Source organism: Oncorhynchus clarkii, unplaced genomic scaffold, assembly GCF_045791955.1.
Source record: "Oncorhynchus clarkii lewisi isolate Uvic-CL-2024 unplaced genomic scaffold, UVic_Ocla_1.0 unplaced_contig_5678_pilon_pilon, whole genome shotgun sequence".
Lineage (NCBI taxonomy): Eukaryota > Metazoa > Chordata > Actinopteri > Salmoniformes > Salmonidae > Oncorhynchus > Oncorhynchus clarkii.
Genome location: NW_027257978.1, coordinates 75,228 through 147,316, shown reverse-complemented (window position 1 = coordinate 147,316; position 72,089 = coordinate 75,228). Strand labels below are relative to the sequence as shown.

The 72,089-nt window shown below is 42.7% G+C and overlaps 1 protein-coding gene across 2 annotated transcripts; it reads left to right on the top strand.

The window, feature by feature from the left end:
- The first annotated feature begins 51,802 nt into the window (after nt 1-51,802).
- LOC139394381 (zinc finger protein 180-like) lies at nt 51,803-58,761 on the top strand. 2 transcript variants are annotated; one of them, XM_071142435.1, is made up of 2 exons: nt 51,803-52,300; nt 57,971-58,761. In XM_071142435.1, exons 1-2 carry the CDS (start codon nt 52,033-52,035, stop codon nt 58,759-58,761), a joined length of 1,059 nt encoding a protein of 352 aa, XP_070998536.1. In that variant the 5' UTR covers nt 51,803-52,032. The 2 variants fall into 2 exon arrangements, 1 of the variants encoding a protein (XP_070998536.1); XR_011629819.1 differs by lacking the exon at nt 57,971-58,761 and adding an exon at nt 52,764-53,238 and having other exon boundaries at nt 52,101-52,300.
- Nucleotides 58,762-72,089: the final 13,328 nt, after the last annotated feature.

The following is a 72,089-nucleotide window of genomic DNA, read 5'->3' as shown; positions in this document are numbered from 1 at the left end:
TAGTGTATGTACACATGGGTGTTGTTGCACCATACCAACGATAAGCCTGTCTTCCCCATCACATCATGAAAGGTCATGTTGATGTTCATTTAACCTCTGTCTCTCTCTTCCTCTGACTCCTCCCTTTCTCCTTTGTTTCTCTCTATCTCTCTGTCTCTTTCTCTCTCTTTCTCCTCAGATCTCCAGGCTCAAAGCGTCAGTCCACTAGGTAGGTAGAGTATAAATCTACAGTGATTATAGCAGTTCAATATTAGTCAACTTTATTATCCCACATGGAGAAATTCATGTGTCCATACAAACCATTCTAAACCCCAATAACAAGTAGTGTTTTATGGAACTACTAATACTTGTCAACCACAAAGCATTACTGCTGTTAGAATAACAGAATCACTGTCATCATCTGTCCTCACCACTGTGTTTTCCTCTCTGCTGTTTACAGCTGAAGACTCAGTCAGACTGGTGGATGGGACCACTTCCTGTTCTGGGACAGTGGAAGCCTTCTACAGAGGAGAGTGGTTGAGTCTATGTTCTAGTTGGTGGAGAATGATCGGAGAGGTTAAGGTTGTGTGTAGAGAGCTGGACTGTGGGAATCCTGTAGCTGGATCTAGAGGAGGTCTGGTTGAAAAGGGAAGAGGAGGAGTCATGCAAATTGGTACTTGCAGGGGAAATGAGTCCTCTGTTAGACAGTGTGGCATCAGAAGAGAAGGACCTGGTGTCTGTGATGGTAAATATTATCGTCATGTGACCTGTTCAGGTAAGAGACTGGTCATATTGAGAGATTTATTTGTACATTATACAATATTACCATGTATCATGTTTTATGTGTTTTTATTTCATTTAAATAGAGGGAGAGATGTCAGATGTATTTAAACATTATATTTGTGTTTGTCATATTGGTTTATGGGAGATGTTCATGGGCAGATCATTGTAGTTCAGATGGTACTGAAGTGAAGCTGCCTGATGGCTGTCCAGCTGTTTATTTTCTATAAAGTGAAGTGAACTTATTCCTGTCTCCTGCCTGCATTATTCCCAACCCTATCCTGAGTGACTAAGAACCCATTTCTACCTCTTACAGTATCAAACATAACAAACTACAATCTTTTATCCAACATATTTGTGTTTAGTCCTTGACAGTGTCATCAACAAAACTGATTGAATGTTCAACCAACTCTTTTTCTCCAGAGTCTGTGCGGCTTGTGGATGGAGCTGGTCTCTGCTCTGGGAGAGTGGAGGTGAAGTCCAATCAGTCCTGGTCCTCAGTGTGTGAAGCTGACTTTGACCGGCAGGATGCAGAGGTAGTCTGTAGGGATGTTGGCTGTGGGGCTCCTGCAGCTCTACAGGGGGGTCTCTATGGAGAAGGTGAGGGTCAGACCTGGGATAAAGAGTTCCAGTGTAAAGGCAAAGAGTCCCTTCTCCTGGACTGTGACACCTCAGACAGAAAACACAACACCTGCCTACCTGGTAATGCTGTTGGACTCACCTGCTCAGGTAAGAAACAGTTTGTCACTCAATCAACACTGTTTCTCACGTGGAGTGAAAAATATGAGAGACAATATAGGTGTGTTTTAGTGAGAAAATAGTAAGATTACTGTCTCTCTTTTCTTTTCTCAGAGCCTGATGATGTGAGGCTGGTGGGAGGAGGCAGTCGCTGTGCTGGTGGAGTGGAGTGGTACGACCAGGGAGAGTGGAGGACTGTGGGAGCTGATGACAGGAAACAGGAGGCTGTAGCTGCAGTAGTGTGTAGACAGCTGGGTTGTAGCTCCACTGTTTCAGCACTACCTGGAAACACCAATAGAGGGAATGGAGTTTACTGTTCTGGGTCTGAGCCTGCACTGAGGGAATGTTCCAGAAGTTATTATCTCGTTCCTGGACTCACAGTGATCTGCTCAGGTAATAACAAGATACACTATATTGCCAACAGTAAGTGGACTGTATGTATGTAGTGGACTTTATGTATGTAGTGGACTGTATGTATGTAGTGGACTTTATGTATGTAGTGGACTGTATGTATGTAGTGGACTTTATGTATGTAGTGGACTGTATGTATGTAGTGGACTTTATGTATGTAGTGGACTGTATGTATGTAGTGGACTGTATGTATGTAGTGGACTTTATGTATGTAGTGGACTGTATGTATGTAGTGGACTGTATGTATGTAGTGGACTGTATGTATGTAGTGGACTGTATGTATGTAGTGGACTGTATGTATGTAGTGGACTGTATGTATGTAGTGGACTTTATGTATGTAGTGGACTGTATGTATGTAGTGGACTGTATGTATGTAGTGGACTGTATGTATGTAGTGGACTGTATGTATGTAGTGGACTTTATGTATGTAGTGGACTGTATGTAGTGGACTTTATGTATGTAGTGGACTGTATTCAGTGGACTTTATGTATGTAGTGGACTTTATGTATGTAGTGGACTGTATGTATGTAGTGGACTTTATGTATGTAGTGGACTGTATGTAGTGGACTTTATGTATGTAGTGGACTTTATGTATGTAGTGGACTGTATGTAGTGGACTGTATGTATGTAGTGGACTGTATGTAGTGGACTTTATGTATGTAGTGGACTGTATGTATGTAGTGGACTGTATGTATGTAGTGGACTTTATGTATGTAGTGGACTGTATGTAGTGGACTTTATGTATGTAGTGGACTGTATGTAGTGGACTTTATGTATGTAGTGGACTTTATGTATGTAGTGGACTGTATGTAGTGGACTGTATGTATGTAGTGGACTTTATGTATGTAGTGGACTGTATGTAGTGGACTGTATGTATGTAGTGGACTGTATGTATGTAGTGGACTTTATGTATGTAGTGGACTGTATGTAGTGGACTTTATGTATGTAGTGGACTTTATGTATGTAGTGGACTGTATGTAGTGGACTGTATGTATGTAGTGGACTGTATGTATGTAGTGGACTTTATGTATGTAGTGGACTTTATGTATGTAGTGGACTGTATGTATGTAGTGGACTTTATGTATGTAGTGGACTGTATGTATGTAGTGGACTGTATGTATGTAGTGGACTGTATGTATGTAGTGGACTTTATGTATGTAGTGGACTTTATGTATGTAGTCTTTATGTATGTAGTGGACTGTATGTAGTGGACTGTATGTATGTAGTGGACTGTATGTATGTAGTGGACTTTATGTATGTAGTGGACTGTATGTATGTAATGGACTTTATGTATGTAGTGGACTGTATGTATGTAGTGGACTGTATGTATGTAGTGGACTTTATGTATGTAGTGGACTGTATGTAGTGGACTTTATGTATGTAGTGGACTTTATGTATGTAGTGGACTGTATGTATGTAGTGGACTGTATGTATGTAGTGGACTTTATGTATGTAGTGGACTTTATGTATGTAGTGGACTTTATGTATGTAGTGGACTGTATGTATGTAGTGGACTTTATGTATGTAGTGGACTTCATGTATGTAGTGGACTGTATGTATGTAGTGGACTTCATGTATGTAGTGGACTGTATGTATGTAGTGGACTTTATGTATGTAGTGGACTTTATGGATGTAGTGGACTTTATGGATGTAGTGGACTTTATGTATGTAGTGGACTGTATGTATGTAGTGGACTTTATGTATGTAGTGGACTTCATGTATGTAGTGGACTGTATGTATGTAGTGGACTTCATGTATGTAGTGGACTGTATGTATGTAGTGGACTGTATGTATGTAGTGGACTTTATGTATGTAGTGGACTTTATGTATGTAGTGGACTGTATGTAGTGGACTGTATGTAGTGGACTGTATGTAGTGGACTGTATGTATGTAGTGGACTGTATGTATGTAGTGGACTGTATGTATGTAGTGGACTGTATGTATGTAGTGGACTTTATGTATGTAGTGGACTGTATGTATGTAGTGGACTTCATGTATGTAGTGGACTTTATGTATGTAGTGGACTGTATGTATGTAGTGGACTTCATGTATGTAGTGGACTTTATGTATGTAGTGGACTTTATGGATTTCAGCCCTTTCTGACAGGTGTACAAAAAAGAGCACATGGCCATGCAATCTCCATAGACAAACATCAACAGTCAAATGTTTTTACTGAAGATCTCAGTGACTTAACATGGCAAGTCTAGGAGCAACAACGGCTCAGCCGTGAAGTGGTAGACAACACAAGCTCACAGAACGGACCACCGAGTGTTGAACCACGTAGAGCGTAAAAATAATCCTCTGTTGTAAAACTCACTGCTGAGTTCCACATACTTTAGTCCATGTATTATATCTCCTTCCTGGACTCACAGTGATCTGCTCAGGAAATATCAACATATTATAATTATATTCAACTGATTTCCTTCATTCATACAACTTCCTCTACACCTCTCATGATGACTGTTTAGCTTGTCAGTCTGCTTTACTAAATAGATCACTCAGTCAAGAAGGAATCAAATACAACTTAAATATCCCAGAATGCTTTTGTATTTGAGTGTTATCTCAGTGAACATCTCTACTCACTACCACTGTCACATGTCATGTTATTGTCATATCTAAATGAGGAAAGTAGTTGAGGAGCTACGTTTTCTTTTTCTCTCCTCTTGTTCCAGATGTCCTGCTTCAGCCTGATATCAACATATGTTGTCTCAGTGACTGTAGGCCCACTACTCATGTTGCCCTGAGAGGGAGGGTGGCTGGCACTGTTACATGCTGATGTTATTGTCATATCTATAGGAAACTAGTTGAAGAGGTTTTTCTTGTTCTCTTTTATTGTTACAGATCTCCTGGTCCAGCCTGATATCTCCCTGACTGACTCAATGGGAGGGGTCTCCAGGGGCCACCAGGGGCCCGAGGTGATAAGGGGCTACAGCTTCACCATCACCTGCTCCACTCAGCCACAGTACCCAGGAGGCTCCTTCCTCCTCACGTTCACCGGCTCCAAAAGAACCCAGACCCAGCCAGCTGTCAATCACTCTGCTGCCTTCCTCTTCCCTGCTGCAGATGACTCCCACCAAGGGAACTACAGCTGTGTTTATGACTATTATGTTTTCTCTCATAACTTCTCCTCTGAGAGTGAGCTCCTCTCCCTCACCATCACAGGTAACTGAACATGAACCAGACTTATAACTTTGTCATTGACAGATTTCCCACAGATCTATGTGAGGATGATCAGTCCCCTCATCAAAGATGTTTCTGTTTGCAGCCTCTCCTCTACCAGCCTCTCACGATGACTGTTTAGCTTGTCAGTCTGCTTTACTAAATAGATCACTCAGTCAAGTAGGAATCAAATACGACTTAAATATCCCAGAATGCTTTTGTATGTGAGTGTTATCTCAGTGAACGTCTCTACTCACTACCACTGTCACATGTCATGTTGTTGTCATATCTAAATGAGGAAAGTAGTTGAGGAGCTACGTTTTCTTTTTCTCTCCTCTTGTTCCAGATGTCCTGCTTCAGCCTGATATCAACATATGTTGTCTCAGTGACTGTAGGCCCACTACTCATGTTGCCCTGTGAGGGAGGGTGGCTGGCACTGTTACATGCTGATGTTATTGTCATATCTATAGGAAACTAGTTGAAGAGGTTTTTCTTGTTCTCTTTTATTGTTATAAAATATAATGGCGCCTGAAGAAATGGCAGCAGTTTTACTAGACTAACCAGTTGTGCTATTATGTGTTTTTTTTGTGTGTTATTTGTAACTTATTTTGTACATAATGTTTCTGCCACCGTATTTTACGGCAAAAAAGATCTTCTGGACATCAGGACAGCGATCACTCACCTCGGATTAGACAAAGATCTTCTGGATATCAGGACAGCGATCACTCACCTCGGATTAGACAAAGAGCTTCTGGATATCAGGACAGCGATCACTCACCTCGGATTAGACAAAGATCTTCTGGATATCAGGACAGCGATCACTCACCTCGGATTAGACAAAGAGCTTCTGGATATCAGGACAGCGATCACTCACCTCGGATTAGACAAAGAGCTTCTGGATACCAGGACAGTGATGAAGTGCTTTGAAAGGCTGGTAATGGCTCACATCAATACCATTATCCCAGAAACCCAAGACCCACTCCAATTTGCATACCGCCCAAACAGATCCACAGATGATGCAATCTCTATTGAACTCCACAATGCCCTTTCCCACCTGGACAAAAGGAACACCTACGTGAGAATGCTATTCATTGACTACTGCTCAGCGTTCAACACCATAGTACCCTCAAAGCTCATCACTAAGCTAAGGACATTTGGACTAAAGACCTCCCCTACAACTGGATCCTGGACTTCCTGACGGGCCGCCCCCAGGTGGTGAGGGTAGGTAGCAACGCTGATCCTCAACACTGGAGCCCCTCAGGGGTGCGTGCTCAGTCCCCTCCTGTACTCCCTGTTCACCCACGACTGTGTGGCCAGGCACGACTCCAACACCATCATTAAGTTTGCAGACGACAGAACAGTGGTATGCCTGATCACCGACAACGACAAGCCTATGGGGAGGACGTCAGAGACCTGGCCGGGTGGTGTCAGAATAACAACCTGTCCCTCAACGTATAGCCTCTCTACTGTATATAGCCTCTCTACTGTATATAGCCTCCCTACTGTACATAGCCTTGCAACTGTATATAGCCTCCCTACTGTATATAGCCTCCCTACTGTATATAACCTCACTACTGTATATAGACTCTCAACTGTATATAGTCTCCATACTGTATATAGCCTCCCTACTGTATATAGCCTCCCTGCTGTATATAACCTCTCTACTGTATATAGTCTCCCTACTGTATAAAAACTCCCTACTCTGTATAACCTCTCTACTGTATATAGTCTCTCTACTGTATAGAGCCTCACTACTGTATATAGCCTCTCTACTGTATATAACCTCTCTACTGTATATCGCCTAACCAACTGTATATAGCCTCCCTACTGTATGAAGCCTCCCTCCTGTATAAAGCCTCTCTACTGTATATTGGCTCACTACTCTATATAGCCTCTCTACTGTACATAGCTTCTCTACTGTATATAGCCTCTCTACTGTATATAACCTCTCTACTGTATATAGCCTCTCTACTGTATAGAGCCTCACTACTGTATATAGCCTCTCTACTGTATATAACCTCTCTACTGTATATCGCCTAACCAACTGTATATAGCCTCCCTACTGTATGAAGCCTCCCTCCTGTATAAAGCCTCTCTACTGTATATTGGCTCACTACTCTATATAGCCTCTCTACTGTACATAGCTTCTCTACTGTATATAGCCTCTCTACTGTATATAACCTCTCTACTGTATATAGCCTCACTACTGTATATAGCCTCACTACTGTATATAACCTCTCAACTGTATATAGCCTCACTACTGTATATAGCCTCTACTGTATATAGCCTCTCCACTGTATGTAGTGAGGTAAAATACAGTAGAGAGGTTATATACAGTAGAGAGGTTATATACAGTAGAGAGGCAAAATACAGTAGAGTGGCTATATACAGTAGTGGGGCTATATATAGTAGAGAGGTTATATACAGTAGAGAGGCTATATACAGTAGAGAGGTTATATACAGTAGAGAGGTTATATACAGTAGAGAGGTTATATACAGTAGAGAGGTTATATACTGTAGAGAGGTTATATATAGTAGAGAGGTTATATACAGTAGAGAGGTTATATACAGTAGAGAGGTTATATATAGTAGAGAGGTTATATACAGATTCACTGTCTTTTTACTGTTGTTTTTACTAATCTATTGCTCACAAAATATATATTTTTTACTTAAAAATTGCACTGTTGGTTAGGGCCTGTAGGTAAGCATTTCACTGTCAGGTCTACACCTGTTGTATTCGGTGTACGTGACAAAGAAACTCTGATTTGATTTGTTACAGATCACCTGCTCCAGCCTGATATCTTCCTGACTGACCCAATGGGAGGGGTGTCCAGGAGCCACCAGGGGCCCGAGATGTTCAGGGGCTACAACTTCACCATCACCTGCTCCACTCAGCCACAGTACCCAGGAGGCTCCTTCCTCCTCAAGTTCACCGGCTCCAACAGAACCCAGACCCAGCCAGCTGTCAATCACTCTGCTGCCTTCCTCTTCCCTGCTGCAGATGACTCCCACCAAGGGAACTACAGATGTGTTTATGACAATTATGTTTTCTCTCATAACTTCTCCTCTGAGAGTGAGCTCCTCTCCCTCACCATCACAGGTAACTGAACATGAACCAGACTTATAACTTTGTCATTGACAGATTTCCCAGAGATCTATGTGATGATGATCAGTCCCCTCATCAAAGGTGTTTCTGTTTGCAGCCTCTCCTCTGCCAGCCTTCATCATCAGACACGTTGTAGTGCTGCTGATCCTACTGACAACAATCATCACCTCCTACCTGTACTACAAGGTAAAGACATTTACTCAGACGTTACAAGTCATTTAAACTAGAGGGAGAGGGAGAGGGGGAGAGGGAGGGAGAGAGAGAGTGGAGATATGTCTGACTGTTGGTGCTGTGTCTCCCTAGCCCACCAGGAGGCAGAAGAGAGTGAACAGGGTGAGCAGCATGGATCTTTATGTCAATGCCATGGAGATGGTCTCTCTGAGCTCCAGAGCTGAAGCTGGACCGGGAGAGGAGAGAGCAGCCCAGGGGACGGAGTAGGAGTAGAATGAAGCTGACCCTACATGCTGATCTTAGGTCAGTTTTGTGTTTTAAATCGATGGTCAGCAGTGGACTGGTGTTTAAAATGTGGTGACAAACCTGAAGTGGTTCTAATTTTAATAACAAGTTCAGAATTAGTTTCTCTTTCTAGAACCTTGGAAGAAATCTAAAAGGAGTGACTGCAACCACCATTATTCATTTAGTTTGGTTTTTACCACCAGAGAAACATGGGGTTTTGGGTAACATGGGGTTTTGGGTAACATGGGGTTCTGGGTAACATGGGGTTTTGGGTAACATGGGGTTCTGGGTAACATGGGGTTTTGGGGAACATGGGGTTTGGGGGGAACATGTTGTTTGGGTGACATGGGGTTTGGGGGAAAATGTTGTTTTGTTAACATGGGAATTCGATAACATGGGATTTTGGTAATTTAATTATTTTAAGAGAGCAGCTCAATTACGTCTGTTTCATGTTCCAGTATTGCTTCTTATCTTTATTTTTTTGTCTTATTTAATGTCTCTTAGATTCTTTATCTTATTTAGTGTCTCTTAGATTCTTTGTCTTATTTAGTGTCTCTTAGATTCTTTATCTTATTTAGTGTCTCTTAGATTCTTTATCTTATTTAGTGTCTCTTAGATTCTTTATCTTATTTAGTGTCTCTTAGATTCTTTATCTTATTTAGTGTCTCTTAGATTCTTTATCTTATTTAGTGTCTCTTAGATTCTTTATCTTATTTAGTGTCTCTTAGATTCTTTATCTTATTTAGTGTCTCTTAGATTCTTTATCTTATTTAGTGTCTCTTAGATTCTTTATCTTATTTAGTGTCTCTTAGATTCTTTATCTTATTTAGTGTCTCTTAGATTCTTTATCTTATTTAGTGTCTCTTAGATTCTTTATCTTATTTAGTGTCTCTTAGATTCTTTGTCTTATTTAGTGTCTCTTAGATTCTTTATCTTATTTAGTGTCTCTTAGATTCTTTATCTTATTTAGTGTCTCTTAGATTCTTTATCTTATTTAGTGTCTCTTAGATTCTTTATCTTGAAGTGTTTTCATTATTAGTCCAGGTATTATTATAATCATCTGTTCATTCTTTGTATTTTTAACATTTTTTAATAAAGGGGTTTGTTGTTGTTTACCTCTCATGATGTTATTGATTATAAACGTTATGATATTGGTTATGATGTAGATTAGTGTTATGTTGTTAGTAGTATAGAGATAATTATGTTGTTGATTATAAATGTTATGATATTGATTATGATGTAGATTAGTGTTATGTTGTTAGTAGTATAGAGATAATGATGTTATTGATTATAAATGTTATGATATTGATTATGATGTAGATTAGTGTTATGTTGTTAGTAATATAGAGATAATGATGTTATTGATTATAAATGTGATGATATTGATTATGATGTAGATTATTGTTTTGATGTTGCTCTCTAAACTGCCATGTAATCAACTGAATGTTTTTAATAAAATTACAGGCTGTCAGTCTTGTGTGATTTAATTATTAGACAGACTACAACATACAGTATGAATTAACTGAGATCAGTCTGTGTGATTCCCCTCTTGGACAGACTACAACATACAGTATGAATTAACTGAGATCAGTCTGTGTGATTCCCCTCTTGGACAGACTACAACATACAGTATGAATTAACTGAGATCAGTCTGTGTGATTCCCCTCTTGGACAGACTACAACATACAGTATGAATTAACTGAGATCAGTCTGTGTGATTCCCCTCTTGGACAGACTACAACATACAGTATGAATTAACTGAGATCAGTCTGTGTGATTCCCCTCTTGGACAGACTACAACATACAGTATGAATTAACTGGTCATACATTTGGCAGGAGGTTAGGAAGTGCATCTCAGTTTCCACCTCATTTTGTGGGCTGTGTGCACATAGCCTGTCTTCTCTGGAGAGCCAGGTACTGACCTGTATATAGTCCTGCTATTGTTATTTTACTGCTGCTCTTTAATTACTTGTTACTTTAATTTCTTATTCTTATCCATATTTCTATAAACTGCATTGTTCGTTAGGGGCTCGTAACTATTTGATTTGAGGTCTGCCTACGGTGGCCTTTCTCAATAGCAAGGCTATGCTCACTGAGTCTGTGCATAGTCAAAGCTTTCTTTAAGTTTGGGTCAGTCACAGTGGTCAGGTATTCTGCCACTGTGTTCTCTCTGTTTAGGGCCAAATATAATTCTAGTTTGCTCTGTTTTTTGTTAATTCATTCCAATGTGTCAAGTAATTATCTGTTTGTTTTCTCATGATTTGGTTGGGTCTAATGTGTTTGCTGTCCTGGGGCTCTGTGGGGTCTGTTTGTGTTTGTGAACAGAGCCCCAGGTCCAGCTTGCTTAGGGGCCTCATCTGTCTGTCTCTGTCTGTCTGTGTCTCTTGCTCTTTCTGTCTGTCTCTCTCTCTCTCACACACAGATGAGGGGATAATAATAACACCTGCTAATTCAAACATTGAGAAACTACAAACAAACAGAAAGAGAGAAGAGAAGACATCAATGTAGTTATTTATCCTCCATAGACTATGATGTATTGTTGTCCTGGTGTGTAGTTATTTATCCTCCATAGACTATGATGTATTGTTGTCCTGGTATGTAGTTATTTATCCTCCATAGACTATGATGTATTGTTGTCCTGGTATGTAGTTATTTATCCTCCATAGACTATGATGTATTGTTGTCCTGGTATGTAGTTATTTATCCTCCACATAGACTATGATGTATTGTTGTCCTGGTGTGTAGTTATTTATCCTCCATAGACTATGATGTGTGTGTGTGTGTGTGTGTGTGTGTGTGTGTGTGTGTGTGTGTGTGTGTGTGTGTGTGTGTGTGTGTGTGTGTGTGTGTGTGTGTGTGTGGTGATTGATGGTGATAACTGGGTGTGCTGTGAGTGTAAATGCAGAGCCAACTACTACATGTCTGGTCAGGGTCCAGCAGTCACCCACCAACCCTGGAGAGATACAGTCACCCACCAACCCTGGAGAGATACAGTCACCCACCAACCCTGGAGAGATACAGTCACCCACCAACCCTGGAGAGATACAGTCACCCACCAACCCTGGAGAGATACAGTCACCCACCAACCCTGGAGAGATACAGTCACCCACCAACCCTGGAGAGATACAGTCACCCACCAACCCTGGAGAGATACAGTCACCCACCAACCCTGGAGAGATACAGTCACCCACCAACCCTGGTGAGATACAGTCACCAACCAACCCTGGAGAGATACAGTCACCCACCAACCCTGGAGAGATACAGTCACCCACCAACCCTGGAGAGATACAGTCACCCACCAACCCTGGAGAGATACAGTCACCCACCAACCCTGGAGAGATACAGTCACCCACCAACCCTGGAGAGATACAGTCACCCACCAACCCTGGAGAGATACAGTCACCCACCAACCCTGGAGAGATACAGTCACACACCAACCCTGGAGAGATACAGTCACCCACCAACCCTGGAGAGATACAGTCACCCACCAACCCTGGAGAGATACAGTCACCCACCAACCCTGGAGAGATACAGTCACCCTCCAACCCTGGAGAGATACAGTCACCCTCCAACCCTGGAGAGATACAGTCACCCACCAACCCTGGAGAGATACAGGCTTTGCAGGATTTTTTTCCAGACCACCACTGAAACGCCTGAAGTCAAATTGGCTCATCATAAATGATTTGATGATATATTGATTGATTGGTATGTGTTGTAGTGGTACCTGGCTGGGGAAACATCTACATACCTGGTCTCTGCCCCAATAATCTCTCCTTCCTCCCAAAGTGTGTGCTTGTTCACTTCTCTTCATGGACAGGATTTGACAGGAATAGATTAGTATGGAAACTCATGCTATAACCTTCGCCTTCTCCATTCCAATGCTTTTACACTTTATGGGGAGGAGTGAATGAGTGTACACATCACGAAGCAGTAAATACTTTTGGGACGCACCTCTGGCCCAGGCCGGAGGATTTCCAAACTGACCACTTGGCAAAGGGAGACAAAAATAATAATAATTCTGCTCTATTCTGGAATATATATATAATAATAATAATCATATTTATTTTACCCCTTTTTTCTCTCTAATTTCGTGGTATCAATTTGTCTTTGTCTTGTCTCATCGCTGCAACTCCCGTACGGACTCGGGAGAGGCGAAGGTCGAGAGCCATGCAACCTCCAAAACACAACCCAGCCAAGCCACACTGCACATCCAACCCAGAAGCCAGTCGGAGGAAACACCGTACGCCTGGTGACCTGGTCAGCGTGCACTGCGCCCGGCCCACCACAGGAGTCACTAGGGAACGATGAGACAAGGATATCCCCACCGGCCAAACCCTCCCTAACCCGGACGATGCTGGGCCAATTGTGCGCCGCCCCATGGACCTCCTGGTCGTGGCCGGCTGCGACAGAGTCTGGGCTCGAACCTAGAATCTCTGGTGGCACAGCTAGCACTGCTATGCCTCTGCGCCAACCTTTGACCCTTGTCAAAAGGGAGCCTATTAATTCTGTGGTGCTCTATTCTGGAATATTAACTGGGGTTTGTCGTCCCATGGTGAAAATAACCTCTTATTGATCTACCTCTCTATAGAGATCTCTGCAGTTTGTACCTCGCAGCACACCGTACAAATATTTGAGGTTGAACTCTTATATTACTGTTCTGCTGGCAGCAGGATAATATGCTGACAACTCCTATATTACCGTTCTGCTAGCAGCAGGATAATATGCTGACAGCTCCTATATTACTGTTCTGCTAGCAGCAGGATAATATGCTGACAGCTCCTATATTACCGTTCTGCTAGCAGCAGGATAATATGCTGACAGCTCCTATATTACCGTTCTGCTGGCAGCAGGATAATATGCTGACAGCTCCTATATTACCGTTCTGCTGGCAGCAGGATAATATGCTGACAACTCCTATATTACTGTTCTGCTAGCAGCAGGATAATATGCTGACAGCTCCTATATTACTGTTCTGCTAGCAGCAGGATAATATGCTGACAGCTCCTATATTACTGTTCTGCTGGCAGCAGGATAATATAATGACAGCTCCTATATTACCGTTCTGCTAGCAGCAGGATAATATGCTGACAACTCCTATATTACCGTTCTGCTGGCAGCAGGATAATATGCTGACAGCTCCTATATTACCGTTCTGCTAGCAGCAGGATAATATGCTGACAGCTCCTATATTACTGTTCTGCTAGCAGCAGGATAATATGCTGACAGCTCCTATATTACTGTTCTGCTAGCAGCAGGATAATATGCTGACAGCTCCTATATTACTGTTCTGCTGGCAGCAGGATAATATGCTGACAGCTCCTATATTACCGTTCTGCTAGCAGCAGGATAATATGCTGACAACTCCTATATTACCGTTCTGCTGGCAGCAGGATAATATGCTGACAGCTCCTATATTACTGTTCTGCTGGCAGCAGGATAATATGCTGACAGCTCCTATATTACCGTTCTGCTAGCAGCAGGATAATATGCTGACAGCTCCTATATTACCGTTCTGCTAGCAGCAGGATAATATGCTGACAGCTCCTATATTACCGTTCTGCTAGCAGCAGGATAATATGCTGACAGCTCCTATATTACCGTTCGGCCAGCAGGATAATATGCTGACAGCTCCTAGCAGCAGGATAATATGCTGACAGCTCCTATATTACCGTTCTGCTAGCAGCAGGATAATATGCTGACAGCTCCTATATTACTGTTCTGCTAGCAGCAGGATAATATGCTGACAGCTCCTATATTACCGTTCTGCTAGCAGCAGGATAATATGCTGACAGCTCCTATATTACCGTTCTGCTAGCAGCAGGATAATATGCTGACAGCTCCTATATTACCGTTCTGCTAGCAGCAGGATAATATGCTGACAGCTCCTATATTACCGTTCTAGCAGCAGCATAATATGCTGACAGCTCCTATATTACCGTTCGGCTAGCAGCAGGATAATATGCTGACAGCTCCTATATTACCGTTCGGCTAGCAGCAGGATAATATGCTGACAGCTCCTATATTACCGTTCTGCTAGCAGCAGGATAATATGCTGACAGCTCCTATATTACCGTTCTGCTAGCAGCAGGATAATATGCTGGCAGCTCCTTTATTACCGTTCTGCTAGCAGCAGGATAATATGCTGACAGCTCCTATATTACCGTTCTGCTAGCAGCAGGATAATATGCTGACAGCTCCTATATTACTGTTCTGCTGGCAGCAGGATAATATGCTGACAGCTCCTATATTACTGTTCTGCTAGCAGCAGGATAATATGCTGACAGCTCCTATATTACCGTTCTGCTAGCAGCAGGATAATATGCTGACAGCTCCTATATTACCGTTCTGCTAGCAGCAGGATAATATGCTGACAGCTCCTATATTACCGTTCTGATAGCAGCAGGATAATATGCTGACAGCTCCTATATTACCGTTCGGCTAGCAGCAGGATAATATGCTGACAGCTCCTATATTACCGTTCTGCTAGCAGCAGGATAATATGCTGACAGCTCCTATATTACCGTTCTGCTAGCAGCAGGATAATATGCTGGCAGCTCCTATATTACCGTTCTGCTAGCAGCAGGATAATATGCTGACAGCTCCTATATTACCGTTCTGCTAGCAGCAGGATAATATGCTGACAGCTCCTATATTACTGTTCTGCTGGCAGCAGGATAATATGCTGACAGCTCCTATATTACTGTTCTGCTAGCAGCAGGATAATATGCTGACAGCTCCTATATTACCGTTCTGCTAGCAGCAGGATAATATGCTGACAGCTCCTATATTACCGTTCTGCTAGCAGCAGGATAATATGCTGACAGCTCCTATATTACCGTTCTGCTAGCAGCAGGATAATATGCTGACAGCTCCTATATTACCGTTCGGCTAGCAGCAGGATAATATGCTGACAGCTCCTATATTACCGTTCGGCTAGCAGCAGGATAATATGCTGACAGCTCCTATATTACCGTTCTGCTAGCAGCAGGATAATATGCTGACAGCTCCTATATTACCGTTCTGCTAGCAGCAGGATAATATGCTGACAGCTCCTATATTACCGTTCTGCTAGCAGCAGGATAATATGCTGACAGCTCCTATATTACCGTTCTGCTAGCAGCAGGATAATATGCTGACAGCTCCTATATTACCGTTCGGCTAGCAGCAGGATAATATGCTGACAGCTCCTATATTACCGTTCTGCTAGCAGCAGGATAATATGCTGACAGCTCCTATATTACCGTTCTGCTAGCAGCAGGATAATATGCTGGCAGCTCCTATATTACCGTTCTGCTAGCAGCAGGATAATATGCTGGCAGCTCCTATATTACCGTTCTGCTAGCAGCAGGATAATATGCTGACAGCTCCTATATTACCGTTCTGCTAGCAGCAGGATAATATGCTGACAGCTCCTATATTACTGTTCTGCTGGCAGCAGGATAATATGCTGACAGCTCCTATATTACTGTTCTGCTAGCAGCAGGATAATATGCTGACAGCTCCTATATTACCGTTCTGCTAGCAGCAGGATAATATGCTGACAGCTCCTATATTACCGTTCTGCTAGCAGCAGGATAATATGCTGACAGCTCCTATATTACCGTTCTGCTAGCAGCAGGATAATATGCTGACAGCTCCTATATTACCGTTCGGCTAGCAGCAGGATAATATGCTGACAGCTCCTATATTACCGTTCGGCTAGCAGCAGGATAATATGCTGACAGCTCCTATATTACCGTTCTGCTAGCAGCAGGATAATATGCTGACAGCTCCTATATTACCGTTCTGCTAGCAGCAGGATAATATGCTGACAGCTCCTATATTACCGTTCTGCTAGCAGCAGGATAATATGCTGACAGCTCCTATATTACCGTTCTGCTAGCAGCAGGATAATATGCTGACAGCTCCTATATTACCGTTCGGCTAGCAGCAGGATAATATGCTGACAGCTCCTATATTACCGTTCTGCTAGCAGCAGGATAATATGCTGACAGCTCCTATATTACCGTTCTGCTAGCAGCAGGATAATATGCTGGCAGCTCCTATATTACCGTTCTGCTAGCAGCAGGATAATATGCTGACAGCTCCTATATTACCGTTCTGCTAGCAGCAGGATAATATGCTGACAGCTCCTATATTACCGTTCTGCTAGCAGCAGGATAATATGCTGGCAGCACAACAGTAGATTACTTTATTCTAAATAAGAGTCCCTCTGAAAGGACAAGCTCAAATTTGAGAATATCGATTATTGTAGCACTGTAGTTCAATACAACTGTTTTTCACAGCATTGCAACGACGTTTGAAACAAATAAATGGATTATTTAATATTTTATTATTGTATAATTTATACCAGCATTTCTTTTGAATGTTTCCAAACTGAATACTGGTATGTTGAAAGATGTTGTGAAGGTCAGTGGTGTAGTGGTGCCTGGAGAAGTGGGTATACAGTACTCTAATTTAGTAAAACATTTTCCAAACTGAATACTGGTATGTTGAAAGCTGTTGTGTAGGTCAGTGGTGTCGTGGTGCCTGGAGAAGTGGGTATACAGTACTCTAATTTAGTAAAACATTTTCCAAACTAAATACTGGTATGTTGAAAGCTGTTGTGTAGGTCAGTGGTGTAGTGGTGCCTGGAGAAGTGGGTATACAGTACTCTAATTTAGTAAAACATTTTCCAAACTGAATACTGGTATGTTGAAAGCTGTTGTGTGGGTCAGTGGTGTCGTGGTGCCTGGAGAAGTGGGTATACAGTACTCTAATTTAGTCAAACATTTTCCAAACGGCCCAGTGAAGGAAAGGCACCCTGTGTGAAAGATTCTATGAGAAACAGTGACATACACTCTGAATGACCTAAAACTATAAAACCCATATTGGTCTTTCACAGTCAGACCAACCCAAGCTGTACTGTTCAGTAGGATAATAGTAGACCAACCCAAGCTGTGCTGTTCAGTAGGATAATAGTAGACCAACCCAAGCTGTACTGTTCAGTAGGATAATAGTAGACCAACCCAAGCTGTGCTGTTCAGTAGGATAATAGTAGACCAACTCAAGCTGTACTGTTCAGTAGGATAATAGTAGACCAACCCAAGCTGTACTGTTCAGTAGGATAATAGTAGACCAACCCAAGCTGTACTGTTCAGTAGGATAATAGTAGACCAACTCAAGCTGTACTGTTCAGTAGGATAATAGTAGACCTTTTATTGAAACAGAGTCAGAAATTCACAAATTCAGAATTTCAGGTTTTTGTTCTTAAAGTCAGACTTTTTTTAAACAGAAAAACAATCAATTGTTCTAAGTCCATAACTTACAAAAGGAGACCACTTTTGAGGTTTGGGGAAAATCTAAGAAATGTACAATTTTGAGAGTAGTTCCCCTTTAATTCAATTGTGTTGGATTAGCAGTGTTTATATTGTACAGACACCTAGCACTATTGTTGGATTAGCAGTGTTTATATAGTACAGACACCTAGCACTATTGTTGTATTAGCAGTGTTTATATAGTACAGACACCTAGCACTATTGTTGGATTAGCAGTGTTTATATAGTACAGACACCTAGCACTATTGTTGGATTAGCAGTGTTCATATAGTACAGACACCTAGCACTATTGTTGGATTAACAGTGTTTATATTGTACAGACACCTACACTATTGTTGGATTAGCAGTGTTTATATAGTACAGACACCTAGCACTATTGTTGGATTAGCAGTGTTTATATTGTACAGACACCTACACTATTGTTGGATTAGCAGTGTTTATATAGTACAGACACCTACACTATTGTTGGATTAGCAGTGTTTATATAGTACAGAAATCTTATGTTTATTTGACTCTGATGATAAAGAAATATAAAATATTCCTGTAAAGGACTGTGTTAAATATTTAGGAATACATCTGTCAAAAAACACTTAGTCAGACAACACATGAATTTCTCTCCTAAAATGAAGAAAACCCAAAATATATGTAATAATTGTCTACAAAGAGATGTTTATATACTTGGGAGAGTACTTCTGTCCAAGGCAGATGGACTGTCTGGTTTTGTGTACCCCTCATTATCTTTATGTGTAAATCCTGCTACTTGTAAAGAGATCAACAAGACCTTTCTTGACTTCATCTGGAAAAATAAATCTCACCAACTAAAAGAGTCAGTCCTCTAATAAAAGAGCTGAAGGAGGTCTGGAAGTGTTGGACTTTGTGACATAAATAACACTTTCAAGACCAACTGGTTGAAAAGATGTTTGATCAATACTGATTCAATATGGTATTTCATTCACCCAGAGACTGGACCTACTTATCCACATCTACTGTGTCCCCATCCAGAGACTGGACCTACTTATCCACATCTACTGTGTCCCCATCCAACAGCACACTTTCAAACATAACATCTACCGGCAGCCTAGAGGTGTGTCCGAACATCAAGGAGAAGGGTGGAACCCAGTAGTCTCGCCCACCCAGTGTGCGATTCAGACGTTCTGCTTGGCTGTTACCCATTGGATGGTAAGGTGTGGTGTGGGACTTTTCAACTGTGTGGCTGTTGATGATTTCTGTGTTTTCTGTGAAAAAGGTGAGAATCTGTTCCACTTGTTCTTTGATGTAAATTTGTGTCAGCATTTTGTGAAAACCCTTGCAAGATACTTATTTACCATTATGAACACTGCCCATGTTTAACATGGAGGATATAATATGTTACCATTATGAACACTGCCCATGTTTAACATGGAGGATATAATATGTTACTATTATGAACACTGTCCATGTTTAACATGAAAGATATAATATGTTACCATTATGAACACTGCCCATGTTTAACATGGAGGATATAATATGTTACCATTATGAACACTGCCCATGTTCTACATGGAGGATATAATATGTTACCATTATGAACACTGCCCATGTTCTACATGGAGGATATAATATGTTACTATTATGAACACTGCCCATGTTCTACACGGAGGATATAATATGTTACCATTATGAACACTGCCCATGTTTAACATGGAGGATATAATATGTTACCATTATGAACACTGCCCATGTTTTACATGAAGGATATAATATGTTACCATTATGAACACTGCCCATGTTCTACATGGAGGATATAATATGTTACCGTTATGAACACTGCCCATGTTTAACATGGAGGATATAATATGTTACCATTATGAACACTGCCCATGTTCTACATGGAGGATATAATATGTTACTATTATGAACACTGCCCATGTTTTACATGGAGGATATAATATGTTACCATTATGAACACTGCCCATGTTCTACATGGAGGATATAATATGTTACTATTATGAACACTGCCCATGTTCTACATGGAGGATATAATATGTTACTATTATGAACACTGCCCATGTTTTACATGGAGGATATAATATGTTACCATTATGAACACTGCCCATGTTTTACATGGAGGATATAATATGTTACCATTATGAACACTGCCCATGTTCTACATGGAGGATATAATATGTTACCATTATGAACACTGCCCATGTTCTACATGGAGGATATAATATGTTACCATTATGAACACTGCCCATGTTCTACATGGAGGATATAATATGTTACCATTATGAACACTGCCCATGTTTAACATGGAGGATATAATATGTTACCATTATGAACACTGCCCATGTTTTACATGGAGGATATAACATGTTACCATTATGAACACTGCCCATGTTTAACATGGATATAATATGTTACCATTATGAACACTGCCCATGTTTAACATGGATATAATATGTTACCATTATGAACACTGCCCATGTTCTACATGGAGGATATAATATGTTACCATTATGAACACTGCCCATGTTCTACATGGAGGATATAATATGTTACCATTATGAACACTGCCCATGTTCTACATGGAGGATATAATATGTTACCATTATGAACACTGCCCATGTTTTACATGGAGGATATAATATGTTACCATTATGAACACTGCCCATGTTTAACATGGAGGATATAATATGTTACCATTATGAACACTGCCCATGTTTTACATGGAGGATATAATATGTTACCATTATGAACACTGCCCATGTTCTACATGGAGGATATAATATGTTACCATTATGAACACTGCCCATGTTTAACATGGATATAATATGTTACCATTATGAACACTGCCCATGTTCTACATGGAGGATATAATATGTTACCATTATGAACACTGCCCATGTTCTACATGGAGGATATAATATGTTACCATTATGAACACTGCCCATGTTCTACATGGAGGATATAATATGTTACCATTATGAACACTGCCCATGTTTAACATGGAGGATATAATATGTTACCATTATGAACACTGCCCATGTTTTACATGGAGGATATAACATGTTACCATTATGAACACTGCCCATGTTTAACATGGATATAATATGTTACCATTATGAACACTGCCCATGTTTAACATGGATATAATATGTTACCATTATGAACACTGCCCATGTTCTACATGGAGGATATAATATGTTACCATTATGAACACTGCCCATGTTCTACATGGAGGATATAATATGTTACCATTATGAACACTGCCCATGTTCTACATGGAGGATATAATATGTTACCATTATGAACACTGCCCATGTTTTACATGGAGGATATAATATGTTACCATTATGAACACTGCCCATGTTTAACATGGAGGATATAATATGTTACCATTATGAACACTGCCCATGTTTTACATGGAGGATATAATATGTTACCATTATGAACACTGCCCATGTTCTACATGGAGGATATAATATGTTACCATTATGAACACTGCCCATGTTTAACATGGAGGATATAATATGTTACCATTATGAACACTGCCCATGTTTTACATGGAGGATATAATATGTTACCATTATGAACACTGCCCATGTTCTACATGGAGGATATAATATGTTACCATTATGAACACTGCCCATGTTTAACATGAAGGATATAATATGTTACCATTATGAACACTGCCCATGTTTAACATGGAGGATATAATATGTTACCATTATGAACACTGCCCATGTTTAACATGGAGGATATAATATGTTACCATTATGAACACTGCCCATGTTCTACATGGAGGATATAATATGTTACTATTGCAATGAAACCACTGAAATGATTGTCAATTTTTTTATTCTTGTTGCCAAATACTTTATACACAAACAATCATTCCAAAATTCTATACCAAAATTACACATTTTTCTGACTGAATTTAAATATTTTATTAAAACATTAACCCTAGTGAATAACAACAAGAATAACATTTTCCTGAATCATTATAGATTTTTTCAGAGTGATAACAACTACACTAAAATAGTTAATTTTTTATTACTTCATTGATATTTTGTGTGTTTTAGTATTTTCTAGTTGATACTAGTTCTGTTTCTTATGATGTAACAACGTAAATTGTTGGTCTGTATTTTGAATAAAAAAATAAATATATAAAATTAAATTAAAATAAAAAGACACATCGCCATCTGCTGACTGGAGGGGCAACACAGTTGAGGAACCAAAAGTTTATTTTCATTTATTTCATAAAAGTGTAATATTGTATTAAGTCGTTCTTGGAGAAGCATGTGTTGATTTATTCGTGTTTAATGAGTGAGAATTTAAAACAAACTTTAGACCCACTACATATTTACATTGAACCAGAGTTCTGACATGGATCATTTTGACCCCAGAGGCATATCTTTTATCAAAGCCAAAATGTGGTTTATTCCATTTTTCATGACTTTGTCAATCAATTTGTTCTTAATACATCTAAATCATGGTTTAGTGTATCTGTATCAATATGGACAGGGACAAGATTTCTTTCCTGTGTGTGTTCTCTGGTGTATAGTCAGATGGCTAGATGGAACAAAACTCTACATCAGAAAATACATACATGAAGGAGTTGTTTCATGATATCAATGAAATGATGTCACAATGTAGAATGTTTAAACATTGTAGAAGGAGTATTTTAATGATGTCACAATGTAGAATGTTTTAACATTGTATTAAGAGTATTTTAATGATGTCACAATGTAGAATGTTTTAACATTGTAGTAGGAGTATTTTAATGATGTCACAATGTAGAATGTTTTAACATTGTAGTAGGAGTATTTTAATGATGTCACAATGTAGAATGTTTTAACATTGTAGTAGGAGTATTTTAATGATGTCACAATGTAGAATGTTTAAACATTGTAGTAGGAGTATTTTAATGATGTCACAATGTAGAATGTTTTAACATTGTAGAAGGAGTATTTTAATGATGTCACAATGTAGAACACTAAATGTTTGCCCCCTGTTCAATTGATTTCTGTTTTGATATTAGCCTCTGGGGGAAAATCCAGGCTCTGAATTGAAAGAGTGCTATTTATATGATATAACAGAAAGTGACTCACACAAAAAGAGCTGTGTTACACTTACAGCATTGGTGACCCACTTGAATCAAAATGTAGCTAGATGTTTTCTACAAGTTGTCCTCTAACCAGTGATGTACACATTATTCCCAGATTCCATGTGGTTTTTGAGCTGTTAGTTTTAACAGGACAACCTCATCTCCCCACTCTCACACAAATGATTTCAACATGATATCGATGAGGGATGGAAAATAAGTGTTGTGTTCCTTTGTTTAACAACCTCTAAATGTAAATGCATCTCTCCAAAATGTAGCTGACTGTCTTCTGCAGGTTGTCCTCTAACCAGGGAGGTAAAATATATCTCCCATTTCCATGTGTTTTTAGTTGTGTTAGTTTCAACAGCACCAACAACCTGATTTGTCCTCTAACCAGGGAGGTAAAATATATCTCCCATTTCCATGTGTTTTTAGTTGTGTTAGTTTCAACAGCACCAACAACCTGATTTGTCCTCTAACCAGGGAGGTAAAATATATCTCCCATTTCCATGTGTTTTTAGTTGTGTTAGTTTCAACAGCACCTACAACCTGATTTCCCCCTAATTGATATCAGTGATGTATTGCTACTTGTCAGAACAACAGTGTTTCTGGTGCTGGTGCATTTTAAAAGGTGCTTGTTTCAGTAATATGATTATTGTTGCAGATGTTTGTGCAGATGGTACATTTTATGTTTAGGTTTTCAGTATCACAAATGGTTTCTGCATATTGGGTATTCATTTGGACACATTAAAGCTGTGTTTTGACATTGGGCTGTACCACCAAGCTAAATGTCATTGAAAAGATGTTGAAAAGAAGACGATACCCAACGTCCAATATACGTTTGGTTTTAGTTGAAGGTTGTAAATATTTATTTTCAGGTTGTTGTTAATAACGACTTGAAAACAACTTAATTTCAAAGTTCTTAGAGTTTAGACACATTGACTGTTGTTGAGAATATTGAATCAACTATTTCACCAAACCAGAACCTGTGAATTCAACTAGACTTTATTACAAACAGTAACAAAGCTGAACAATTCCATGGAAGAACTGACTCTTCATTCTTAGTACTTGGCTTTTATACAGTCTGATCCTTATATAACATTCTAACCACTACCCTGCTGCCCCAATAATACACTATATACATGTAATATAGCCTATACAGTCTGATCCTTATATAACATTCTAACCACTACCCTGCTGCCCCAATAATACACTAAATACATGTAATATAGCCTATACACCTCTTGCACTGAGATGCAGTGTCTTAAATACATAAACATACATTAAATGGCCAGCAGCATACCATCCTGCATACCACTGCTGGCTTGCTTCTGAAGCTAAGCAGGATTGGTCCTGGTCAGTCCCTGGATGGGAGACCAGATGCTGCTGGAAGTGGTGTTGGAGGGCCAGTAGGAGGCACTCTTTCCTCTGGTCTAAAAAAAATATCCCAATGCCCCAGGGCAGTGATTGGGGACATTGCCCTGTGTAGGGTGCTGTCTTTTGGATGGGATGTTAAACGGATGTCCTGACTCTCTGAGGTCATTAAAAACCCCATGGCACTTATCGTAAGAGTAGGGGTGTTAACCCTGGTGTCCTGGCTAAATTCCCAATCTGACCCTCAAACCATCACGGTCACCTAATAATCCCCAGTTTACAATTGGCTCATTCATCCCCCTCCTCTCCCCTGTAACTATTCCCCAGGTCGTTGCTGCAAATGAGAATGTTGTTCTCAGGCAACTTACCTGGTAGAATAACAGATAAATAAAATAAATAAATACAAATGTGTTGAATACAACAGGTGTAGACTTTACTGTGAAATGATCTGAGACCCAACGATGAAGAGTTAAAACATTATACCTTTTATGAGGTACATTTTCACATCTCATAGTACAGAACTCCTAACTGGTCACCATGTGACACAGACAGTCTTTCATTCAAAACCTGTCATTCATTCATTCATTTGGATTGTAAACATCTCACCACACAACCATTGATTCAAAATATAAGTTTATTGTGAAATGTAATGAGAATGTTGGTTTAACAACACACTGATATCTTTTCAATTTAGTCGTTTTAACTACCAGTTGATCCAATAGAAAACAATGAAAGATACATGTTTCAAATGTCCCTTAGAAGTGCTGACAGTAATATACTACAGTACTGTAAATTATAGTAGATTACACAGTTCACATTAGACAATACACTTAGTGAAATTACAAGATGATGTCACAATACTGCATCAACTGGATGTTTAATGCAGCAGAATGAGGTTCTTAGAGTTCTACTGTGTCTGAACTGAGCTTCTGAGATGGAACTCCAGCTACTGATTGATGATGGTCAGTAGAGCTTCTGAGATGGACCTCCAGCTACTGATTGATGATGGTCAGTAGAGCTTCTGAGATGGAACTCCAGCTACTGATTGATGATGGTCAGTAGAGCTTCTGAGATGGAACTCCAGCTACTGATTGATGATGGTCAGTAGAGCTTCTGAGATGGAACTCCAGCTACTGATTGATGATGGTCAGTAGAGCTTCTGAGATGGAACTCCAGCTACTGATTGATGATGGTCAGTAGAGCTTCTGAGATGGAACTCCAGCTACTGATTGATGATGGTCAGTAGATCTTCTGAGATGGAACTCCAGCTACTGATTGATGATGGTCAGTAGAGCTTCTGAGATGGAACTCCAGCTACTGATTGATGATGGTCAGTAGAGCTTCTGAGATGGAACTCCAGCTACTGATTGATGATGGTCAGTAGATCTTCTGAGATGGAACTCCAGCTACTGATTGATGATGGTCAGTAGAGCTTCTGAGATGGAACTCCAGCTACTGATTGATGATGGTCAGTAGATCTTCTGAGATGGAACTCCAGCTACTGATTGATGATGGTCAGTAGATCTTCTGAGATGGAACTCTAGCTACTGATTGATGATGGTCAGTAGAGCTTCTGAGATGGAACTCCAGCTACTGATTGATGATGGTCAGTAGAGCTTCTGAGATGGAACTCCAGCTACTGATTGATGATGGTCAGTAGAGCTTCTGAGATGGAACTCCAGCTACTGATTGATGATGGTCAGTAGAGCTTCTGAGATGGAACTCTAGCTACTGATTGATGATGGTCAGTAGAGCTTCTGAGATGGAACTCCAGCTACTGATTGAGGATGGTCAGTAGAGCTTCTGAGATGGAACTCCAGCTACTGATTGATGATGGTCAGTAGAGCTTCTGAGATGGAACTCCAGCTACTGATTGATGATGGTCAGTAGATCTTCTGAGATGGAACTCCAGCTACTGATTGATGATGGTCAGTAGATCTTCTGAGATGGAACTCCAGCTACTGATTGATGATGGTCAGTAGAGCTTCTGAGATGGAACTCTAGCTACTGATTGATGATGGTCAGTAGATCTTCTGAGATGGAACTCTAGCTACTGATTGATGATGGTCAGTAGATCTTCTGAGATGGAACTCCAGCTACTGATTGATGATGGTCAGTAGAGCTTCTGAGATGGAACTCTAGCTACTGATTGATGATGGTCAGTAGAGCTTCTGAGATGGAACTCTAGCTACTGATTGATGATGGTCAGTAGAGCTTCTGAGATGGAACTCCAGCTACTGATTGATGATGGTCAGTAGATCTTCTGAGATGGAACTCCAGCTACTGATTGATGATGGTCAGTAGATCTTCTGAGATGGAACTGAATCAAATCAAATGTATTTATAAAGCCCTTCGTACATCAGCTGATATCTCAAAGTGCTGTACAGAAACTCAGCCTAAAACCCCAAACAGCAAGCAATGCAGGTGTTGAAGCACGTTGGCTAGGAAAACTCCCTAGAAAGGCCAAAACCTAGGAAGAGACCTAGAGAGGAACCAGGCTATGAGGGGTGGCCAGTCCTCTTCTGGCTGTGCCGGGTGGAAATTATAACAGAACATGGCCAAGATGTTCAAATGTTCATAAATTACCAGCATGGTCAAATAATAGGTCTGGGACAGGTAGCACGTCTGCTGAACAGGTCAAGATTCCATAGCCGCAGGCAGAACAGTTGAAACTAGAGCAGCAGCACGGCCAGGTGGACTGGGGACAGCAAGGAGTCATCATGCCAGGTAGTCCTGAGGCATGGTCCTAGGGCTCAGGTCCTCCGAGAGAGAGAAAGAGAGAAAGAAAGAGAGAAAGAGAAAATTAGAGAGAGCTTACTTAAATTCATACAGGACACCGAATAAGACAGGAGAAGTACTCCAGATATAACAAACTGACCCTAGCCCCCAACTACTGGAGGCTGAGACAGGAGGGGTCAGGAGACACTGTGGCCCCATCCGATGATACCCCCAGACAGGGCCAAACAGGAAGGATATAACCCCGCCCACTTTGCAAAAGCACAGCCCCCACACCACCAGAGGGATATCTTCAACCACCAACTTACCATCCTGATGTCCACATACTGATGTTGATGTATTGTATGTACTGCAGACAGACAGACAGACAGACAGACAGACAGACAGACAGACAGACAGACAGACAGACAGACAGACAGACAGACCTACTAGTCACCCCTCCACTCTCTCCCTGAGTCCAGGCCCCAGACATACAGAACAGCAACACCGTCAGAACTATAGCAGTCTTCATTCTGAAATGACTCTGGTCTTCTTCAGAGGTAGTGCAGTAGTCTACAGGGTTCAGAACTCACCTTTTTAAACACTTCTTATCACTCATATCATGAGGTTTCACATGTGTTTGGTTACATAGTGCCAGATGTTCTTCTGGGTGATAAAACAGCAAACATTAAGAGTGTTTACTTATCAGACCCACATATATAATAAATATACTATAATATACTATATTCATAGGCTTTTAGTACTCACACATGAATCATATCCTGTTTGCAGGTCTTGTGTTGTTTTGAGCCAGCAGTAAAAACACACTGACAGGACAGTTCCTCTTATGGCCACTAGCATTGCTTGCTGTTTGGGGTTGTAGGCTGGGTTTCTGTACAGCACTTTGAGACATCAGCTGATGTAAGAAGGGCTTTATGAATAAAATTGATTTGATGATTGATTTGATAGTCCTCTGAGTGGAACGGTGGGAGACAAACAGGACCCCCCCCCCCCCCCCCATCTCCCATACTCTTCTTCTCTCCCCTCTCCACTTCTCTCTCTCCCCTTTTCTCCCCCTCTCATCTTCCCCTGCTAATCTCCCTTCTCCTCTTCTCCACCTCTCATCTTCCCCCCCTCTCATCTTCCCCCTTCTCCCCTCTTCTCTCTCTCCTCTTCTCCCCATCTCCTCTTCTCCACTCTATTCTCCCCCTGTCCTCTTCTCCCCCCTCTCCTCTTTTCTCTCTCCTCTCCTCTCCTCTCCTCTCCTCTCCTCTCCTCTCCTCTCCTCTCCTCTCCTCTCCTCTTCATATTTTATCACTGACTATCACCAGTGATGTCATCATAACCAGTAACCTGTTCCTCTCTTGTCCCAGCCCAGCCTGACCCTGACATATAGCATCAGGCCTGTTGAGTTGACTTGGGTAACAGACCTCTAGCTTCTACACCACATCCCACCTTCTCCTGCTCTAACATGAGACCTCGTCAGTACCCATTTTGGGTGCTGGTACTGTTTATATTTAGGTGCTGGAACATTAAGTCAATATCCTATAAGAGGTGAACTCAAGCAGTAGAAAGTTAGAGGTGATATTATAGGACACTATGTGTAACGTTGCTGCTCTGTCAGCAGTTTCCTGTGGAGTTTTTTTAACATATCAGTTTGCTGTCGTGTGTTCAACCACTGATCCAAGATAAGTTGCTAAGAAGTTAATCTCACATCATTGAAGTTAGGACGTAATGAGAGAGAAGTCATATAGCCTAGCAGTATTTTCCACTCTTCAGTCCACTCTTTTTGACAGCAGACTGTGGAGCCCCAGTTAGAGACAGATATGATACCTGCAGTGGTACTGATGACCCTGTTGTTATACACTAACCCTGCTATACACTTGTGACAGTTACTGAGATATGTTTTGATATTGTAAGATATATTATAATTTGCAGGGTTAGTAAAATAACATGCAACTGGAAGCAGACAGTAAAAATGTGTCTCAAAGCAGGACAATGATGTGATCACCTGTACATGTACTTTACTGTAGTCTAACTGTCCATCTGGGGACAGGCACTAATGTCAGTTAAATTGTGATGGTGTCCTGCATCTGACTGTTGTATATTCAGTGTGTCAATGATTGATTGTATCTGTCTCTATGTAAATGAATGAGAGTATATATTATGTATTGTATATTATATTGATGTTATGTTAGAGTAGGAGAAGGGAGGGGTGTAGATGATAGAGGTCTATGAGCTGAGTCAAGATCAACAGGTCCAACACTATATGTCAGGAAGTGAGAGTGAACGAGAGAGAGATGGAATAGAGAGGAGGGTAGGGGAGAGAAATTTGAAGAGGAGGAGAGAGAGAGGAGGGTAGGGGAGAGAGAATGGGAGGGGAGGGGGAGATGGGAGGGGAGGGGAGAGAGAATGGGAGGAGAGATGGGAGGGGAGGGCATAGAGCAAGATAGGACAGAGAGAAAATGTTTGAGGAGAGAGGAGGGGAGGGGAGAAAAGAGGGTAGAAGAGAGAGGAGGGTAGGGGAGAGAGAAGGGGGGAGGTGAGAGAGGAGGGGAGGGGAGGCGAGGGGAGAGAGGAGGGTATAGGAGAGAGGTTGGTAGGGGAGAGAGGAGGGTAGGGAGAGAGAAGGGTATAGGAGAGAGGTTGGTAGGGGAGAGAGGAGGGAAGGGGAGAGAGAAGGGTAGGGGAGAGAGTAGGGTATTGGAAATAGGAGGGTAGGTGAGAGATGAGGGTGGGGGTGGGAGAGATATGTCGAGGACAGAGGAGGGTAGGGGAGAGAGGAGAAGAGTTTTTGAGTTTTAGAGGAGAGAGAAGGGTGGAGGAGAGAGAATGGTGGAGGAGAGAGGAGGGTAGGGGAGGGTGGAGGGTAGAGGAGTGAGGAGGGTGGAGGAGAGAGGAGGGTGGAGGAGAGAGGAGGGTGGAGGAGGGTAGGGGAGGGTGGAGGGTAGAGGAGAGAGAAGGGTGGAGGAGAGAGAAGGGTGGAGGTGAGAGGAGGATAGGGGAGGGTGGAGGGTAGAGGAGAGAGAAGGGTGGAGGAGAGAGAAGGGTGGAGGAGAGAGGAGGGTAGAGGAGGAGAGAGAGGATGGAAGAGGATAGTGAAGAGTAGGGGAGAGAGCGATTTGTGAAGGAGAAAGGAGGGTAGGGGAGAGGAGGGCAGGAGAGAGAATTGTAGAGGAGAGAGGGGAGGTGAGAGGAGATTGGAGGGTTGGGGATAGAGGGTAGGAGACAGAGAGGAAGGTAGATGAGAGAGGAGGGAAGGTGAGAGAGATTTGAGGAGGAGAAAGGTGGGTAAGGGAGAGGAGGGTAGGAGGGAGGGATGGGTAGAGCAGAGAGGGGGAATGTGTTTACACATAGGTGTTGTTGCACCATACCAACGATAAGCCTGTCTTCCCCATCACATCATGAAATGTCATGTTGATGTTCATTTAACCTCTGTCTCTCTCTTCCTCTGACTCCTCCCTTTCTCCTTTGTTTCTCTCTGTCTCTTTCTCTGTCTTTCTCCTCTGTCTCTCTCTTTCTCCTCAGATCTCCAGGCTCAAAGCGTCAGTCCACCAGGTAGGTAGAGTATAAATCTACAGTGATTATAGCAGTTCAATATTAGTCAACTTTATTATCCCACATGGAGAAAGTCATGTGTCCATACAAACCATTCTAAAACCCAATAACAAGTAGTGTTTTATGGAACTACTAATACTTTACATATTATATATTATATTGGTCTGATGTTAGAGTAGGAGAAGGGGGATTTTAGATTATAAAGGTCTGTTACCAAGGCAACAGGTCTGATGCTATCTGTCAGGAAGAGAGAGAGAGGAACAGAGAGAGAGAGAGAAGGCGTGGAGAGAAAGTGAGATGTCAACAGAGATAGGGCTGACAGACTAACATGCAGCCAACTGAATATCTTGTCTTTACTGACTTCTCACCAGTGATGTCATCATAACCAGCAACCTTTTCCACTCTTGGTCCGGCTCAGCTTGACCCCTGACCTCTGAAATTAATGATTTAGAAAACTGACAAAAGCAAATGTATTAAATTAGATTTAATCTCATCTGCAAAGAGAATTACACATTTGCATGGAAGGGGAATGTACACTACATGACCAACAGTATGTGGACACCTGCTCATCTAACATCTCATTCCAAAATCATGGGCATTAATATGGAGTTGGTCCCCCCTTTGCTGCTATAACAGCCTCCACTCTTCTGGGAAGGTTTTCCACTAGAAGATGGAACATTGCTGCTATAACAGCCTCCAGTCTTCAAGGAAGACTTTTCACTAGATGTTGGAACATTGCTGCTATAACAGCCTTCAGTCTTCTGGGAAGGCTGTCCACTAGAAGATGGAACATTGCTGCGAGGACTTGCTTCCATTCAGCCACAACAGCATTAGTGAGGCGGTTTGGAATTCGGAAGTGAGTGTTGCAACCGAGGACAGATGATTTTTACACGCGACGAACTTCAGCACTCGCGGTCCCGTTCTGTGAGCTTGTGTGAGCTACCACTTCGAGGCTAAGCCACTGCTGCTCCTAGACGTTTCCACGTCACAATAACAGCACTTACAGTTGACCGGGGCAGCTAAAGCAGGGTGGAAATTAGACCAACAGACTTGTCGGAAAGGTAGCTTACTATGATGGTGACGTGTTGATTGTCACTGAGTTCTTCAGTAAGGCCATTCTACTGTCAATGTTTGTCTATGGAGATTGCATGGCGGTGTGCTCAATTTATTTTTTTCACAGGTCAGGAACGGGTGTGCTTGAAATAGCCAAATCCACTAATTTGAAGGGGTGTCCACATACTTTTGTACATACTGTAAGGTGTATCTGGGTCGGCCCGTCCTCCACCACCCCAACCCAACACATCCTACTCAGCTTTAGGATCTTAGTGAAACATTCATTATTGGTTTCAGGTGTATTAGGTCAAGGCCACAGTGACAACACACAGGACAGCAGACCACCAGGACTGAACAACCCAGCAGCTATTGAAAACATGAAGTGGGCATGTTTTTTATTTAGACTCCTTTTGTCGTACTGTTTTCAATATAAGTCATCCAGACCTTATTCAAGTTGTCCAGTAAACCCTTATAAGAGGTGAACTCAGGCAGTAGAAAGTTAGAGGTGATATTATAGCAGACACTATGAAACGGTGCTGCCCTGTGAGCAGTTTCCTGTGGGGGTTTTCAGAACAGATGAGTTTCCTGTGGGGGTTTTCAGAACAGATGAGTTTCCTGTGGGGGTTTTCAGAACAGATGAGTTTCCTGTGGGGGTTTTCAGAACAGATGAGTTTCCTGTGGGGGTTTTCAGAACAGATGAGTTTCCTGTGGGGGTTTTCAGAACAGAAGAGTTTCCTGTGGGGGTTTTCAGAACAGATGAGTTTCCTGTGGGGGTTTTCAGAACAGATGAGTTTCCTGTGGGGGTTTTCAGAACAGATGAGTTTGCTGTTGGTAGCTTGTTTCAACCACTGATCAAAGATAAGTTGCTGAGAAGTTTATCTCACATCATTGAAGTAAAGAACTAATGAGATTATAGTCATGTAGCCTAGAAGTATTTTCCACTCTTCAGTCCTCTCTCCCCGACCCCCGACCCCCACCAGTCTAGTACATAACTCAACTCTCTCCCTGACCCCCACCAGTCTAGTACATAACTCAACTCTCTCCCTGACCCCCACCAGTCTAGTATATAACTCAACTCTCTCCCTGACCCCCACCAGTCTAGTACATAACTCAACTCTCTCCCTGACCCCCACCAGTCTAGTACATAACTCAACTCTCTCCCTGAACCCCACCAGTCTAGTACATAACTCAACTCTCTCATGACCCCCACCAGTCTAGTATATAACTCAACTCTCTCCCTGACCCCCACCAGTCTAGTACATAACTCAACTCTCTCCCTGACCCCCACCAGTCTAGTACATAACTCTACTCTCTCCCTGACAACCACCAGTCTAGTACATAACTCAACTCTCTCCCTGACCCCCACCAGTCTAGTACATAACTCAACTCTCTCCCTGAACCCCACCAGTCTAGTACATAACTCAACTCTCTCCCTGACCCCCACCAGTCTAGTACATAACTCAACTCTCTCCCCGACACCCACCAGTCTAGTACTTAACTCAACTCTCTCCCCGACCCCCACCAGTCTAGTGCATAACTCAACTCTCTCCCTGACCCCCACCAGTCTAGTACATAACTCAACTCTCTCCCTGACCCCCACCAGTCTAGTACATAACTCAACTCTCTCCCTGACCCCCACCAGTCTAGTACATAACTCAACTCTCTCCCCGACCCCCACCAGTCTAGTACATAACTCAACTCTCTCCCCGACCCCCACCAGTCTAGTACATAACTCAACTCTCTCCCTGACCCCCACCAGTCTAGTACATAACTACTTTTGTTCCCACTCTTGGGACTCTGATTCTCTATTGGTTACCAACACATCTGGATTGGAGCTATGAACCCACACTTGGTACTCTGATTCTCTATTGGTTACCAACACATCTGGATTGGAGCTGTGAACCCACACTTTCAATTGGTCCATTTTAGGTAATAAGCTTCTAGTGTTAACGTGGAGAAAACCCAGGCTTTTAACGAGAGCAGAAATCAGTGAAGCAGATATAAGAGCACAAGTCAGAATTGGGGCTAACAACAGTAGATGGGCCAGGGTGTACATGCAGATTTCCAGATATCATCAACAGTAATACAATCAGGGCACGGCAGAGGACAGGGAGAGCTCTGCAGTGCTGATTTATGACATCTGAATGTGCATCAGATGGCAACAAGATCCTATTGTACAGCGATTTCCTCAGGTAACATGAATACAAAGCCAGCGGGAGGTGGTGGGAAAAGGATGGGAGGCCAAAAGTCCATGTAACCAATAGAGAGTCAGAGTCACAAGTGTGGGAACAAACATAGTTTGTAAAGAAAGTTTGTAGTCAACAAAGTATGAAGTCATGAGGCAAATAGCAAAATAGCAAAATGCACAATAAAAAAATGCAGTCTATAACGATGTAAGTTCAGAGTCAAATCAAATCAAATGTTAATGGTCGAATACAACAGTATCCTTACAGTGAAATGTTTACTTACGAGCCCCTAACCGAGAGTGCAGTTAAACAAATACAGAGAAGAATAAGAGATAAAAGTAACAAGTAATTAAAGAGCAGCAGTTAAAAATAACAGTATTTACAGCGGGTGTCGGTACAGAGTCAGTGTGAGGGGGCACCGGTTAGAGTCAGTGTGTGGGGGCACCGGTTAGAGTCAGTGTGTGGGGGCACCGGTTAGAGTCAGTGTGTGGGGGCACCGGTTAGAGTCAGTGTGAGGGGGCACCGGTTAGAGTCAGTGTGTGGGGGCACCGGTTAGAGTCAGTGTGTGGGGGCACCGGTTAGAGTCAGTGTGTGGAGGCACCGGTTAGAGTCAGTGTGAGGGGGCACCGGTTAGAGTCAGTGTGTGGGGGCAGCGGTTAGAGTCAGTGTGTGGGGGCACCGGTTAGAGTCAGTGTGTGGGGGCACCGGTTAGAGTCAGTGTGTGGGGGCACCGGTTAGAGTCAGTGTGTGGGGGCACCGGTTAGAGTCAGTGTGTGGGGGCACCGGTTAGAGTCAGTGTGTGGGGGCACCGGTTAGAGTCAGTGTGAGGGGGCACCGGTTAGAGTCAGTGTGTGGGGGCACCGGTTAGAGTCAGTGTGTAGGGGCACCGGTTAGAGTCAGTGTGAGGGGGCACCGGTTAGAGTCAGTGTGAGGGGGCACCGGTTAGAGTTAGTGTGTGGGGGCACCGGTTAGAGTCAGTGTGTAGGGGCACCGGTTAGAGTCAGTGTGTGGGGGCACCGGTTAGAGTCAGTGTGTAGGGGCACCGGTTAGAGTCAGTGTGTGGGGGCACCGGTTAGTTGAGGTAGTATGAACATTGAGGTAAAGTTAAGTGACTATCTAGAAGAAAAAGAAACGCACACCTATTCAGGCGAGGTGCTGGCTAGAGGTGCTGGCTAGAGGTGCTGGCTAGCGGTGCTGGCTAGAGGTGCTGGCTAGCGGTGCTGGCTAGAGGTGCTGGCTAGAGGTGCTGGCTAGAGGTGCTGGCTAGAGGTGCTGGCTAGAGGTGCTGGCTAGAGGTGCTGGCTAGCGGAGTAGAAAACCCTGATGAAGACAGCTTGGCTGTTGGTAATTAAATATTTGCATCTGAGCTCCTAGAGTGTGCAGCTCTCTTTTATTTTCAAGTTAAGTGACTATGCATAGGTGACAAAAGAGAGTGGCAGTTTTGAGAGGGGGGGGGGGGGGCAATATGAATAGTCTGGGTAACCATTTGACTAGATGTTCAGGAGTCTTATGGCTTGGGGACAGAAGCTGTTTAGAAGCCTCATGGACCTAGACTTGGCGCTGTGGTACCGCTTGCCGTGCGGTAGAAGAGAGAACACTATGACTGGGTGACTGGTGTCTTTCACAATTTTCAGGGCCTTGCTCTGACACCGCCTGTTATAGAGGTCCTGGATGGCAGCAAGCTTGACCTCAGTGATGTACTGGGCCATTCACACTACCCTCTGTAGTGCCTTGCGGTCGGAGGCTGAGCAGTTGCCGTACCAGGCAGTGATGCAACCAGTCAGGATGCTCTCAATGGTGCAGCTGTAGAACCTTTTGAGGATCTGAGGACCCATGCCAAATCTTTTCAGTCTCCTGAGGGGGAATAGGTTTTGTCGTGCCCGCTTCACGACTGACATGGTGTGCTTGGAGCTCGTTGTCGGTGATCAGGCCTACCACTGTTTTGTCATCAAATTTAACCTCCTATGGAAGAGACGGGCTAAGATCCCGGTAACTGGATCGATTTGACAACAGTCAAACAACAGAAATCTCATGATTAAAATTCCTCAAACATACATAAACTTGTTGTTAATCCCGCCACATTGTCCGATTTCAAAAACACTTTACGACGAAAGCACACCATCAGATTATGTTAGGTCAGCACCTCGTCACAGAAAAACAGCCAAAGAGAGGAGTCACAAAAAGCAGAAATACAGATTAAATGTATCACTAACCTTTGATGATCTTCATCAGATGACACTCATAGGACATCATGTTACACAATACATGTATGTTTTGTTTGAGGAAGTTCATATTTATATCCAAAAATCACGTTATGTTCAGTAATGTTTTGCTTCCAAAACATCTGGTGATTTTGCAGAGATCCACATCAATTTACAGAAATACTCACAATAAACATTGATAAAATATACAAATGTTATGCATGGAATTATAGATCTACTTCTCCTTAATGCAACCGCTGTGTCAGATTTCAAAAACACTTTATGGAAAAGCACACCATGCAATAATCTGAGTATGGCGCAGACACAAAAACAAGCCATACAGATACCCGCCATGTTGTGGAGTCAACAGAAGTCAGAAATAGCATTATAAATATTCACTTACCTTTGATGATGTTCATCAGAATGCACTCCCAGGAATCCCAGTTCCACAATAAATGTTTGTTTTGTTCGATAAAGTCCATCATTTATGTCCAAATACCTCCTTTTGGTAGCGTGTTTGGTAAACAAATCCAAACTCCAGTCCAGGCGAAGGTTCAGACAAACAGTTATATAACAGTTCGTAGAAACATGTCAAACGATGTATAGAATCAATCTTTAGGATGTTTTTAACATAAATCTTCAATAATGTTCCAACCGGAGAATTCCTTTGTCTTAAGAATTGCAATGGAACGCAGGTCACTATCACGTGAGCGAGTGTGATCAGCTCATGCCACTCTGGCAGAGCCCTTACTCAAACAGCTCTCATCCCACCCTCCTTCACAGTAGAAGCCTCAAACAAGGTTCTAAAGACTGTTGACATCTAGAGGAAGCCTTAGGAAGTGCAATTTGACCCCATAGACACTGTATATTCGATAAGCAATGATGTTGGAACATTGCTGCATGGACTTGCTTCCATTCAGCCACAAGAGCATTAATGAGCTTAGGTACAGATGTTGGGCGATTTGGCCTGGATTGCAGTCTGCATTTCAAATCACCACAAAGGTATTCGATGGGGTTTAGGTTAGCCTCTGTGCAGGCCAGTCAAGTTCCTCCACACCGATCTCGACAAGCCATTTCTGTATGGACCTTGTTTTTTGCACAGGGGAATTGTCATGCTGAAACAGGAAAGGGCCTTCCCCAAACTGTTGCCACAAAGTTGGAAGCTCAGAATCATCTAGAATGCGATTAGATTTCCCTTCACTGGAACTAAGGGGCCTAACCCGAACAATGAAAACATCCCCAGACCATTATTCCTTCTCCACCAAACTTTACAGTTGGCACTACGCATTAGGACAGGTAGTGTTCTCATGTTATCTGAGTTTTACACCACTCCAGCCAACGCATGGCATTGACCATGGTGATCTTAGGCTTGTGTGTGACTGCTCCGTCATGGAAAATTCATCCTGAAGCTCCCAACGAACAGTTATTCTGCTGACGTTGCTTCTAGAGGTAGTTTGGAACTCTGCAGTTAGTGTTGCAACCGAGGACAGACGATTTTTACGCTCTACCAATTCACAGTTGAGCAGCTGTTGCTCCTAGAAGTTTCCACTTCAAAATAACAGCACTTACAGTTGACCGGGGCCAAACTGACTTGTAGGAAAGGTGGCATCCTATGATGGTGCCATGTTGAAAGTCACTGAGCTTTTCAGTAAGGCCATTCTACAGCCAATGTTTGTCTATTGAGATTGTATTACTGTGTGGAAGGGGTGGGGAAGGGGTGTGGCTGAAATATAATCCACTAATTTGAAGGGGTGTCCACATACTTTTGTATATATAGTGTATGTACACATGGGTGTTGTTGCACCATGAAAGGTCATGTTCATGTTAATTTAACCTCTGCCTCTCTCTTCCTCTGTCTCTCTCTTTCTCCTCTGTCTCTCTCTTTCTCCTCAGATCTCCAGGCTCAAAGCGTCAGTCCACCAGGTAGGTAGAGTATAAATCTACAGTGATTATAGCAGTTCAATATTCGTCAACTTTATTATCCCACACGGAGAAATTCATGTGTCCATACAAACCATTCTAAACCCCAATAACAAGTAGTGTTTTATGGAACTACTAATACTTGTCAACCACAAAGCATTACTGCTGTTAGAATAATAGAATCACTGTCATCATCTGTCCTCACCACTGTGTTTTCCTCTCTGCTGTTTACAGCTGCTCTCAGTCAGACTGGTGGATGGGACCACTTCCTGTTCTGGGACAGTGGAAGTCTTTTACAGAGGAAAGTGGTCAGGTCTATGTTCTGGGTGGTGGAGAATGATGATAGAGGTTAAGATTGTGTGTAGAGAGCTGGACTGTGGGAATCCTGTATCTGAATCTAGAGGAGGTCTGATTGAAGATGGAAGAAGAGGAGTCAGACTATTGAGATGTAGTGGGGATGAGTCTTCTATTAGACAGTGTGACATCACAGGAGGAAGACCTGGTGTCTGTGATGGTGAATATTATCATCATGTGACCTGTTCAGGTAAGAGACTGGTCATATTGAGAGATTTATTTGTACATTATACAATATTACCATGTTTTATGTGTTTTTATTTCATTTAAATAGAGGGAGAGATGTCAGATGTATTTAAACATTATATTTGTGTTTGTCATATTGGTTTATGGGAGATGTTCATGGGCAGATCATTGTAGTTCAGATGGTACTGAAGTGAAGCTGCCTGATGGATGTCCAGCTGTTTATTTTCTATAAAGTGAAGTGAACTTATTCCTGTCTCCTGCCTGCATTATTCCCAACCCGATCCTGAGTGACTAAGAACCCATTTCTACCTCTTACAGTATCAAACATAGCAAACTACAATCTTTTATCCAACATATTTGTGTTTAGTCCTTGACAGTGTCATCAACAAAACTGATTGATTGTTCAACCAACTCTTTTTCTCCAGAGTCTGTGCGGCTTGTGGATGGAGCTGGTCTCTGCTCTGGGAGAGTGGAGGTGATGTCCAATCAGTCCTGGGCCTCAGTGTGTGAAGCGGACTTTGACCGGCAGGATGCAGAGGTAGTCTGTAGGGATGTTGGCTGTGGGGCTCCTGCAGCTCTACAGGGGGGGCTCTATGGAGAAGGTGAGGGTCAGACCTGGGATAAAGAGTTCCAGTGTAAAGGCAAAGAGTCCCTTCTCCTGGACTGTGACACCTCAGACAGAGAGAACAACACCTGCCCACCTGGTAATGCTGTTGGACTCACTTGCTCAGGTAAGAAACAGTTTGTCACTCAGTCAACATTGTTTCTCATCTGGAGTGAAGAATATGAGAGACAATATAGGTGTGTTTTAGTGAGAAAATAGTAAGATTACTGTCTCTCTCTTTTCTTTTCTCAGAGCCTGATGATGTGAGGCTGGTGGGAGGAGGCAGTCGCTGTGCTGGTGGAGTGGAGTGGTACGACCAGGGAGAGTGGAGGACTGTGGGAGCTGCTGACAGGGCCAGGATGTTTTTGTCTGCAGTAGTGTGTAGACAGATGGGTTGTGGCTCCACTGTTTCAGTACTACCTGGAAACACCACTGTAGGGTTTGGAGTTTTCTGTTCTGGGTCTGAGCCTTCACTGAGGGAAAGTGGAAGATCATATAATCTCCTTCATGGACTCACAGTGATCTGCTCAGGTAATAACAACATATTATAATTATATTCAACTGATTTCCTTCATTCATACAACTTCCTCTGCACCTCTCATGATGACTGTTTAACTTGTCAGTCTGCTTTACTAAATAGATCACTCAGTCAAGTAGGAATCAAATACAACTTAAATATCCCAGAATGCTTTTGTATGTGAGTGTTATCTCAGTGAACGTCTCTACTCACTACCACTGTCACATGTCATGTTACTGTCATATCTAAATTAGGAAAGTAGTTGAGGAGCTACGTTTTATTTTTCTCTCCTCTTGTTCCAGATGTCCTGCTTAAGCCTGATATCAACATATGTTGTCTCAGTGACTGTAGGCCCACTACTCATGTTGCCCTGTGAGGGAGGGTGGCTGGCACTGTTACATGCTGATGTTATTGTCATATCTATAGGAAACTAGTTGAAGAGGTTTGTCTTGTTCTCTTTTATTGTTACAGATTTATTGGTCCAGCCTGATATCTTCCTGACTGACCCAATGGGAGGGGTGTTCAGGGGCCACCAGGGGCCCGAGATGTTCAGGGGCTACAACTTCACCATCACCTGCTCCACTCAGCCACAGTACCCAGGAGGCTCCTTCCTCCTCACGTTCACCGGCTCCAACAGAACCCAGACCCAGCTAGCTGTCAATCACTCTGCTGTCTTCCTCTTCCCTGCTGCAGATGACTCCCACCGAGGGAACTACAGCTGTGTTTATGAGAATTATGTTTTCTCTCATAGCTTCTCCTCTGAGAGTGAGCTCCTCTCCCTCACCATCACAGGTAACTGAACATGAACCAGACTAATAACTTTGTAATTGACAGATTTCCCACAGATCTATGTGATGATGATCAGTCCCCTCATCAAAGGTGTTTCTGTTTGCAGCCTCTCCTCTGCCAGCCTTCATCATCAGACACGTTGTAGTGCTGCTGATCCTACTGACAGCCATCACCACCTCCTACCTGTACTACAAGGTAAAGACATTTACTCACACGTTACAAGTCATTTAAACTAGAGGGAGAGGGGGAGAGGGAGGGAGAGAATGGAGATACTAGAGAGTAAATGTCTGACAGTTGGTGCTGTTTCTCCCTAGCCCACCAGGAGGCAGAAGAGAGTGAACAGGGTGAGCAACATGGATCTTTATGTCAATGCCATGGAGATGGTCTCTCTGAGCTCCAGAGCTGAAGCTGGACCGGGAGAGGAGAGAGCAGCCCAGGGGACGGAGTAGGAGTAGAATGAATCTGACCCTACATGCTGATCTTAGGTCAGTTTTTTGTTTTAAATCGATGGTCAGTGTGGACTGGTGTTTAAAATGTGGTGACAAACCTGAAGTGGTTCTAATTTTAATAACAAGTTCAGAATTAGTTTCTCTTTCTAGAACCTTGGAATAAATCTAAAAGGAGTGACTGCAACCACCATTATTCATTTAGTTTGGTTTTTACCACCAGAGTAACATTGGGTTTTGGTAACATGGGGTTTTGGTAACATGGGGTTTTGGGGAACATGGGGTTTGGGTAACATGGGGTTTGGGTAACATGGGGTTTGGGGTAACATGGGGTTTTGGGTAACATGGGGATTTGGGTAACATGGGGTCCTGGGTAACATGGGGTTTGGGGTAACATGGGGTTCTGGGTAACATGGGGTTCTGGGTAACATGGGGTTTGGGGTAACATGGGGTTCTGGGTAACATGGGGTTTTGGTAACATGGGGTTTGGGGTAACATGGGGTTTTGGTAACATGGGTTTTTTGGGTAACATGGGGTTTGGGTAACATGGGGTTTTGGGAAAAATGGGATTTTGGGTAACATGGGGTTTGGGTAACATGGGGTTTGGGTAACATGGGGTTTTGGGAAAAATTGGATTTTGGGTAACATGGGGTTTGGGTAACATGGGGGTTCTGGGTAACATGGGGTTTTGGTAACATGGGTTTTTTGGGGTAACATTGGGTTTGGGTAACATGGGGTTTTGGGAAAAATGGGATTTTGGGTAACATGGGGTTTGGGTAACATGGGGTTTTGGGGAACATGGGGTTTTGGGGAACATGGGGTTTGGGGGAAGATGGGGTTTGGGGTAACATGGGGTTTTGGGTAACATGGGGTTTGGGGGAAAATTGTTTTTTTGGGTAACATGGGGTTTGGGTAACATGGTGTTTGGGGTAACATGGGGTTTGGGAAAAATGGGATTTTGGGTAACATGGGGTTTGGGTATCATGGGGTTTTGGGTAACATGAGGTTTGGGTAACATGGGGTATTGGGTAACATGGGGTTTGGGGTAACATGGGGTTTGGGTAACATGGGGTTTGGGGTAACATTGGGTTTTGGGAAAAATGGGATTTTGGGTAACAATCGGTTTTTAATTATTTTAAGAGAGTAGCTCAATTACGTCTGTTTCATGTTCCAGTATTGCTTCTTATCTTCATTTATTTGTCTTATTTAGTGTCTCTTAGATTCTTTATCTTATTTAGTGTCTCTTAGATTCTTTATCTTATTTAGTGTCTCTTAGATTCTTTATCTTATTTAGTGTCTCTTAGATTCTTTATCTTATTTAGTGTCTCTTAGATTCTTTATCTTGAAGTGTTTCCATTATTAGTCCAGGTATTATTATAATCTTCATTTCATTCTTTGTGTTTTGAAAAAATAAATACAAAGATCATTTTTTCCTGAAGTCATTTTGGTTTGTGGTTGTTTACCTCTCATGATGTTGATTATAAAAGTTATTATATTGATTATGATGTAGATTATTGTTATGATGTTGTTAGTAGTATGGAGATAATTATGTTATTGATTATAATTGTTATGAGATTCATTATTATGTAGATTTTTGTTATGTTGGTCTCTGCCATGTAATCAACTTTATGCTTTTAATAAAATTACTGTCTGTCAGTCTTATGTGATTCCCCTCTTGGACAGACTACAACATACAGTATGAATTAACTGAGATCAGTCTGTGTGATTCCCCTCTTGGACAGACTACAACATACAGTATGGATTAACTGAGATCAGTCTGTGTGATTCCCCTCTTGGACAGACTACAACATACAGTATGAATTAACTGAGATCAGTCTGTGTGATTCCCCTCTTGGACAGACTACAACATACAGTATGAATTAACTGAGATCAGTCTGTGTGATTCCCCTCTTGGACAGACTACAACATACAGTATGAATTAACTGAGATCAGTCTGTGTGATTCCCCTCTTGGACAGACTACAACATACAGTATGAATTAACTGAGATCAGTCTGGTGTGATTCCCCTCTTGGACAGACTACAACATACAGTATGAATTAACTGAGATCAGTCTGTGTGATTCCCCTCTTGGACAGACTACAACATACAGTATGAATTAACTGAGATCAATCTGTGTGATTCCCCTCTTGGACAGACTACAACATACAGTATGAATTAACTGAGATCAGTCTGTGTGATTCCCCTCTTGGACAGACTACCTCAGGGCCCAACCATCTTCATGTATCAGTTAGTGTAGTCGGGTTTCTCACAGTATCTACCTCTGGTACCAAACATCTTCATGTATCAGTTGGTGTAGTCGGGTTTCTCACAGTATCTACCTCTGGTACCAAACATCTACATGTAACAGTTAGTGTAGTAGGGTTTCTCACAGTATCTACCTCTGGTACCAAACATCTTCATGTATCAGTTAGTGTAGTAGGGTTTCTCACAGTATCTACCTCTGGTACCAAACATCTACATGTATCAGTTAGTGTAGTAGGGTCTCTCACAGTATCTACCTCTGGTACCAAACATCTACATGTATCAGTTAGTGTAGTAGGGTTTCTCACAGTATCTACCTCTGGTACCAAACATCTACATGTATCAGTTAGTGTAGTAGGGTTTCTCACAGTATCTACCTCTGGTACCAAACATCTACATGTATCAGTTAGTGTAGTAGGGTTTCTCACAGTATCTACCTCTGGTACCAAACATCTACATGTATCAGTTAGTGTAGTAGGGTTTCTCACAGTATCTACCTCTGGTACCAAACATCTACATGTATCAGTTAGTGTAGTAGGGTTTCTCACAGTATCTACCTCTGGTACCAAACATCTACATGTATCAGTTAGTGTAGTAGGGTTTCTCACAGTATCTACCTCTGGTACCAAACATCTACATGTATCAGTTAGTGTAGTAGGGTTTCTCACAGTATCTACCTCTGGTACCAAACATCTACATGTATCAGTTAGTGTAGTAGGGTTTCTCACAGTATCTACCTCTGGTACCAAACATCTTCATGTATCAGTTAGTGTAGTAGGGTTTCTCACAGTATCTACCTCTGGTACCAAACATCTACATGTATCAGTTAGTGTAGTAGGGTTTCTCACAGTATCTACCTCTGGTACCAAACATCTTCATGTATCAGTTAGTGTAGTAGGGTCTCTCTCTCTCTCTCTCTCTCTCTCTCTCTCAGACTATGAAAAAAGACAACAGACATGGCATTGACTCAAATCAAACGTATTTTTAAAGCCCTTCTTACATCAGCTGATATCTCAAAGTGCTGTACAGAAACCCAGCCTAAACCCCCATACAGCAAGCTATGCAGGTGTAGAAGCACGGTGGCTAGGAAACACTCCCTATAAAAGCCAGAAACCTAGGAAGAAACCTAGAGAGAAACCAGAATTGACAGAATGAAAGGACCAGGGCTGAGCAGGGACTTCATTTGTACTTTGGTCCTTGGACCTTTAAAGTTAGAAAGTCCATCAAATTCACATACTGTAGTGTACACATTCATTTATTTATGATTTCATGACTGTTTGATAGTAGATTATGAGAGACAATGACATCCCATTTTTAGGGAATTATTAATATAATGTGTTTTACATAGTGTGCATCTGTGATAACTTTATGTAACAGATCCTCTCTCTCTCAAGCTATGTGACCTTTTTAACCCCTCAAAACAGCACCTGTGACCCAAATCCCTCTCAGCCATCACAGATGAACATAAGTTCATGTAATAGATCCTCTCTGTCTCTCTCGGCATGAAACATGAAAATAATATTAATGACATAGTTAATAACTACTTTAAAATCTATTCATTCTCATTAAAATATGTTAACAGTTAAATTAAAGTCAAATCTCTGTTCATTCCTCCTGTTTGAAATGGGGAATGTTGTTGTCGTCGGAGATATTTCCCAAATCCAGCCAGTAGATCACAATCCAGAGGGGGCTTTTGGTATAAACCACTGCTTTGCATCCCCTTTCTCAGTGTGGTGTCCCATGACTGGTTCAATGGTCTGGAAAATATCTGGTATGCAGATTAGAATTAATAAAATACATCCATGTTTGTTTATATACTTATACGTACTACTTGTTAATGAGATGATTTCTATTTGCATTTACTTACGGTTGGTACAACGCCGACTGGTCCATGTTGACGTCTGAGTCTTCATCTATATGTTCATCTGTAGTTGGTGCCAACACTTGAGCCACTTCCACTTGGCTGAAATATCATACAGATTAACAAAAATGTTTATATTATTTTACAATCAAACATAATTGGACAACAGTTCAAATGAGTTCCAATGTAACTTGCACATATATTATTTTATCAGTGTAAAACAGTAGCTTACCCAGTTATTTGATTGTCTTCTGGCTTGTTCGTAACAAAATGACCCATTTGTTCACGATTCTTAATCAGAGGTTGGAGTGCGTCCTGTTGTGTCACGATACAGCTGAGTATTCTGTAGTCAGTGATCCTGCCGTGCCAAAGATGCTCTATCATGGAATCGCGGGAATGATGAACTTCCTGATCAATCTTTGGTTTTGATTCTGTCTTCATGCACACTCTGCTGAGATGTATAGATTATGTTTTCCTGGTTCTTCATGCAAAATCTGCACACAATAGGGATCCTTCTTTGTTTTCTGTAAGACAGTGAATGCACAATAAGTACATGTAATGAAGTTATTACTTAAACCCTCTCTGGGATATGTGGGACGCGTCCCACCTGGCCAACATCCAGTGAAAATGCAGAATGCCAAATTCAAATAAATGACAGTAAAAATTTAACTTCATGAAATTCACACATTCAATACACCAAATTAAAGTGACACTTGTTGTGAATCCAGCCAGCATGTCAGATTTCAAAAATGCTTTACAGTGAAAGCAAACAATGCTATTATCTGAGGATAGCACGCCAGCTAACAATCACAGACCATCATTTTTCAACCCTCACTGCGCGACACAAAACACAGAAATAAAGAGTTGCCAAGTGATTTCAAAAACATTCTGCACACTCTCACCCTCTAACCCTCTGTGAAACATGATAGAAAGCAATTCATTTATGGTCTGATTTAAGAGAAAGAGCCAAATGAGAGTATAAAACCCCCACACTGAGAGGTGTGCTATTCCCTTCATTTAGAGAGAACTTACCTTGAACCAGTAGCAGTTGCAGATGCCATCTTGCTCCAAGGAGAAGGAAGTCAATTCTCAATAAAATGTTTTCAGAATATGGGAAAAGGGCAACAATCCAGCTCCAGCTCCTGCTAAGTGTCTCGCAGTATAACGTTCTGTAGTGAATGAGTTCAGACTCTGGAAAGGTCTTTATGTTTACAATCAGATAGGCCCAACCCCTTTACACATTTAAATATTCTATTCAGGGCAAATTGTTTGGTGAAGGGAGGGAATATCACACCTCTGAGTGGGGGGTTTTCTCACAAGTTGTATTTGCATTAATTCCATTTGAAAACAAAAGGTTGGCAGTTTGGAAAAACTCTCTCCAAAGGTCACTATCTCAAACTCTCATAAATGTTCTGAAGGGGATACAAAAAAATGCAGGGACAATTTAAGGTTGCTCCAGGTGTTATAAATCATTTAATGTATTCAATAGCAGAAGCCTTTATCCAGTAGTATTTACAGCTGTAGTTATGTGACTAAATAAAGTACATTTTCGTTATACCTAATATATGACATAATATGTCATGTGTAAAGCCCTGAAAGCCTATGAAAGTACCAGGGCAGAGCTATGGGCTTTGGGCCTTTGGGCCTTTGGGCCTGTGGCATGTGAGATCCCCAAATCCGGAGTGGTGGAGATGGGCACCGCAGTGCGTACAGTGCGGTAACGCGAACGATCCCGGAGGAGCTGGCGGGAGCCCCGGGGAGAGTTCTCTTTTCTTTGTGAAGGGCAGGGCGCCCTGGAATGGGTTCGCCCCGAGAGAGGGGCCAAAGCCCTGGAAAGCGTTGCGGTTCCGGCGGCGTCCGGTGAGCTCTCGCTGGCCCTTGAAATTCTGGGGAAGAGGATGTAAATGTCTGGGGGTCTTTAAAAATCGATGAAAGCTCAAAACTTTCCCCAAATGGTCTCAAATTATATGTCGTCACACTGGAACAGAGCATGTATGATATATCACTGTGACGTTCCTATTTTGGGATATATGCAGCCTCAAAATAGGCTTGTTTTGCTGTATGTTCAAATCATGGTATGTTTATATAAATTGTCTGGGGGTGTTTAAAAATCGATAAAAAGCTCCAATGTTTACGAAAATGGTCTCAAATTGGAGATCTAGTTACACTGGAACAGAGCATGTGTGATACATCACTGTGGAGATCTAGTCACACTGGAACAGGGCATGTGTGATACATCACTGTGGAGATCTAGTCACACTGGAACAGGGCATGTGTGATACATCACTGTGGAGATCTAGTTACACTGGAACAGGGCATGTGTGATACATCACTGTGGAGATCTAGTCACACTGGAACAGGGCATGTGTGATACATCACTGTGGAGATCTAGTCACACTGGAACAGGGCATGTGTGATACATCACTGTGGAGATCTAGTTACACTGGAACAGGGCATGTGTGATACATCACTGTGGAGATCTAGTCACACTGGAACAGGGCATGTGTGATACATCACTGTGGAGATCTAGTCACACTGGAACAGGGCATGTGTGATACATCACTGTGGAGATCTAGTTACACTGGAACAGGGCATGTGTGATACATCACTGTGGAGATCTAGTCACACTGGAACAGGGCATGTGTGATACATCACTGTGGAGATCTAGTCACACTGGAACAGGGCATGTGTGATACATCACTGTGGAGATCTAGTTACACTGGAACAGGGCATGTGTGATACATCACTGTGGAGATCTAGTTACACTGGAACAGGGCATGTGTAATACATCACTGTGGAGATCTAGTCACACTGGAACAGGGCATGTGTGATACATCACTATGGAGATCTAGTCACACTGGAACAGGGCATGTGTGATACCAGGTGTTTAGTAAAACACAACTACACGAAAATCACAACATGCCGTGGCCCCCAGATAGACCCTTCTCAAATATATATGCTAAGTGACTTTTTGGAAACGGATCAGACAAAACAAGGGGTTGCTCGCCAATTTGCCGATTATTTGATTTATTATTTTTTATTATAATTTATTATTATTATTATTATTATTATATTTTCTTTCCGCCTTTATTTAATCTTTATTTAACTAGGCAAGTCAGTTAAGAACACATTCTTATTTTCAATGACGGCCTAGGAACGCAGAATGACAGATGTTTAACCTTGTCAGCTAGGGAGTTCCAACTTGCAACCTTACAGTTAACTAGTCCAACGCTCCAACCACCTGATTACATTGCACTCCAGGAGGAGCCTGCCTGTTACGCGAATGCAGTGAGCTACGTAAGTTTCTAGCTAGCATTAAACTTATCTTACAAAAAACAATCAATCAATGACTGTCATTGCTCCAATGTGTACTTAACGATAAACATCAATGCCTTTCTTAAAATCAATACACAAGTATATATTTTTAAACCTGCATATTTAGCTAAAATAAATCCAGGTTAGCAGGCAATATTAACCAGGTGAAATCGTGTCATTTCTCTTGCGTTCATTGCACGCAGAGTCAGGGTATATGCAACAGTTTGGGCCGCCTGGCTCTTTGCGAACTAATTTGCCAGAATTTTACGTAATTATGACATAACATTGAAGGTTGTACAATGTAACAGTAATATTTAGACTCATGGACCCGTTAGATAAAATACGGAACGGAACAAACGTCTTGTTTTCGAGGTGATAGTTTCCGGATCAGTCAAAGGTATATGGTTTAGAGAGAAATAGTTGACGCGTTATACTTCCTGTAATAACTTGTGGCTGAATTTGAAAGGGTTTCCTTCGTTATTTTACTGTTCATGTCTTCCATAGAGAATGTCTTGATCTACTTCAGATAAGGTCTGTGTTTCGTGTTTAAACCACCTCTGTTCATGTCTTCTATAGAGAATGTCTTGATCTACTTCAGATAAGGTCTGTGTTTCGTGCAGGTTAGGGTGCAGGTTAGGGTGCAGGTTAGGGTTCAGGTTAGGGTGCAGGTTAGGGTTCAGGTTAGGGTGCAGGTTAGGGTGCAGGTTAGGGTTCAGGTTAGGGTGCAGGTTAGGGTTCAGGTTAGGGTGCAGGTTAGGGTTCAGGTTAGGGTGCAGGTTAGGGTTCAGGTTAGGGTTCAGGTTAGGGTTCAGGTTAGGGTACAGGTTAGGGTGCAGGTTAGGGTACAGGTTAGGGTGCAGGTTAGGGTTCAGGTTAGGGTGCAGGTTAGGGTTCAGGTTAGGGTGCAGGTTAGGGTTCAGGTTAGGGTGCAGGTTAGGGTTCAGGTTCCTCTGTGTTTTGGTACCCGTGTAAATCTCACTAGGATAAGGTCACGTTTGTTAAGGTCACGTTTGTTAAGGTCACGTTTGTTAAGGTAACGTTTGTTAAGGTAACGTTTGTTAAGGTAACGTTTGTTAAGGTCACGTTTGTTAAGGTAACGTTTGTTAAGGTAACGTGTGTTAAGGTAATGTTTGTTAAGGTCACGTTTGTTAAGGTAACGTGTGTTAAGGTAACGTTTGTTAAGGTCACGTTTGATAAGGTCACGTTTGTTAAGGTCACGTTTGTTAAGGTCACGTTTGTTAAGGTAACGTTTGTCAACATATTTTCATAAATGATCTTTGCTTATATTTAGCCAATATTGATCAGAGTTACCTTGTCCTATGGATATCTACACAGTTATACAATTGGCAAGGTGGTGTAAGCCTACACTCAACACAGACCTTATTTTAAGTGAATCTAAAAATATCCTATGGAATAAATGAAGGAACCGCTTTTCAGATTTTGCTAGAAGGTCTCATGGGAATTATGACTCGCACTTTGGTAGTCAATTCTTACCATGTCCATTATTAAAATAGGATTTCCTGCATATAGAAATGACAGTTTTTGTTTTCAACATTCATCACAGGTAACTTAAACTCTATTTTTATTCAAACAGTTGACAGTATTTGTCTCCTAAGCAGACTCTTCAGTATCATTGTCACTTCAGAGGTGTGTGTGTGTGTGTGTGTGTGTGTGTGTGTGTGTGTGTGTGTGTGTGTGTGTGTGTGTGTGTGTGTGTGTGTGTGTGTGTGTGTGTGTGTGTGTGTGTGTGTGTGTGTGTGTGTGTGTGTGTGTTATAAGTTAAAATAAAAGTGTTCATTGTTCATTCAGTATTGTTGCAATTGTCATTAATGTGTGTGTGTGATATATATATACAGTGGGGCAAAAAAGTATTTAGTCAGCCACCAATTGTGCAAGTTCTCCCACTTAAAAAGATGAGAGAGGCCTGTAATTTCATAGGTACACTTAAACTATGACAGACAAAATCAGAAAAAAAATTCCAGAAAATCACATTGTAGGATTTTTTATGAATTTATTTGCAAATTATGGTGGAAAATAAGTATTTTGTCACCTACAAACAAGCAAGATTTCTGGCTCTCACAGACCTGTAACTTCTTCTTTAAGAGGCTCCTCTGTCCTCCACTCGTTACCTATATTAATGGCACCTGTTTGAACTTGTTATCAGTATAAAAGACACCTGTCCACAACCTCAAACAGTCACACTCCAAACTCTATGCTGGATTATACTATAGCTGAGATCCCAATACCCATGTAAACATAGCTTACTGATAGATCAATGAGGTTAGATCCCAATACCCATGTAAACATAGCTTACTGACAGATCAATGAGGTCAGATCCAATACCCATGTAAACATAGCTTACTGATAGATCAATGAGGTTAGATCCAATACCCATGTAAACATAGCTTACTGACAGATCAATGAGGTCAGATCCAATACCCATGTAAACATAGCTTACTGATAGATCAATGAGGTTAGATCCCAATACCCATGTAAACATAGCTTACTGACAGATCAATGAGGTCAGATCCAATACCCATGTAAACATAGCTTACTGATAGATCAATGAGGTTAGATCCAATACCCATGTGTTGTGAACAGGTAGATTGTAGCGGTAGTCGTTTCTATGGAGAATAACTTGACAGTTATTTTGACCGCGGTGGTTATTGTTGTCGTGGTTTCGTGGAAGAAACCGTTGTTGTGCATCATCTTTCAACGCTCCAACACCTGATAATGACCAAACCTGTTTAGGCTTTTGGGGAATTTAACTTCAATTAACCTGAAAGTGTTCATAGTATAAACATCTGTTGGGTTGGTAGAATGTGGAAAGACCCACCTCATTGGTTAATATTCACTGTAGTAGAAACATCTGTTGTGTTGGTAGAATGTGGAACGACCCACCTCATTGGTTAATATTCCCTGTAGGAGAAACATCTGTTGGGTTGGTAGAATGTGGAACGACCCACCTCATTGGTTAATATTCCCTGTAGTAGAAACATCTGTTGTGTTAGTAGAATGTGTAAAGACCCACCTCATTGGTTAATATTCCCTGTAGTAGAAACATCTGTTGGGTTGGTAGAATGTGGAAAGACCCACCTCATTGGTTAATATTCCCTGTAGTAGAAACATCTGTTGGGTTGGTAGAATGTGGAAAGACCCACCTCATTGGATAATAATTCCCTAGTAGAAACATCTGTTGGGTTGGTAGAATGTGGAAGTAGGTTTTAAATTCATACTTATTACAAATCTGCAGTTGTCTGACTATTATATTATTATTTAATGAAAGAAATGTAAAAATGCACTTTTTGTCTGGAAATAAAATCAACATTTATCTGCGTTAACCACTCCAGGCAACAGATGGCGATATGCGTTTTTCAGGCGATGCTATCAGAGTGACGTATAATGTAGTGGACGGGACGCTTCTTCAACAACATCTAGTCAGCCACCTCGGTAGCTTCCTAGCGGAAACGTTCAAGCTGTTCAGACTGCTTCGGTCTATATTTACTTCTGTATTTGGAACATAATTCTGTCTTTTAACTAGTTTCCCCATTTCATGTCATATTTCCGTTTAGTCAGGTAACGGTAGCTGGCTTGATAAATGAGCCTATCACTAGGCTAGTCGCTAACTAGCTAGGTTAGCTGGCTAACATCTCCGACCATGAGCTCAGCAAGCTACTGCCCTCCTGCTAAAAAAGAGGTCTGCTGGAAGGAGAAAGAAGGTATGTGGCTGAACGTTGTCGTGAAAGAGGAGAATGAAGAGGAGGATGTCACAGTAAACGAAGAAGTAGAGGGTGAGGCTGTTACACAGAAAGAAGAGGAAGAAAACCATTATACTTTTTTTGGAGTGAATGAAGGAGAGATAACTGTCATATTGAAGGAGGAGGAGAGGGAAGAAGAGGAGGAGACAGAAGATCTGAGTAACACCAGTAAGTCCTGTCTTGAAAATAGTTGTTGAACTGATACGAGGTTTTAAAACGGCATTCTACTCTAGTTCTGAGCTTAAATGCCGTTTTTTAATGTAGGAATTGATAAAGCTACACTGTAAGATGTGAATACCATCAAGAAGCTGGCCAACAACAAAACTTTAACAATGGATTTGCACCCAAAATCGTGTTATCATAAAGTACTTTATCATTGCTAGAGTGTCAAGCGTAGGCTGGACTGGTGTAAACGCTACAGCATACAATGACATTCTAGACCATTCTATAGGCCTCTCTGACTAAGAACCACACAGAGACCTGCATTTTGTAGTGGCTTTAATAACACTTGTGAAAAGTGACTTCAGGTGATTGAGGGATCTAGTCTAGATTAAACGTCATAGGAAGTTTTATCATGTGGAGGTTTCATTCAGGTCTCTGTTTAATTAAATCATCTGTTTGTCTTTGACAGGAGAGAGACCAGACTCTCCTTCTGACAGCAGGAAGAGTCCTTCAGGGAAACCAGACCCCGAGACGTCCAAACCAGCAGGACGACATCACTGCTCCCAGTGTGGAAAGAGTTTTACTCAGTCAGGGAGCCTGAGAACACATAAGAGAATACACACTGGAGAGAAGCCTTACCACTGTTCCCAATGTGGAATGACGTTTACCCAGTTAGGGAGCCTGCAAACGCATGAGAGGGGACACACAGGGGAAAAGCTTTTCCAATGTTCCCATTGTGGAAAGAGTTTTGGCCAGGTAGGAAACCTGAACAAGCATGAGAGGACACACACAGGTAAGAAGATGTACCGCTGCTCCCAGTGTGGAGAGAGATTTACCCGGTTAAGGTACCTGAAAGAGCATGAAAGAATACATATAAATACACAGGAGGAGAAGACATACCACTGCTCTCATTGTGGAAAGACCTTTTCCCAATCAGAGAACCTGAAAACACATGAGAGAATTGAGAGGCTGTGTTCTGACTTGTGTTTTTGACTGAGAATGTGTGTGTTTGTTTGGGCTGTCAGACTTGAGTCCACTTTGTGTAATGTTAGTGCACTATTTTTAATTGTGATTAATCCATTGTCTGAAAGGGTTAAAAACACACTGACAACATCCAGAATACATACTATATACAGCTAAAATCTACAATGCCATGTAAACACAAGATGACATTGAGGTTAAATAAAGTGTGATTTATCAATGGAACATATTTTGACAGGTCCACTGTGTGTCTCTGTAGAGTCATAATATCCATAACAACTAGAGGTCAAACAGGGAGATGGTTCCATTAATTTTCCCCACAGGGCTGTGTTTTGTTTAGACTCACCCTGGTGTGATGTTTTGATAACCATGTAAACCTCTCTGGGACAAGGTGACTGAGGACACAGTGTGTTGTCAATTGATTGTCATGTTTTTAAAATGGTATAACTGCCTTTATTTTAGCTGGACCCCAGGAGGAGTAGCTGCTGCCTTGGCAGGAACTAATGGGGATCCATAATAAACCCCCAGGAAGAGTAGCTGCTGCCTTGGCAGGAACTAATGGGGATCCATATTAAACCCCCAGGAAGAGTAGCTGCTGCCTTGGCAGGAACTAATGGGGATCCACAATAAACCCCAGGAAGAGTAGCTGCTGCCTTGGCAGGAACTAATGGGGATCCATATTAAACCCCCAGGAAGAGTAGCTGCTGCCTTGGCAGGAACTAATGGGGATCCACAATAAACCCCAGGAAGAGTAGCTGCTGCCTTGGCAGGAACTAATGGGGATCCACAATAAACCCCAGGAAGAGTAGCTGCTGCCTTGGCAGGAACTAATGGGGATCCACAATAAACCCCAGGAAGAGTAGCTGCTGCCTTGGCAGGAACTAATGGGGATCCACAATAAACCCCAGGAAGAGTAGCTGCTGCCTTGGCAGGAACTAATGGGGATCCACAATAAACCCCAGGAAGAGTAGCTGCTGCCTTGGCAGGAACTAATGGGGATCCACAATAAACCCCAGGAAGAGTAGCTGCTGCCTTGACAGGAACTAATGGGGACCCATAATAAATACTAATTATTTTATCAATATATGTGTCTCTCTCTACTCTCAGATTTGAAAATGCTGATTAGCATCAAAGTAGACAACATGCCTACAAATCCCTGCAAGCTCCTGCAATTAATCTCTAGCCGACACCTTTCACAGAACAGTTCATAGAATTGTCCATTGAAATAAATGTTGACAATTTAATCATTGCTACATTAAGGCCTGATTGGTGGAGTGCTGCAGAGATGGTTGTCCTTCTGGAAGGTTCTCCCGTCTCCACAGAGGAAATCTGGAGCTCTGTCAGAGTGAACATCGGGTTCTTGTTCACCTCCTTGACCAAGGCCCTTCTCCCCCGATTTCTCAGTTTGGCCGGGCGGCCAGCTCTAGAAAGAGTATTGGTGATTCCAAACTTCTTCCATTTAAGAATGATGGCGGCCATTGTGTTCATGGGGACCGTCAATGCTGCAGACATTTTTGGTACCTTTCCACAGAGCTGTGCCTCGACACAATCCTGTCTCAGAGCTCTACGGACAATTCCTTTGACCTCATGGCTTGGTTTTTGCTCTGACATGCACTGTAAACTGTGGGACCTTATATAGACAGGTGTGTGCCTTTCCAAACCATGTCTAATTTATTGAATTTACCACAGGTGGACTCCAATCAAGTTGTAGAATCATCTCAAGGATGATCAATGGAATCAGGATGTCTGAGCTCATTTTCAAGTCTCATAGCAAAGGGTCTGAATACTTAAGTAAATACATTTGAAAAAATGTCTAAAAACCTGTTTTTGGTTAGTCATTATGGGGTTTTGTGTGTCGGTTGATGAGGGGGGAAATTATTCAATTTTAGAATGAAGCTGTAACGTAACTAAATGTGAAATAAGTGAAGGGGTCTGAATTTTTTATGAATACACTGTATAAGACTGGAAGAGGTTTCTATCATTGGCAGTTTTGTACACAGTCAGGTGATACGTGGTATAGAAAGTCCAATCTTAGGAGAGAACATGAGAGGCACTATACTGTGTGTCTGCAGGTGTCTATCTGGTCAAAACCACTGATACAGGTGCCCCTCCACCCTCTGGTGGGATGGATCATGTCTACAGAGGAACCTACATTCAAATACTTAGATTTGTGTGTATTGGGTATATGTTGTGAAATTATTAGATATTACTTGTTAGATATTACTGCACTGTCGGAACTAGAACTACAAGCATTTTGCTACACCTGCAATAACATTTGCTAAACACGTGTATGTGACCAATAAAATGTGATTTTGATTTGAAATAAACGTCCTATTTATCAAAGCTGATTTTGGATGGAGTCAAAATGACTCCAAAGGATTTTAATTTGTTAAAAGTCCTTATTGATACAGAAACACTAAACCAGGATTTAGATGTATCAAGAACAAGTTGATTGACAAAGTCATGAAAAATTGGATGAATTGACTAAACCACATTATGGCTGTGATAAAAGATATGCCTCTGGGGTCAAAATGATCCCTGTCAGAACTATGGATCAATGTAAATATGTAGTGGGTCTAAATGATCCATGTCAGAACTATGGTTCAATGTAAATATGTAGTGGGTCTAAATGATCCATGTCAGAACTATGGTTCAATGTAAATATGTAGTGGGTCTAAATGATCCCTGTCAGAACTATGGTTCAATGTAAATATGTAGTGGGTCTAAATGATCCATGTCAGAACTATGGTTCAATGTAAATATGTAGTGGGTCTAAATGATCCATGTCAGAACTATGGTTCAATGTAAATATGTAGTGGGTCTAAATGATCCATGTCAGAACTATGGTTCAATGTAAATATGTAGTGGGTCTAAATGATCCATGTCAGAACTATGGTTCTATGTAAATATGTAGTGGGTCTAAATGATCCCTGTCAGAACTATGGTTCAATGTAAATATGTAGTGGGTCTAAAGTTTGTTTTAAATTCTCACTCATTAAACACGAATCAATCAACACATGCTTCTCTTTGAACGACTTAATATAATATTACACTTTTATGAAATAAATTAAAATAAACTTTTGGTTCCTCAACTGCGTTGCCACTCCAGTCAGCAGATGGCGATGTGCGTCTTTTAGGTTCAGGCGACGCTGCCAGTGTGACGTATAATCTAGTGGACGGGACGCTCCTTCAACAACAACAGTTAGACACCTCGGTAGCTTTCTAGCAAACATAGCTACAACATTCACTCTCTTTACACTGTTTTGGTGTACATTAGTCGCTGTGTATTAAACACACTTCTGTCGTATGTACGTGTTGGCCCATTTAATTATATAATTACGTGGTTTGTCAGCTAGCTGGTTTGCTAAATTAGCTTAGAACTAGGCTAGTTGCTAATGCTAGCTAGCGAACATCTCCGACCATGAGTTCACTAAGTTACTCTCCTCCTGCTAAAGAAGAGGTCTTCTGGACGGAGAAAGAAGTTCTCCTGAAAGAGGAGAAGGATGTTAAAATACAAAAACAAGTAGAGGGTGAGGCTGTTACCGTGAAAGAAGAAGAGAATGACGTTTCAGTGAAAGAAAAGGAAGTCTCGTTCAGAGTGAAAGAGGAGGAGGATGTTACAGTAAAAGAAGAGGAAGCGGAGAGAGGAGGATGCAGTTTATGGAGTGAAAGAGGAGGAGATGACTGTCACATCGAAAAAGGAGGAGGAAGACTAAGAGGAGGAAACTGGATATCTGGGCCCGGTTTCCCCAACGCATCTTAAGGCATCCTATGGTTCTAACGGTGAACTCAGCCGTAAGATGGTTTTGAGAAACCGGGCCGTGATTAACACTAGTAAGTACTGTCTTAAAAACAGAGGCACAAACTCTGCAGTTGTTGAACTGATGTGTGGTGTTAAAGGGGAAATATGTAATTACTACATTTATATTATTTATAGTATTGATTCTTGAAGAATATAACACATACCTCATGAGCTTAGTTCAACTGTTGTACCCCATCAGAACCCCAAATAAGATTTTTTACACCAATGTTTAGAAACAATGTAAATCAACACTGTAGAGCCTCAACATGGTTAAAACTATCATGCTGATTTCATGGATGGTCAGTCCTTGCATCCGTAGGTCTGTCTATGAATTTGAGAGTAGTTACATTTCTCCAGACCCATCCATCATCTTATTACCAAAACAGTGGTGGAATGACATCTTTGTTATTGTTTGAACTGCAGATTGGTTGATCGATTGATTTGGCTTTTTTAAAGGGACAACCTAGGATTTAAACAGCAACAAAATGGCTGCCCTGAGACTTGGTTTGGTAAACAGCTGAGGGATGGGGGCTGGATAAATGTAACCACTCTCACATTCAATTCATTGCCCTCGAGCGCCTATTTTAGCAAACACAGAAAGGGGCCTATATTGGTGACCAAAGGTTGTCTGGCACACTGCTTAGGGGTTCAGCAACTGTAATAACTTATTTATAGCCGACAATCATCGATGTTACTACTAATGTGAAAACAAGACAAAATATGACTGTTGTTGCTCACTTGACTGTCTCAAGACAATTGTCAAATAATTTTAACATTCATTACAGATGTCAATTGTTGTACAACATCATGGCTACGCTTTTGGCATCACCTTTTACAGTGGATTCCTGCTGTTGTGGGCCTTTAACCATCTGTCTGACTTGTTGTTCACACAGGAGAGAGATGTGACTTTCGTGGATCCTCTGGGGAGCCTCAACAACATCATGAAGCTGACGAGGCAGGGATGAGTCCCTCCCGATCAGAACGCCTCAAGAAACACCAGTGGAGACCAACAGGGAAGAAATCTCACTGCTGCTCTAACTGTGGGAAGAGTTACTTAAGATCAAATTCACTAAAAGTACACATGAGAATTCACACTGGAGAGAAACCTCATAGCTGTGATCAATGTGGAAAGAGTTTTACTACATCTAGCCATCAGATTGTACACCAGAGAACACACACAGGAGACAAATCTTATAGCTGTGATCAATGTGGGAAGAGTTTTACTCAGTCAAGCAGCCTGTTATCTCACCAGAGAACACACACAGGAGAGAAACCTTACAGCTGTTATCAATGTGGGAAGAATTTTACTCAGTCAAGCAACCTGGTATCACACCAGAGAACACACACAGGAGAGAAACCTTATAGTTGTGAACAATATGGGAAGAATTTTACTACATCCAGCCATCTGATTATACACCAGAGAACACACACAGGAGATAAACCTTATAGCTGTGAACAATGTGGGAAGAATTTTACTACATCCAGCCATCTGACTATACACCAGAGAACACACACAGGAGATAAACCTTATAGCTGTGAACAATGTGGGAAGAATTTTACTACATCCAGCCATCTGATTATACACCAGAGAACACACACAGGAGAGAAACCTCATAGCTGTGTTCAATGTGACAAGAGATACTCTGATAAAAGATCTCTGATCAAACATCAGAAAATACATTAATGATGGAGTTGTTTCATGATATCAATGAATTAATGTCACAATGTAGAATGTTTTAACACTGTAGAAGGAGTATTTTAATGATGTCACAATGTATAATGTTTAAACATTGTAGAAGGAGTATTTTAATGATGTCACAATGTATAATGTTTTAACATTGTAGTAGGAATATTTTAATAATGTCACAATGTAGAATGTTTTCACATTGTAGTAGGAGTATTTTAATGATGTCACAATGTAGAATGTTTAAACATTATAGTAGGAGTATTTTAATGATGTCACAATGTAGAATGTTTTAACATTGTAGAAGGAGTATTTTAATGATGTCACAATGTAGAACACTAAACGTTTGCCCCCTGTTCAATTGATTTCTGCATGATATGGATATTAGCCTCAGGGGGAAAATCCAGGCTCTGAATTGAAAGAGTGATATTTATATGATATAACAGAAAGTGACTCACACAAAAAGAGCTGTGTTACACTTACAGCATTGGTGACCCACTTGAATCAAAATGTAGCTAGATGTTTTCTACAAGTTGTCCTCTAACCAATGATGTACACATTATTCCCAGACTCCATGTGTTTTTTGAGCTGTTAGTTTTAACAGGACAACCTCATCTCCCCACTCTCACACAAATGATTTCAACATGATATCGATGAGGGATGAAAAATAAGTGTTGCGTTCCTTTGTTTAACGACCTCTAAATGTAAATGCATCTCTCCAAAATGTAGCTGACTGTCTTCTGCAGGTTGTCCTCTAACCAGGGAGGTAAAATATATCTCCCATTTCCATGTGTTTTTAGTTGTGTTTGTTTCAACAGCACCAACAACCTGATTTGTCCTCTAACCAGGGAGGTAAAATATATCTCCCATTTCCATGTGTTTTTTAGTTGTGTTAGTTTCAACAGCACCAACAACCTGATTTGTCCTCTAACCAGGGAGGTAAAATATATCTCCCATTTCCATGTGTTTTTAGTTGTGTTAGTTTCAACAGCACCAACAACCTGATTTGTCCTCTAACCAGGGAGGTAAAATATATCTCCCATTTCCATGTGTTTTTAGTTGTGTTAGTTTCAACAGCACCAACAACCTGATTTGTCCTCTAACCAGGGAGGTAAAATATATCTCCCATTTCCATGTGTTTTTAGTTGTGTTAGTTTCAACAGCACCTACAACCTGATTTGTCCTCTAACCAGGGAGGTAAAATATATCTCCCATTTCCATGTGTTTTTAGTCGTGTTAGTTCCAACAGCACCAACAACCTGATTTGTCCTCTAACCAGGGAGGTAAAATATATCTCCCATTTCCATGTGTTTTTAGTCGTGTTAGTTCCAACAGCACCAACAACCTGATTTGTCCTCTAACCAGGGAGGTAAAATATATCTCCCATTTCCATGTGTTTTTTTAGTCGTGTTAGTTCCAACAGCACCAACAACCTGATTTGTCCTCTAACCAGGGAGGTAAAATATATCTCCCATTTCCATGTGTTTTTAGTCGTGTTAGTTCCAACAGCACCAACAACCTGATTTGTCCTCTAACCAGGGAGGTAAAATATATCTCCCATTTCCATGTGTTTTTAGTTGTGTTAGTTTCAACAGCACCTACAACCTGATTTCCCCCCTAATTGATATCAGTGATTTATTGCTACTTGTCAAAACAACAGTGTTTCTGGTGCTGGTGCATTTTAAAAGGTGCTTGTTTCAGTAATATGATTATTGTTGCAGATGTTTGTGCAGATGGTACATTTTATGTTTAGGTTTTCAGTATCACAAATGGTTTCTGCATATTGTTTATTAATTTGGACACATTAAAGCTGTGTTTTGACATTGGGCTGTACCACCAAGCTAAATGTCATTGAAAAGACGTTGAAAAGAAGACGATACCCAACGTCCAATATACGTTTGGTTTTAGTTTAAGGTTTTAAATATTTATTTTCAGGTTGTTGTTAATAACGACTTGAAAACAACTTAATTTCAACGTTCTTGCAGTTTAGACACATTGACTGTTGTGTAAAATATTGAATCAACTATTTCACCAGAACCTGTGAATTCAACTAGACTTTATTACAAACAGTAACAAAGCTGAACAATTCCATGGAAGAACTGACTCTTCATTCTTAGTACTTGGCTTTTATACAGTCTGACCCTTATATAACATTCTAACCACTAGGCTACCCTGCTGCCCCAATAATACACTATATACATGTAATATAGCCTATACAGTCTGATCCTTATATAACATTCTAACCACTACCCTGCTGCCCCAATAATACACTATATACATGTAATATAGCCTATACAGTCTGATCCTTACATAACATTATAACCACTAGGCTACCCTGCTGCCCCAATACTACACTAAATACATGTAATATAGCCTATACAGTCTGATCCTTACATAACATCATCACTCCACTTTATGAATCTAGTTGTCTTGCTTAGTTTCCATTCTCTTAGTGGCTCAGACATTGGGGCATAGATTCTATTGGTGGTGACATGCACACTCCTACTGGTGTCTAACTGATTATCTAATGTTCCTGTCCACAGGTCTTCACAAGATCAGACTGAGACACAAGTTCAGACCGATGTTGTCTGTGTGATTAACCCATGTGTGTGTCCAGTAGCCTTCACAAGTTCAGACCGATGTTGTCTGTGTGATTAACCCATGTGTGTGTCCAGTAGCCTTCACAAGTTCAGACCGATGTTGTCTGTGTGATTAACCCATGTGTGTGTCCAGTATCCTTCACCAGATCAGACTGATGTTGTCTGTGTGATTAACCCATGTGTGTGTCCAGTATCCTTCACCAGATCAGACTGATGTTGTCTGTGTGATTAACCCATGTGTGTGTCCAGTATCCTTCACCAGATCAGACTGATGTTGTCTGTGTGATTAACCCATGTGTGTGTCCAGTATCCTTCACCAGTTCAGACTGATGTTGTCTATGTGATTAACCCATGTGTGTGTCCAGTATCCTTCACAAGATCAGACTGATGTTGTCTGTGTGATTAACCCATGTGTGTGTCCAGTATCCTTCACCAGTTCAGACCGATGTTGTCTGTGTGATTAACCCATGTGTGTGTCCAGTAGCCTTCACAAGTTCAGACCGATGTTGTCTGTGTGATTAACCCATGTGTGTGTCCAGTAGCCTTCACAAGTTCAGACCGATGTTGTCTGTGTGATTAACCCATGTGTGTGTCCAGTATCCTTCACCAGATCAGACTGATGTTGTCTGTGTGATTAACCCATGTGTGTGTCCAGTATCCTTCACCAGATCAGACTGATGTTGTCTGTGTGATTAACCCATGTGTGTGTCCAGTATCCTTCACCAGATCAGACTGATGTTGTCTGTGTGATTAACCCATGTGTGTGTCCAGTATCCTTCACCAGTTCAGACTGATGTTGTCTATGTGATTAACCCATGTGTGTGTCCAGTATCCTTCACAAGATCAGACTGATGTTGTCTGTGTGATTAACCCATGTGTGTGTCCAGTATCCTTCACCAGTTCAGACTGATGTTGTCTGTGTGATTAACCCATGTGTGTGTCCAGTATCCTTCACAAGATCAGACTGATGTTGTCTGTGTGATTAACCCATGTGTGTGTCCAGTATCCTTCACCAGATCAGACTGATGTTGTCTGTGCGATTAACCCATGTGTGTGTCCAGTATCCTTCACCAGATCAGACTGATGTTGTCTGTGTGATTAACCCATGTGTGTGTCCAGTATCCTTCACAAGATCAGACTGATGTTGTCTGTGTGATTAACCCATGTGTGTGTCCAGTATCCTTCACATGATCAGACCGATGTTGTCTTGATCACCAGATCAGATATGGCTCAGACACGTCTTGTTAGTCTTTCCTCATCTACACAGATTCTGTTTATGTTCTGTTTTTTACATGTCTAATAGTTGACTCGATGTTGATCCAGCTTTGTACAGTCAGATGGGCTCAGCCTTCATTCTGCTAACACATGTCTAATAGTTGACTCGATGTTGATCCAGCTTTGTACAGTCAGATGGGCTCAGCCTTCATTCTGCTAACACATGTCTAATAGTTGACTCGATGTTGATCCAGCTTTGTACAGTCACATGGGCTCAGCCTTCATTCTGCTAACACATGTCTAATAGTTGACTCGATGTTGATCCAGCTTTGTACAGTCACATGGGCTCAGCCTTCATTCTGCTTACACATGTCTAATATTTAAACTCATATTGATTATCTACTTCAAAGAGAACAGTAGAGTTACCATGTCTGGAAAATCCTCCCACGCAGTCATTTAGGAACAAATTGTTATTTCCAATCCCAGCCAAACCCGGACAACGAGCAGGTGTCCACATACTTTTGTTGATTTCGTGTATATACTGCAGGCAGGCAGAGGCAGGCAGGCAGGCAGGCCTCCCCCTCTCCTCTCCTCTTCTCCCTTCTCTCCTCTTCTCCCCCCCCCTCCTCTCCTCTTCTCCCCCTCCTCTCCTCTTCTCCCTTCTCTCCTCTCCTCTTCTCCCCTCTCCTCTCCTTTTCTCCCCCCTCCTCTCCTCTTCTCCCCCCTCTCCTCTCCTCTTCTCCCCTCTCCTCTCCTCTTCTCCCCCTCTCCTCTTCTCCCCCTCTCCTCTCCTCTTCTCCCCCCTCTCCTCTCCTCTTCTCCCCTCTCCTCTCCTCTTCTCCCTTCTCTCCTCTCCCCTTCTCCTCCTCTCCTCTTCTCCCTTCTCTCCTCTTCTCTCCCCTCTCCTCTTCTCCCTTCTCTCCTCTCCTCTCCTCTTCTCTCTTCTCTCCTCTCCTCTTCTCCCCCCTCTCCTCTTCTCCCTTCTCTCCTCTTCTCCTCCTCTCCTCTCCTCTTCTCCCCCCCTCCTCTCATCTTCTCCCTCCTCTCCTCTCCTTTTCTCCACCCTCTCCTCTCCTCATCTCCCCCCTCTCCTCTTCTCCCCCTCTCCTCTTCTGCCTCTTCTCCCTTCTCTCCTCTCCTCTTCTCCCTTCTCTCCTCTCCCCCTCTCCTCTTCTCCCTTCTCTCCTCTCCTCTCCCCTCTCCTCTCCTCTTCTCCCTTCTCTCCTCTCCTCTCCCCTCTCCTCTCCTCTTCTCCCCCCTCTCCTCTTCTCCCTTCTCTCCTCTTCTCCCCCCCTCCTCTCCTCTTCTGCCCCCTCTCCTCTTCTCCCCCCCTCCTCTCCTCTTCTCCCCCTTTCCCCTTCTTCTACCTCCCCTTAATTTATTTAATATAAATTAAAGGCTGGGAGGGAGACAGAGAGGGGGAGGGGAAGGGAAGTAGGGTAGAGAGGGAGGAGTATATATTTGTATCACTGACTTCTCACCAGTGATGTCATCATAACCAGTAACCTTTTCCTCTCTTGGCCCAGCCCAGCCTGACCCTGACATATCGCATCAGGCCTGTTGAGTTGACTTGGGTAACAGACCTCTAGCTTCTACACCACATCCCCCCTTCTCCTGCTCTAACATGAGACCTCATCAGTACTCATTTTGGGTGCTGGTACTGTTTATATTTAGGTGCTGGAACATTAAGCCAATATTCTATAAGAGGTGAACTGAATCATTAGAAAGTTAGAGGTGATATTATAGGACACACTATGTGTAACTTTGCTGCTCTGTCAGCAGTTTCCTGTGGAGTTTTTCTAATGTCAGTGTTTCCTGTAGCTAGGTGGGTTTAACCACTGATCTTGTCTGCTTAAAAGTGGGTCACATAGAAGTAAGGAAGTAATGAGATAGAAGTCATATAGTCTAGCAGTATTTCTCATTCTTCAGTCCTCTCTTTATGACAGTAGACTTGTTTCGTGGAGCCCAAGTTAGAGAGAGATATGATACCTGCACTGATACTGATGACCCTGTTGTGGAGCAGAGGTAGGACGCTGTTATACTGATATACACGTGTGACAGTAATATTGTAAAATATTTTACCATTTGCAGGGTTGGTAAAATAACATACAACTGGAAGCAGACAGTAAAAATGTGTCTCAAAGCAGGACAATGATGTGATCACCTGTAAATGTACTTTACTGTAGTCTAACTGTCCATCTGGGGACAGGCACTAATGTCAGTTAAGTTGTGATGGTGTCATGCATCTGACTGTTGTATATTCAGTGTGTCAATGATTGATTGTATCTGTCTCTATGTAAATGAATGAGAGTATATATTATGTATTATATATTATATTGGTGTTATGTTAGAGTAGGAGAAGGGAGGGGTGTAGATGATAGAGGTCTATGAGCTGAGTCAAGATCAACAGGTCCAACACTATGAGAGAGAAAGAGAACGAGAGAGAATATGTGCGAGAGAGTGAAAGAGAGATGAGCAGCGTGAGAGAGAGGAGAGGGGAGGAATGGGGTGGGGAGAGAGAAGTGGAGGGGACAGAGGAGGGGAGGGGACAGAGGAGGGGAGGGGAGGGGAGAGAGGGGGTATGGGTGAGAAAAGGGGAGTGGAGAGAGATTTGTGGAGGAGAGAGAATGAGAGAGAAAGGGAGGGGAGAGAGAAGGGGAGGGGATATTTGTGGAGGAGAGAGAAAGTGTCAATCAAGGGCAACACTAAGACCTTCTCAGCTAGATGACTCCACTAGGGCCCTCTCAGCCAGCCGGCTCCACTAGGGCCCTCTCAGCCAGCTGGCTCCACTAGGGCCCTCTCAACCAGCTGGCTCCTATCGGGCCCTCTCAACCAGCTGGCTCCACTAGGGCCCTCTCAACCACCTGGCTCCACTAGGGCCCTCTCAACCACCTGGCTCCACCAGGGCCCTCTGAGACAGCCGGCTCCACTAAGGCCCTCTCAGTCAGCCGGCTCCACTAAGGCCCTCTCAGTCAGCCGGCTCCACTAACGCCCTCTCAACCACCCGGCTCCACTAAGGCCCTCTCAGTCAGCCGGCTCCATTAAGGCCCTCTCAACCAGCCGGTTCCACTAAGGCCGTCTCAGCCAGCCGGCTCCACTAAGGCCCTCTCAACCAGCCGACTCCACTAGGGCCCTCTCAGTCAGCCGGATCCACTAGGGCCCTCACAGCCAGCTGGCTCCACTACGGCACTCTCAACCAGCCGGCACCACTAAGGCCCTCTCAGCTAGCTGGCTCCAGTAGGGCCCTCTCAACCAGCCGGCTCCACTAAGGCCCTCTCAGCTAGCTGGCTCCAGTAGGGCCCTATCAACCAGCCGGCTCCACTAAGGCCCTCTCAGTCAGCTGGCCACACTAGGGCCCTCTCAGCCAGCCGGCTCCACTAGGGCCCTCTCAGTCATCTGGCTCCACTAGGGCCCTCTCAACCAGCTGGCTCCACTAGGGCCCTCTCAACCAGCCGGCACCACTAGGGCCCTCTCATCCAGCCGGCTCCACTAGGGCCCTCTCAACCAGCCGGCTCCACTAGGGCCCCCTCAACCAGCCTGCTCCACTAGGGCCCTCTCAACCAGCTGGCTCCACTAGGGCCCTCTCAACCAGCTGTCTCCACTAAGGTCCTCTCAGTCAGCTGGTGTGTGTAGGAGCGCGTGAGCTGTGTGTACAAAAAGTAGAAGTACAAAAATCAAGGGAAATGAACTAAAGTGATAAATCTAGTCCTAGGTTTTATTTACTGTGGTGTTTGTTCTCCACTGGTTACCCTGTTCTCATCACAACAAGTCACACATTCTGCTGACATGATTACACACTGTGGTATTTTACCTAACAGATAACAATATTATATTTGTTTTCAAATTATTTTGGGGTCTTTGTAATCTGAGGGAAATATGTGTCTCTTATATCGTTGTACATTTGGCAGGAGGTTAGGAAGAACAGCTCAGTATCCAACTGATTTTGTGGGCAGTGGACACATAGCCTGTCTTCTCTCTGCCTACCTCTCTCAATAGCAAGGCTATGCTCACTGAGTCTGTCAATTGTCCATTTTTTTCTCCGTTTTTTCTCAGTCACGGTGGTCAGATAGTTTGCCATCGTTTATGTATGTTTGGTTATAATTTGTTTGGGCCAGACTGTCTGAGTTCTGTCCTGAGGCTTTGTTGGGTTAGTAGTGGTTTGTGAACTAAGCTTCAGGACCAGCTGGATGAAGGGACTTTTCTCTATGTTCATCTCTTGGTATTTCAGTGCTGCTCTCTTGTTTTCATGTGGTTATAGACATTGAAGACTTGTTTCTGGATATTAATTAGTGATGGATATTAATTCGTGATGGATGTTAATTAGTGATGGATATTAATTAGTGATGGATATTAATTAGTGATGGATGTTAATTAGTGATGGATATTAATTAGTGATGGATATTAATTAGTGATGGATATTAATTAGTGATGGATATTAATTAGTGATGGATATTAATTAGTGATGGATATTAATTAGTGATGGATATTAATTAGTGATGGATATTAATTAGTGATGGATATTGGTCTAATTCTGTCCTACATTATTTGGGCCTTTTTCTTTGTACTCTAAGAATGTTTATGCAGATAAACCACCAGTCTAGTACATAACTCAACTCTCTCCCTGACCCCCACCAGTCTAGTACATAACTCAACTCTCTCCCCGACCCCCACCAGTCTAGTACATAACTCAACTCTCTCCCTGACCCCCACCAGTCTAGTACATAACTCAACTCTCTCCCCGACCCCCACCAGTCTAGTACATAACTCAACTCTCTCCCTGACACCCACCAGTCTAGTACATAACTCAACTCTCTCCCTGACACCCACCAGTCTAGTACATAACTCAACTCTCTCCCCGACCCCCACCAGTCTAGTACATAACTCAACTCTCTCCCTGACCCCCACCAGTCTAGTACATAACTCAACTCTCTCCCTGACCCCCACCAGTCTAGTACATAACTCAACTCTCTCCCTGACCCCCATCAGTCTAGTACATAACTCAACTCTCTGCCTGACCCCCAACAGTCTAGTACATAACTCAACTCTCTCCCTGACCCTCACCAGTCTAGTACATAACTCAACTCTCTCCCTGACCCTCACCAGTCTAGTACATAACTCAACTCTCTCCCTGACCCCCACCAGTCTAGTACATCACTCAACTCTCTCCCTGACCCCCACCAGTCTAGTACATCACTCAACTCTCTCCCTGACCCCCACCAGTCTAGTACATAACTCAACTCTCTCCCTGACCCCCACCAGTCTGGTACATAACTCAACTCTCTCCCTGACCCCCACCAGTCTAGTACATAACTCAACTCTCTCCCTGACCCCCACCAGTCTGGTACATAACTCAACTCTCTCCCTGACCCCCACCAGTCTGGTACATAACTCAACTCTCTCTCTGACCCCCACCAGTCTAGTACATAACTCAACTCTCTCCCTGACCCTCACCAGTCTAGTACATAACTCAACTCTCTCCCTGACCCCCACCAGTCTAGTACATCACTCAACTCTCTCCCTGACACCCACCAGTCTAGTACATATCTCAACTCTCTCCCTGACCCCCACCAGTCTAGTACATCACTCAACTATCTCCCTGACCCCCACCAGTCTAGTACATAACTCAACTCTCTCCCTGACCCCCACTAGTCTGGTACTTAACTCAACTCTCTCCCTGACCCCTACCAGTCTAGTACATAACTCAACTCTCTCCCTGACCCCCGCCAGTCTAGTACATAACTCAACTCTCTCCCTGACCCCCACCAGTCTAGTACATAACTCAACTCTCTCCCGACCCCCACCAGTCTGGTACTTAACTCAACTCTCTCCCTGACCCCTACCAGTCTAGTACATAACTCAACTCTCTCCCTGACCCCCACCAGTCTAGTGCATAACTCAACTCTCTCTCTGACCCCCACCAGTCTAGTACATAACTCAACTCTCTCCCTGACCCCCAACAGTCTAGTACATAACTCAACTCTCTCCCTGACCCCCACCAGTCTAGTACATAACTCAACTCTCTCCTTGACCCCCACCAGTCTAGTACATAACTCAACTCTCTCCCTGACCCCCACCAGTCTAGTACATAACTCAACTCTCTCTCCAGTCCCCACCAGTCTAGTACATAACTCAACTCTCTCCCTGACCCCCACCAGTCTAGTACATAACTCAACTCTCTCCCTGACCCCCACCAGTCTAGTACATAACTCAACTCTCTCCTTGACCCCCACCAGTCTAGTACATAACTCAACTCTCTCCCTGACCCCCACCAGTCTAGTACATAACTCAACTCTCTCCCTGACCCCCACCAGTCTAGTACATAACTCAACTCTCTCCCTGACCCCCACCAGTCTAGTACATAACTCAACTCTCTCCCTGACCCCCGCCAGTCTAGTACATAACTCAACTCTCTCCCTGACCCCCACCAGTCTGGTACATAACTCAACTCTCTCCCTGACCCCCACCAGTCTAGTACATAACTCAACTCTCTCTCCAGTCCCCACCAGTCTAGTACATAACTCAACTCTCTCCCTGACCCCCACCAGTCTAGTACATAACTCAACTCTCTCCCTGACCCCCACCAGTCTAGTACATAACTCAACTCTCTCCCTGACACCCACCAGTCAAGTACATAACTCAACTCTCTCTCCAGTCCCCACCAGTCTAGTACATAACTCAACTCTCTCCCTGACCCCCACCAGTCTAGTACATAACTCAACTCTCTCCCCGACCCCCACCAGTCTAGTACATAACTCAACACTCTCCCTGACCCCCACCAGTCTAGTACATAACTCAACTCTCTCCCTGACCCCCACCAGTCTAGTACATAACTCAACTCTCTCTCCAGTCCCCACCAGTCTAGTACATAACTCAACTCTCTCCCTGACCCCCACCAGTCTAGTACATAACTCAACTCTCTCCCTGACCCCCACCAGTCTAGTACATAACTCAACTCTCTCCCTGACCCCCACCAGTCTAGTACATAACTCAACTCTCTCCCCGACCCCCACCAGTCTAGTACATAACTCAACTCTCTCCCTGACCCCCACCAGTCTAGTACATAACTCAACTCTCTCCCTGACCCCCACCAGTCTAGTACATAACTCAACTCTCTCCCTGACCCCCATCAGTCTAGTACATAACTCAACTCTCTGCCTGACCCCCAACAGTCTAGTACATAACTCAACTCTCTCCCTGACCCTCACCAGTCTAGTACATAACTCAACTCTCTCCCTGACCCTCACCAGTCTAGTACATAACTCAACTCTCTCCCTGACCCCCACCAGTCTAGTACATCACTCAACTCTCTCCCTGACCCCCACCAGTCTAGTACATCACTCAACTCTCTCCCTGACCCCCACCAGTCTAGTACATAACTCAACTCTCTCCCTGACCCCCACCAGTCTGGTACATAACTCAACTCTCTCCCTGACCCCCACCAGTCTAGTACATAACTCAACTCTCTCCCTGACCCCCACCAGTCTGGTACATAACTCAACTCTCTCCCTGACCCCCACCAGTCTGGTACATAACTCAACTCTCTCTCTGACCCCCACCAGTCTAGTACATAACTCAACTCTCTCCCTGACCCTCACCAGTCTAGTACATAACTCAACTCTCTCCCTGACCCCCACCAGTCTAGTACATCACTCAACTCTCTCCCTGACACCCACCAGTCTAGTACATATCTCAACTCTCTCCCTGACCCCCACCAGTCTAGTACATCACTCAACTCTCTCCCTGACCCCCACCAGTCTAGTACATAACTCAACTCTCTCCCTGACCCCCACTAGTCTGGTACTTAACTCAACTCTCTCCCTGACCCCTACCAGTCTAGTACATAACTCAACTCTCTCCCTGACCCCCGCCAGTCTAGTACATAACTCAACTCTCTCCCTGACCCCCACCAGTCTAGTACATAACTCAACTCTCTCCCGACCCCCACCAGTCTGGTACTTAACTCAACTCTCTCCCTGACCCCTACCAGTCTAGTACATAACTCAACTCTCTCCCTGACCCCCACCAGTCTAGTGCATAACTCAACTCTCTCTCTGACCCCCACCAGTCTAGTACATAACTCAACTCTCTCCCTGACCCCCAACAGTCTAGTACATAACTCAACTCTCTCCCTGACCCCCACCAGTCTAGTACATAACTCAACTCTCTCCTTGACCCCCACCAGTCTAGTACATAACTCAACTCTCTCCCTGACCCCCACCAGTCTAGTACATAACTCAACTCTCTCTCCAGTCCCCACCAGTCTAGTACATAACTCAACTCTCTCCCTGACCCCCACCAGTCTAGTACATAACTCAACTCTCTCCCTGACCCCCACCAGTCTAGTACATAACTCAACTCTCTCCTTGACCCCCACCAGTCTAGTACATAACTCAACTCTCTCCCTGACCCCCACCAGTCTAGTACATAACTCAACTCTCTCCCTGACCCCCACCAGTCTAGTACATAACTCAACTCTCTCCCTGACCCCCACCAGTCTAGTACATAACTCAACTCTCTCCCTGACCCCCGCCAGTCTAGTACATAACTCAACTCTCTCCCTGACCCCCACCAGTCTGGTACATAACTCAACTCTCTCCCTGACCCCCACCAGTCTAGTACATAACTCAACTCTCTCTCCAGTCCCCACCAGTCTAGTACATAACTCAACTCTCTCCCTGACCCCCACCAGTCTAGTACATAACTCAACTCTCTCCCTGACCCCCACCAGTCTAGTACATAACTCAACTCTCTCCCTGACACCCACCAGTCAAGTACATAACTCAACTCTCTCTCCAGTCCCCACCAGTCTAGTACATAACTCAACTCTCTCCCTGACCCCCACCAGTCTAGTACATAACTCAACTCTCTCCCCGACCCCCACCAGTCTAGTACATAACTCAACACTCTCCCTGACCCCCACCAGTCTAGTACATAACTCAACTCTCTCCCTGACCCCCACCAGTCTAGTACATAACTCAACTCTCTCTCCAGTCCCCACCAGTCTAGTACATAACTCAACTCTCTCCCTGACCCCCACCAGTCTAGTACATAACTCAACTCTCTCCCTGACCCCCACCAGTCTAGTACATAACTCAACTCTCTCCCTGACCCCCACCAGTCTAGTACATAACTCAACTCTCTCCCTGACTCCCACCAGTCTAGTACATAACTCAACTCTCTCCCTGACCCCCACCAGTCTAGTACATAACTCAACTCTCTCCCTGACCCCCACCTAGTCTAGTACATAACTCAACTCTCTCTCTGACCCCCACCAGTCTACTACATAACTCAACTCTCTCCCCTACTCCCACCAGTCTAGTACATAACTCAACTCTCTCCCTGACCCCCACCAGTCTAGTACATAACTCCTCTCTCTCCCTGACCCCCACCAGTCTAGTACATAACTCAACTCTCTCCCTGACCCCCACCAGTCTAGTACATAACTCAACTCTCTCCCTGACCCCCACCAGTCTAGTACATAACTCAACTCTCTCCCTGACCCCCACTAGTCTA

Excerpts from the sequence above, each read along its gene's own strand:
- LOC139394381 (XM_071142435.1), top strand. The coding sequence starts at position 52,033 with ATGAGCTCAGCAAGCTACTGCCCTCCTGCTAAAAAAGAGGTCTGCTGG. Across the intron at positions 52,301-57,970 it reads AGAAGATCTGAGTAACACCA|GAGAGAGATGTGACTTTCGT; the intron begins GTAAGTCCTGTC and ends TTGTTCACACAG.